The sequence below is a fragment of the Seriola dumerili genome, unplaced genomic scaffold (genome assembly GCF_002260705.1).
Source record: "Seriola dumerili isolate Sdu_G_001 unplaced genomic scaffold, Sdu_1.0 BDQW01000025.1, whole genome shotgun sequence".
Lineage (NCBI taxonomy): Eukaryota > Metazoa > Chordata > Actinopteri > Carangiformes > Carangidae > Seriola > Seriola dumerili.
The window spans coordinates 9,092,207-9,164,295 of record NW_019174280.1 but is presented as its reverse complement, the minus strand read 5'-3'; the positions used below and the strand labels follow the sequence as shown (position 1 = coordinate 9,164,295).

General features: G+C 40.0%; 4 protein-coding genes across 4 annotated transcripts; 1 reads left to right on the top strand and 3 right to left on the bottom strand.

Moving 5' to 3' along the window:
* Positions 1–18,533: 18,533 nt before the first annotated feature.
* Positions 18,534–20,730, bottom strand: vrtn (vertebrae development associated). The gene is made up of 2 exons (XM_022738003.1): positions 20,419–20,730; positions 18,534–20,294 (listed from the first exon to the last, which is right to left on the bottom strand). Exons 1-2 carry the CDS (start codon positions 20,728–20,730, stop codon positions 18,534–18,536), a joined length of 2,073 nt encoding a protein of 690 aa, XP_022593724.1.
* Positions 20,731–24,244: 3,514 nt separating this feature from the next.
* LOC111216370 lies at positions 24,245–26,828 on the bottom strand. Its single transcript, XM_022737876.1, has 7 exons — positions 26,736–26,828; positions 26,369–26,632; positions 25,966–26,253; positions 25,824–25,877; positions 25,382–25,483; positions 24,829–24,878; positions 24,245–24,729 (listed from the first exon to the last, which is right to left on the bottom strand). Exons 1-7 carry the CDS (start codon positions 26,791–26,793, stop codon positions 24,616–24,618), a joined length of 930 nt encoding a protein of 309 aa, XP_022593597.1. The 5' UTR covers positions 26,794–26,828; the 3' UTR covers positions 24,245–24,615.
* A 2,364-nt stretch (positions 26,829–29,192) lies between these two features.
* On the bottom strand, positions 29,193–36,935 carry LOC111216407 (mitochondrial basic amino acids transporter-like). Its single transcript, XM_022737927.1, has 4 exons — positions 36,487–36,935; positions 33,975–34,018; positions 33,635–33,718; positions 29,193–32,499 (listed from the first exon to the last, which is right to left on the bottom strand). Exons 1-4 carry the CDS (start codon positions 36,512–36,514, stop codon positions 31,729–31,731), a joined length of 927 nt encoding a protein of 308 aa, XP_022593648.1. The 5' UTR covers positions 36,515–36,935; the 3' UTR covers positions 29,193–31,728.
* Positions 36,936–37,465: 530 nt separating this feature from the next.
* Positions 37,466–41,647, top strand: LOC111240330 (solute carrier family 25 member 47-A-like). Its single transcript, XM_022770301.1, has 6 exons — positions 37,466–37,643; positions 38,575–38,618; positions 38,707–38,778; positions 39,180–39,359; positions 39,568–39,832; positions 40,323–41,647. Exons 1-6 carry the CDS (start codon positions 37,544–37,546, stop codon positions 40,634–40,636), a joined length of 975 nt encoding a protein of 324 aa, XP_022626022.1. The 5' UTR covers positions 37,466–37,543; the 3' UTR covers positions 40,637–41,647.
* The last annotated feature ends 30,442 nt before the right edge of the window (positions 41,648–72,089 follow it).

Below are 72,089 nucleotides of genomic sequence, written 5' to 3'. Positions count from 1 at the left end.
CTAAAAACAAAAGTAATATTTCAAGCCTGTAAACCAAAACAATGAATTAAAAGATGCTGTAAAGCTCCATAGAGCTGAGGTGAACTGCAGAGTCGAGGGACATTTCTCTGTGGGGTCATGACTCAGAAACACTTTTCACATACAAGTAGTCATAAGATCCATTGTTAATACTGCACATGGCAGCTTCCACTATATCTGTAATGTTTTACGAAAAACTGACCCTAGAACTGCCAAAAATGATTCAATCGTATACAACGGTCACTGTAACCACTATAACCTCTGTAAACCTTTTGTGGCACTGTTTAGTTTTGTTCATATACAGTGTGCCCTGGTTGGCACTGCAGCCTTCATTAAGAGAAACACTGGCTCATGGGAGCCCACTGTAGTGAACTTGCTGAACTCCTGAATTTACTGTGAACCAGCACAGATACATACATGATGCAAACTCTGTTCCGGCTGTGCTGCAATATGGATTTGAAAGACAATACAATACTATGGTTCAGCTCAAACTATTATACAAGTCTTCGCATGATTATGCGTTTTTTGGCACCTGTCAACTCTGACACACACACACACACACACACATACACAGAGTCATAGAAATACATGGTTTTCCTCCCTCACTCTTTCTCTCTCATTAAATACACAGACTAACAGTGAGAGTAGTTGAAATTTCACGACTCTACAAGTGGCTGCAGAGAGCATCATCACACGAGCATGATGGATGTGTGCAAGAATAACTCAGGCAAATGGAAAAGTAAACAGCCGCGGGTGGTGAGAGTATTAGAGGAGATTATACAGGTGGCGGGCTGCGGGGCTGCCCTAGCCCCATTAGCATCAATACCGTCCTGGCTTTAGAGCAGAGGCAGCGTGCTGCTCCTAAGCCCTGCTTCTGGGGCCCCTCACCCCACTCCAGATGTGTGGCTCCGCTAAGCTCGCCTACATCCAGCAAGGGGTGGTACAGGCTTAGCATCCCACTTTTAATGCTGGAAATAGGGGGTTGCGTGTGTGGCAGCGAGATCATAAAATTAAAGTTGTGTGTTTATCTGACATTTCATCATGTCCCTGATGGGAAAAGCGCTTTCACTGGTGAGGCTTATAAACTATCTGGGTGAAATATGGGGCAACTAAACTTTCAGCAGCTTTTCCTCAGCCCTGTGCTTGATGTCTTGTACAGCACCGTGCCACATGTCGTGTGAGCATTTTGACAATCAGTGTCATCCCTTTGATAAGAATGACAAAGTGCACTGCTATAGCTGAGAGCAGCATGTTATATTGACTTGTCTATGTCAAAACAATGTGACGCTAATTATTGAGCAAGATTCAGTTTTAATAACGCCCCCTCACTGCTTATGCAGTGCAGCCGTTTTCCACTGCAATCCAAATACATTCACACGGAGGAGCGAGGAAATAGGGAAAGGAAGGTCTTCGATTTTCAAGATTTCTGTGTGTAGATTGATTGCCAATTAGACGGGCAGGCAGCACTTTCTTGGTTCAGGTTTAGGGATAGGTATTGACGCCGCAGGCCCTCTCGCTGTGCCTTTGTTTCGGATTTTTGATAGGGTGAATTTGTGTTACTTTGGGGGCATAGAAATGAACCGTTCTCTTATTTGCACCCCTCTGTTCTCTCAGAGGGAGCCGCTTTCTGAATGCTAAACAGTGTTGCTATATCTTCAAAAGGCGACAGTGGATTGATCCCCTTGAGCAACAGAGGACTTTTCCATCAAATCTGGGATCAGTTTACCTCCATTCCTCACCCAGCATCCACCATCTCAGAGTGAAAACGTAGAGCTAATTTCAGATCAAGATCCAGGCTCTCGGGGCGTTTACTTTTGTCCAGTTCTTTAGAAGCCACAGACACATGAAGACATGCATATCTCTCTCTTTGATATTCCCCCATTGAACTATCATTAAACAGGAAACTGATACGTACCAGACGTCCAAATAAAATGGCTCACAAAACCTGCTCCTTGGTTATTTGAAATTCAGAGAGATCTCAAGCCACAAATACCTCTTACTATAAGCTGTGATACATTTGCAGTCTGTTAACAGGCAATAGAAAGAAAGAACCAAACCAACTGCAGATACAACATACAAATTGGAAATAAATTGAATTATGAAGCACGCACATGCTATAACTGACAAATTTGCACCAGTGACGATTCATTGCTTATTGTTTATGTGAACAATTGATTGGAAAAAACAACATTTACATTTTATTCCCCTTCTTTGCTCCTCCATGGAGGTAATGAAAGGCTAGTGTCTCTTGAATTTGGAGCCTAGGCTATTGTGTCAAACAGGTGCACATCAAACTTTGGGAGAGGGGTGCGAAGCTGCATTTAGCCAGTTATACTTGTTTACTGTTGCACAATCTAAAGGGTGTGCCGGTGTTGCCTGCAGTTGGTTTACAATGTCATGTGATTAATCATGTGATTAATCATGCATTTCACGTGTCAGTTTTGGGTGCTTTTTTACATATACCACATGTGACCACACTGGGTACATGCAATGATTGTATGAATAAACCGTAGCTAATTTGGAAGGAAAACCACTCTCTGAAGGACTTACAAGGATGTTGTCCTAATTATTTGCATTGTACAGCTTCCACTGTATTCACAATGCACAACAACATTACATCAATGAATAAGGTAATTTCACTTTTTGGTACATTCTGAACTTAACTGCAGATGCTTTTCATAAAGGACAATTATATTATGTATAGCCCATTTCATGGCTGCACCTAAATACACCCAGACTCTTTAGAGTGGTCAGTGGCCAGTAGTTAGCACCTTACCACCAGCCTGGATGAGTCATTCATTTAGGCATCACACAAAACTAAAATTATAATGTATTGTGTATCCTATTTCATAGTTTGATATGGAATCAGTGGACTTCCCTTCACACACAGTGAAACCCTTACAGATGGTTCAGAATACGGCTGCGCATTTGGCCTTTGATCTGCCTAAAAGGCCGCATGTCACTCCGCTGCTCATTGACCTCCACTGGCTGCCCATGGCCACCCGAAATCAAAATCAGTCTTGCCTTCTGGGTCTGCACTCATCTATGCTCTAGGCTTATGGTCATTCTCGACCACTGTATCACTCCAAGGAACGTCGTTGGGCACCGTCATGCCTGCACACACGGCAAAGTGCGAGTCTATTCAATAAGGCAAAGAGCCTTACTGAATAGATTGGTACTTAGTACTTACGTCAAGGTCTCTCACTGCACTGAAGCTTCAGTGTTGTCCCTCACTTGTAAGTTGTTTTGGGTAAAAGCGTCTGTCAAATGAGTAAATGTAAATATCATACTGTACTTTGTCATATTATATCTCATAGTAGTTGTGGCGTGTCGAGTCGTGTTGTGTCACATGACCCCACTATGAGTTCATGCCAAGTTATCATCTAGGACTATCACAACACATCATTGTAACTCAAAGAAAATGGAAATATTTTCAGAATCTTCCCCGCTCTTTTCCATTTTTTACCACCAGAGGGATAAAGTGAGGCTTATCTTTAACACATTCACCTACTCCTTTTGGTTTTTTTGGCATTGTGATGCCCTGTATTGTTGCTCAGATTGTAACAATAGACTCCTTAACCATTCAACTGCTCCTCTTCTGTTTTGATGCTCTCTGCAGCTTTGTATGCATCTATCCTCAGCCTCCTCAGTGACTTTTGGAGGATGCTATTCACGGCGACATTTCTCAGACAGTCATTGGAATCTGATAGTTCTTTGAAGTTCTGGCTGTGCAACAAAAAAAAATAAAAAATTAAGACTCATTTGACAGCTAAAGTAATTACTGTTTCCCTTTTTCTCCTGTATGTATCTCAAGCCATTTCTTTGTTTTTCTTAGCTGTTGTTTGGAAGATGATGATGCCTTAGTGGATATGCAACACAAATAAATTATACTTGCTCACTGTAAACAAAGGTACTAGATAGGCATAGTCATGAGACTGAAAACAAGCTGGATGAAAGCAAACTTTACCCTGTTTTTATGTTTGAAATTCCTGAGAGTGCTTCATGGCACACTTTCCAAGATTCGACTGTTTAATTAGTTCAACAGGTAAAAGACAAGACAAGGCAGGATGAGTGTTCAGAGGTTTCTGTGGGGAAATCAGGCTATAAATACAGGCGACCGGCGCATTACATCCCATTAAGAATCACATTCTACATTTGTTGTGTCTTTATTAAAAGCTGAACAAAGGGATTTGAAGAAAGACTTTTAAAAGGCAGAGAAAAGTTTAGAATACAGTGGTGAATTTTTAAAGTATCCTGAGTTAGGTCCCAGGGCGGAGAGAAAGATGGTTTTGCTAACACATGTACAAGACAACAGGGTAATAGTAATTGCTTGAAGTCATTGTTCAACATTTTAGGAAATAAATTATTAGCCGAGACGATTGATACCACTGGTACCATCTGCAGGCTAGCTATAAGGCTAAAGCAGCCAATGATAACTAATCTGCCTATAAATTAGACAAATGAGACAATTTGTTAATTATGAAGGTTTAGAGGTGCTGGAATGTGGCTTTTTATCTTTACCAAAACAGGCTAGCAAGACTTTATGCTAAGCAAAGCTGCTGGCTGTATTCTTATGATTAGTAGGCCAACATAACAGTGGTTTCAATCTTCTCATCCAATTCTTGGCAATGAGCTCAAAATGTCAAGCTATTCCTGTAAGGTGATCTTTGCTCAAACCGAGGAGTTGAACCTATACATCCTGGCCTATCAATACTAAATCATTTCTTGCTATGAAAGTATTTATTATTTTTCTTCCTCAGAGTCATCTTTATTGGTACAGAGTGATAACTTGCTCTCAGCCTCTAGAAGAGGAGTGAGCGTCAGTGCAAAGAGTTGATTAAAAAGCTATGAAGCTACTGAGCAAGTGACAGACAGAGAAAGACGGAGACAGATTATTTGAGACAAAGAGAGAGGGAGACAGAGAGAGATATATGATTGCGCTGGGATCATCTCCTTGTGGCCAGACATCCTCTTGAGTATTGCTTTTGATAGCTAACTCCATTGAGTGTGAGTTTACTAGCAGAGACACTCTTGGCTGATAATGAGTAATGCAGTCAATATCCTCCTGACAGATAAGACCCGTTCGAATTGGACACAGAGCAGAGCAGCGCTGCTGCAGCCGCTTGCTTCAAATGAAGGACCTGGCCCAGGGGATCGGTTGGTCATCTGTTGCACGGCTCCCAGAGTTTGTTTCCGAAGCTAATAAATCAGGACAGATTGAAGTTCCAGCCCACGGGGGAAATGCCATTTAATTTACAGTTAATGAAAACAAAGTGACTCTCTCTTCTTCAATGTTTTCTCTTCCTCAGTTGGAGCTCTGGTGACTGAATTTATACACAAAAGTAATTGATTTTCAATCCAAAGACAGGCCAAAATGAATGCTTTGGCTGTAGCTATGAGTGCAGGTATACAATATTTCACTTAAATACAATTACAGTATGGCGTGGTCCTTCGTACGAATCGCAAAACAAGACTAAATAAAAACTCTCAACTCAAAGAAATTTGCCCATACTATGATTTTGTTCGAACTGAAATGGTACAATAAATTCACTTTATTTACTTTTTTCCTCAAATCTCAGGCAACAAACAGCAATCAGGAACAAAACTATCTGTCTATCCCATCCTTTAAGCTGTCAGCTGTCATTCTGCACCCTGTCCTTAATACACATCACTTCGTATGTTTGTACATGAGCCAAGAATATGTGTGGCAGTTGGACGTCTATAGGAAAAAGGACTAATTACTTGTTTATTGTTTACCACAAGCCAAAAACCAGGTGCTACGTTATCACAGAAACATGCTGCTTCCTGAACAATTTCCATTCAGAACTGGAAGGTTTTATCTCTCCAAACCAAACTCTACCACAGTGTTAACCATCAAATGTCAAATGTTGCTGTTCGTAGCCCTTCAAACTCTGGAACATAGCATGTTGTTTCCAGAGGTAACGGGGCAGATTTACAGTCCGCAGTTAATAGTAGTTTTGAAACAATGAGTATGATGATGATTTCGGACAGAGGTTAGCTATCATTAGCTTTATCAGTTGATTGAAAGGGCGTTGGTTTTCTTTTCTTTTCTCACCTCCACATCGCTGGCCAATCCGGGTGTTGGTCAGAAACGGTCGGATACCGACTTCCTGACCCAACATCGGAAAGGTGTGGAGGGAGAGGGGCTATTCCACCATCAACAAGCAGTTCCGGTGGAGGACACTGGAAGCTTCATCCACTCCTGACACTTTTTCTTTTGGCTAAAAAGAAAAGTCTTTAAAGTCTAAGAAATCCACCAAACTCCAAACTCTTTATATACAGTTTTTAGTTGAGCGACCATGAGTATTGCCCTGTTTTGATCTCAGTGCCTGGTGTGCTGAACAAGAAGTCAATGAAACTCTGCACCAGTGCTGATGCAGCAAACCCAGGGCAGCTCCAGCAACTCTATCAGCTACACACAGTCTTTTCTTTTCTCCTCACCTCCCTCTTTGCACCCATTAAAATACCATGACGAATTTGCATTAAATTGATCGTCCATACAGACAAGTCCTTAATGTACTCAGCAGGTGTCCTAACCAACAGGAATCCTGACTTTTATCTATTAATATTTTGAGTCGTTAGCCCACACCCCTCCAGCACCTACATCTTGTTCCAAAAACCTGCTCGGAGCGAGTTCTCCATCCCAAAGCACATTGTTAATACATCAGAAGCATCTCCTCGGGGTGAAATTATATCCATATCTACATGTACTACATAAAAAAGTTGAAGTCTTTTTTCCTCCTTAGTGAGTTTAAGAAACAATACGGTCCAATTCTCCAGATTCAATCAAAGGGTTCTGCTTTCAGAGCAGGCAGATGAGCAAATGCACTCAGACAGAGGGATCTGGGACTCTGTCTTTGTGTGAAATATTACAGACCTGATTGGAAGTGACACAGCTATAATTCAGCGTGGTGAAAGGGACCAGCCTTTGCTCCAGCACACTCATACTCTCACACACACACACACACACACACAGGCCATATGGGCACTTGTAAGGTACAGCTAATTTTCCCACGTTTTCATCAATAAATCTCTGTGCCTTATAGAACTGCGAGAATCACATTATCTACAATTTTACAGTCTTTCGGCATGGTGACAGTGCATGGAAATAAGCACTGATATGAACTTAATATTCAAGACAAACAAAAGCATTAGATGACGTTTTGATAGATGCTAGGTTATCTAGCCATTACGATTACGGCAGAGGAGTGTGCGGTTTACTATTTTAGATCCATGTCAACGTCTGCACTTTTACCTTTCATTGTTGGTCCCATGAAATTTAAAGTCTATTTATAGATACTCTAATATGTGTGCTGTCGTGCAAATCCTTCAAATTATTAGAATAAGTTTCTTAACCTCAAAGGTGACTTTTACCTGATTTAGCAGATGCACACATGAATAATTAAAGAGTATAGATTAAATGAGAATGCCCTTATTAAAAAGGACTAAATCACATGGCCAAAAATGAGGCAGTGATTCACTTTTTTTTTCCTCTTTAAGAGCAATGTGTACTGACCTTTCTAATGGGATCGATGCAATAAATGTATTTTGCAAGTCTTCTTGCATATATCAGTTTGTTTTCATTTTTAGCATTGCAGAAAAAGACTTGGGCTCAGTGTTAATGTTCTTCTAATCTCCCTGGATCATTTAGTTTGTAAAACGGACAAGCTGCTGGCTGGTTAAGGATTATGTTGCAAGAAATAATAATAATAATAATAATAATAATAATAATAAGAATAAGAAGAAGAAGAAGAAGAAGAAGAAGAGAAGTTATTGTGCATAAATAATGCATAACCTTGTATGTGTTCAAAATATTCAAGAAATTCTCCCTGCACACATGTACACACATGCACAGCCTCACACACAGCACTGTAGGAATACAGCTCTCACAAGGGCAATTGTGTAGAATGCTAAGCTTGTAGGTGAAATGTATTTCCCCAAGCACACATCTAAGATCTTCTTAGTTCAGTAAATTTCTTTAATTATTACAACCCTGAAGCAGACTGACTGAAGCTTGAGACGCTGTATGACTAAAATAACTGCAATAATTCAACCTAATACACTCAGCAAAGGACTTAAATCCACACAAGGGACAATCTGATTCATCCAACTCAAGTCGGACTTACAGTATGTAATTTAATAAGTGTTGCTGCAGAGTTTCAGTACAGTAAATGTTAAAGCTTTTAATTCTTTTGGAAAAGGTTGATCTCAGAACAGCACATATCACTACAGACCAGCTGCAAACACCTATTCACTGCAATTCAAATTTATTCTAGCACCCAATCATAACATTTGTTATCTCAAGGAGCTTTACATTATAAAAGGGAAACAGTTCCCACCATAGCCAGCACTTGGCAACAGTGGAGAAGAAAAACTCCAGATTAACAGGAAGAAATCTCCAACAGAAGCAGATTCAGGGTGGGCAGCCTCCTGCCTTGGCTGGTTGTGTTGAGAGAACAGAAATGGGGGAGAGAGGAGAAAGAGACCAGGAACAGCTGTACATACTAGGGCTGTGCAATTAATCTAATTTTACTTTCGATTATGATTTTGGCCTCCAATGATTATTAAAACAAGATAATCAAGGGACAACGATTATTGTGCGGCATTCTGTTTCACAATAAATTTCAGCCTCCCTACAAAAACCATCCGACGTTATCGGTCCCGCTCTCCGAACTGAAGGAATTAGGAAATTGATTTGTTTTTGCAACATAAAAGTTCTCTTTCACATTCACCAACTCTGTTTCTGATAAAGACATTCGTCTATGATGCATTTTCCCTTTTCCCTATGCAGAGGTTCATCTGCATCAACGGAGACAACTAAACATTTTGAGGTGCGGTTCAGGCTTTTTCATGCAAGGAAACACGAGCGACCTCTGTGAAAGTCCATCACATACAGATAGAGAAATTTACAGTTTTCTACCAGCTAGCTCGTAGCTCATCCGTCACTGATTCAGGTGTGTTTAGTATGCTACAGCCTGGAGACCACACACAGAGTTAGCTACATTATACCAACATGGGTTAATGATGAAACTGACCTTTATCCAGCTGATTGTTCTGGATGTTTACTTAAATTCAGTCTGAAATGGACAGAGCATCATCTGAACTGAAATTCAGTTTCAGGTCGGTGGTGGTAGTGGTAGTGGTGGGGATTATTCGTGCTGAATAATCGTGATCTCAATATTGATCAAAATAATCGTTTTTATGTTTTTTGCCCCAATCGAGCAGCCCTAGTATAAACTATTGTATTCAAGCACTGTCAGACTGGTTGTTATAATTGTAGCCCACCTGTGACTATTTTAATCAAGTAAGGGCCCTGAGTTCTTTAATCCAGTTAAACAAATTTACAATATTGAATACTTGAGGTAAGATTATTTTGTTTTCTTCTGCATATACACTTTAAAGTGCCCTGAGTCCCTTTAATCACCTCTAATGAGCTTTAACACACCAAATATTAAGTATATTTACTGAACCCTTGTACCAAATCTACACAATGAAATAAACTGTTAAGCAATGAGCATACTGTAATATTGATATTCTCTTATGCTTAGATACCTCTAACCAAAGGAAAATCAGACATCACACTGGAATCATTTTACCAGTAAGAAATGGATGACATCTACTTTCGAACATCTAAGAATAAACAACAGGAAATAAAATATATACCTCTTTAAGTTTAAATTTTCCCAGTTTCCAGTTTTATACCAAACTCAGAGGAGCCACATTCACCAAACAAACAAACACACACACACACACACACACGAGTCGACATCTTTTCAAGTAAAAATAAAAATAAAATAAAGTCCCTGTTGCAGGCCTGATGCGACGCTTGGGAGCGGAGAGGCCCCAAACTATTTGGCCGTTTGACTCAAAACATCAATAAAATACAAATGTGGTACCTTAATTAGGAGTTCTGTGTCCAGTCAGCAGCTTTTACCAGTCTCTCTGCCTCCGGTGAAGGTCCAGCTAATCGACAGGTGTTCAAAGATGGCGTGGTCTCTGCAGCTTTCTCCAGCGTTTTTTCCCCTCCAGTGACGATCCAGGTAATAGACAGGTGTTCAACGATGGCGTGGTCTCTCCCTCGGAGGTTCGCTTTACTTTAAAAGTTGACTTGGTATCTCGTAGCATACTGACAAATCATCCAGGTTTCCACTTCAGAACCACTGAGCTAGAGCCTATAGTATGATCTGGGTTAGCGGTACAGTGGCTAAGAGTCCATTCACTTTGTAAATTAATGCTAACAGAATACACTCAGTAGGCTAACGAGCTAACATGAGCACTTGAAGCTGTTACACATGTAAACAATTGTCTGCCGAACTTTGATTAGACATATCTCAAGTTGCTCACGGAAGTAAAAATGTGTGCTGGTGAAGACTGTCGAGTAGATAATCTACGACATAGACTACAAATTAAGGCACAAAAAAACATACTCTCACTTCTTTTTCTCTCTCTACCTGCGCATCCCTGTGGTCCACCTGCCTCGACCAATGACTGACGAGTAAAGCTCTAACTCTCCAATATCCCTTCCCTTTACAACAATGAACTCTTCACAATGAAATAGAATATTTATAGCCTAACTGCAACTGAATCCCCACTTTTTTCTTAAATAATATTTTATGAGATATTGAGATATCTTTGACTTTACTTATAACTTATTGCTTTTGTCTTAACATTATTTCATCACACTATGGGAGAGAGAAGATACAAAATTAACGGGGGGAGCTCCCCCAGCTGCCTCGGCCTATGGCCGCATAACTAAGGGATGGTTCAGGGCTCACCTAAGGATTTTCTTGAATTCCTGAATCTCTTTTTCTAGTTCCTGCACCAGTACTTGCACTGCATCATTTTGGATCAACTGGAAGCTTTTCACAGACTTATTGGGACATCCTAATAACACAGAATTACAGTTGTCCAGTAGGTAATAAATGCATACAGTAGTTTTTTTTTTGGCATCTTTTTTAGACAGGGTGATTGTAATTTTCTGAATATTGTCCAGGTGGAAAAGACTTGTTTTATGTGTGAGGCAAAGAACACGTCTTGGTAAAAAATGAGTCCATGGTTTCATTATATTGTACTTCCTGATTATAATGAATATAAAGGAAGTATATAGACTGTTTCTATGCAAATAATCAGATCACATTGGTTTGCAACAGCTTTTTTTTCTAGGGTTTTAGTAATAAAGGGGGAGGTTAGGTCTGTAGTTGGCTAAAACATCTGGATCAAGAGCAGGCTTTGTAAGTAGAGGTTTAACTACTGCAGCCTTAAAAGCCTTAGATAACAATAAAAGATAAGATGATCAGATGTAATATAATAGTGAGAAGACTCAGCCTGTGCCTCGAGGTATCTGAGAATTAATTTGAGTAAGGCATTTTGATTCATTTAGACTGACATATTCTTCTTGCTCTAACATCGTTTTAGCAAAATTGCACACTGATTCCACAGTATATTCCCTTTTTGTTACAGGACTTGATCTTTGCTCAAAACACTCTTGAAGAACAATTGAATCTTCTTTGAAGGTGGAAGAGTTGAGTGATAAAAATATATCAGCAATAACCTTCATCGAACTATGGCAATGCATCTTCTTAACCCTCTATCTAGATCACGTTACTGGCAGTACATAATGTTGAATGGGAAGTAAAGCAAGGACAGTTCAGGACAATTAGACTCATCTATAACATGTCATCCCCTGTTAAAAAAAATTTGAATTATTCTGGATTATATTGCATTGTTTTCTTTCCATTAAAATAACACAAGAGAGGTAAAATTAACAAGTATAAAATGGTGTATACAGTGGCAATCAGAATTCTGCTGTCACAAATGCAAAACCTCCCATTTAAAGTATTTGCTAGGAGTTGGTAATGCAGACAGCCAGTTATTACCCGAACTCTAATTTCCTGCCCCTACTTTGTCGCCATTCCCCTGTACATCGCGCTTCTTTTCTTGTACTGAAACAAAATCTAGCAATTAGCTCTTATCTTCTCATTCTGCCGACAATAGCTCATGCTGAAATGAGTTCATGGTTCATGGTTGCGGTGCTTTTAATCACAACCCCGGACATTAGCCATTAGGGGAACCAACAGCTGTGCTTACACCCACCCAGCTCACAATAGAACCCACATGGTCATTATGGGAGGTTCATTTGGTGAGGTTGAGGTTACTAATAAGGCTCTGTTATTAGACGGGGACTCGAAAGAGGGCATTAGCATGGGATATGGAGGATAGTTCTGCCGTCATTTTGACAAGCAGGGTTATCCAGCCTTCAGTCTTCAGCCGGGATGACACAGAAACACTGAGCCTGTTAGGAAGCTGACGGTAAGTGCATGTTATGTGATGGGCATGTCTGTATTTAATCTGCCCGTTTCACAATATTCAAAAACGAAGGCCAGACCTCGGGGAACTATGACGGCATCATATGTAGGCTATGTATAAGTACAATATGGATCAATACGTACACATAATATATTTCTCCTGTCTTTCCTAAAGCAGAAATGTAAATGATACTGGGCTACACTGTATTATGAATCTTTGTATGTAATCTTTGCATGTTTAGCACTGACATCCTTGAGATTCAGCATGTTGCCTGGTAACCTCATGGTGAAGTCACTTCCTTTTCTGTATGAATTAAACAAATGGGATTTCATGTGAGGATTAGTATGTTTATGAGGGGCTAGTAGCCAGGTATTGTTACCAGGCGAGGTGTTTGCATCTTTTTCCAGTCTCTAGGCTAAGCTAAGCTAACAGGCTGCTAACTGTCACTTTAAATTAAGCTAATAGATAAGAAGGTATAGGAGGACGAAGAAGTATCAATCCTTTTATTTGACTCTAAACAAAACTATTTGTGTACATTTGAGTATACTGTACTAAGGTACAGTTGATGTGTTACCAGGTGAGGTTTCAACAAAAACACGAAGAAATGAGCACATTAGCAACAAGCTAAATAAAAGTTTAATGTTGGTATCTCCCCCTTGCCTTTCTTCACATGAACTGGGTTTTCCCAAGAGCTCCTGAGGTAAGATTTGAGATGGATGGATGGATGGCCTTCTTATCTTTATTGAACTTTGATGTCTGGCCGTTCTGCTTTCTGACTTACAGTTTTAATGTTGCATTGAGGGATCAAGTCTCTGGCTTTCACCGACTCATGATGAATCAAAACTGAACAGGTGGTAGAAGTGTACAAGACCACGAAACAAACATACACAAAGGACAACATGACCTCAAACACGGATTACCCATCAAGGCCCGTATTTACATGACCTTTAGCCCTGATTATCATCTGTTGACATGTGATCCAGTGAACTAGTAGCTACTGGGATCAGACTGGAAATAACTGCTCTTGTTAATACACTGACAATCCCTCAAGTTTCTCTCTCTCTCACACACGCACACTCACTTGCTCAGTTTCTCTCTCCATTCATCAGCAAAAAGCATCACAGAATTATTGATTCAGTGCAAACAAAGAGTGAAACAATTGATGCAGGAAAAACAAGTCAGGGGTTGTCACTCATTGATTTACTTGTCAGTGCAGGGCTATGATCAGTAGTTGTGGTGTGTGTGAGTGTGAGTGCGTTTGTTTACTTGCTGAGAGATGAAATGAGAGTTGTTGGACGAAACAACAGCAAACCCACAATAAATCACTTAAGAATAAATGTGAGAGGAAATTGATCCATGGAATATAAGGCAGCAGTAAGTAAATAATACTTTCTTATTGAATTAACAAATGCTTTCCTACTCTGGTTTGCATTAACAAAATCCTCCTTGCCATGTCTTCAAGGTCTGAGCTCTCAGGCACAGCATTATGCATAATTAAGCAGAGAAATTGCACATTACTCGTGGAAAATTCACAAAAAGCATCTTGTCTCCCTGACTGACATGATCAATTCAGAAACCCATTTCACAACCAGGCATACACCTTGAGAGAAATGAATTCGCATCAGCCTCATTTTGAAGTCAAACGCAGAGTCATGTTGTCCCTCGGTGAGTGCCCTGCTTCAAACTCAAGCAAAACAATTTTTTGTTTTTTCCACCATAGAACCTTGAAAAAATATACATCTGCCGACTAATGTGACATGATGCTGAATCACATAAGGCTGCACCAGCCGGAAACGACATAAAATGTGGATATTATTTGTGATGACTGGAACTTGAGTCTTTCCTTAGAAATTTTGAGTCTAAAAGTGTGGTTCAACAGCAAATATTGTGTTTCGTGTCTACATGGATTTATGTGGCTATGAATCAATTCACTTTTTTGTTAGTTGCCCTTGAAACAACACTGTGTCTAGGCATATCTGCTATATTAAGAAAAGGGATATTGATAGAGAGGATGGCATTGAAATCAATATAGTCTTACTGCCAAGCAGTAGTCCCCCTGGTGGCTTGATGGGCTTGTGCTCATCATGGGCACAAAGGTCTGAGTTTGTATGTAATGACCATAAAAATAAAATTTAGCCAAGTCATTAATAGCTCCTGACTGGGGCTCAGAGGTGCTCTCGTCTCTGTTCTTTTTCTTCTTTCTTCCTGTACTGTTTATTCTGTCATTAATCAATTTGTTTCCCAGATGTTATCTGGTTTATGCATTACTGGATGCAATGTTGGATTATGTTCATTAATGGAGTTATCACAAGAGAAATGTGCACTACACACCCTGAGTGTAGTGCAGGAAGACAATGAATTTGTGTCCAAACCAAAGTGTGTGCCTTTTCATTCTTTATGAAGGCTGGACTAAAACCTTGGAAACCTTTCTTCTGAAGCAAACCACTGCCACCTAGTGGACATACTGTCAACATGCCTGGATACGTTTAGAGGTTTCAGGATCTTTGTGAGTGAATGCATCGCTTTGAAAATGTCACCTCATTTCAAACTTTGCAGTCTGAAATAGTTTTTTTCACGTCTTCTTCGTCACTGTACCCATAAGGTCAAATTCCAGAGTTCATCTGACTTCATATCACTGCTCCTATCAGAGGGTAATTGGCAGCAGACGGCAAGCCCAGGGTCCCACTGGTCTGTTTTGTTTACTGAGAAAATTTGGCATCCTTGAAATGCCTCTCCGCTTTATCGCTCTGTCTTTCTGAACCAACTGCAGTATGCTAATCCTTGAAGACTCCAGCTCCCACCTGCCAACCCTCATTATTTTCATGCTATTTTTGAGATAAACAATGTAGAGTAGCTCGGTGCCAGTGAGATTTCCTCCCATCATACAGTAATGAAGATGGAAACAGAACCACAGGCAAAGGAAGACATTAAGACTTCAAATCAAATATTTGCTTATGGCAAGGTCAGCTGCCTTAGTGATTCCTAAGATTCTGATCACGTGACTCGTTAAAAATGAAAACTTTTCAAAGTTTAAAATGTTGTTAATTACCTTTGCAATGTTCAGGTCTATTTGAGTGGAACAACAGGCATATTACCTTCAGCAAACATATGGCTATAACTGTAGCTGTCCCAGTTTTATGACAAGTAATGTGACCTTCATATCAGATCTTACTCCATATGTTAGATCCAAATTGAGCCGAGTGTTTAAATTAGCCCATGGTAAAACATACATATTAGGCTATGTAGAATAAGACTGCAGTTCAATGTCAACTGAACAAATTTCTTCTGCTGATGTGATATGGTCAAAAGCTCCATAACAAGTGAGAAAGCAGCACTGAGTCAGCTCTTGTTTTCAAATGCGAGGAATTCACTGTCAAACTAAAACTGAAATTTGATTCTACCAAAATGTGAGAAAATATGATTGGACTGAGTAGACATAGGAAATGACTATCTATCCATTCTATTTTTTCCAGATGCGTGTCTTTCATTTCATGCCTTTACTACAAACACTACAGGATGTCAGGAAATGAGGGAGAGATGCAACAAACGTCCAGACTGGACTCAAACTGAGGATGTTGTGGTCCATGATAAACATCAGAGGTGTGTCCCATCTACGCATTTGAATCAATAATTCAATCATCCTTTTTTAATAATTTACTGCATTGCAATTTGTGAATTCACCTAAAATGATTAAAAATCAAGACATGAAATTTGATTGGACCAAGAGCTGATGGAGGACTGATACTGAAACTCACTCTGATTAAAGTGCACTCCCTGCAGGCCAACTTTAACTGCATGATATAAGAAAAAAAATACTCAAATAACAGTTCAACAATTGTACCATTCGGCAGTGAAAACATGTATAAAAATTCTATAAAAATCAATAGGATTCTTGTAGGAATATCAGAGATGCCAAAAAAGACTCATATTACTGGAGACATGAATAGAAATACTATTAACATATCACAGAGGTATTAGGAGTATTTAAAGGTAAAATACCAACAAAGTACCTAAACTCAAAGGCAGGAGAACAACAGCTAAGGTACAGATTTAATTTCAGAGACTGGCTAAGCAATGGTTGGGATGATCTGGGATAAGATTTAAATCTTTTACCTAAAAAAGTTAATTGACTAACTTCCTAACTTTGTCAGATTGAACTGTGGAGTTGTGTGATCAGAATGATGGCTTCAATACTCCAAGACAAAAGTCTAAATCACAGGTTCCCCCCTTCCTTCTCTCTGCACCTCCAGCCCTCCCCCAAAACTCTTGGATGGTCTTGGCCTTATCTCAAACACCTCTATCCCCCTGCATACAATTAACCCCTTCCCCCACTCTCTGTACTCCATCCCTCCCACTCTTGACCATTACCTTCATTAGCATAAGCACAATAGCCAAACAGAGCAAAGACAGTGAGCAAAAACCACAAAAACTAGTCTCAAAGCTCATTGCTGTTCTTTAGCCACTAGCTTGGTTTGACCTGTTTGTCTGTGGTTATACAAAGTGATTGTGTTCTCCTTTCCCCCTCTTTTGCTTTATCTTTTGTACAGCACACTGGTTGTTAACATGAATTCACTCGGCACAGCCTGACACGTCTTTAGGATCATTATGCACCGCAAAAATTCAGCCACTAAAGTGAGCAATTTGATGTGTTAAGCTTTCCAATTTATCCTACCAAAGAATCAAATCAACATGCAGCTGATGGGGCATAAGATTAAAAGTGCTTAGAAGGGGGTTATTGGTATCACTTGAGCAGAACAATAGCTCACTGACATGGAAGATACGGCCATTGACTGGAGAAATTACACACACTTTAAAATGGCTTAATGCTAGCAGTGGTGAGAGGTATTGTGGAGCATGAAACAAGTGGTGGTTAAAACAATTTATAAGGGGTGGTGTGTTAATGAAAAGACATAATGAAGCACTTCCTAATAGATAGATATATAGATAGATAGATGACTGGTCAAAAAAAAACAAAGCCAAGGGTTGATGCTGATCGATTGATTTATTGATATACAGCCAGTACAGACTGCCTCACCTGCTGACTGAACATAATGCAGGCTGTCAGTATCAACAGTACCAATTACAGACATGTGATGAATAAGAAAATAAATACATAAAGTAAATGTAAACTGAAATCTATTATGGCAGTTTTTATTGGCAGTTCTGCAAAACACGTTTGTCTATGTGGAGACAAATTGGAATGGAACTTCATATACAACTAAATAGTAAACAAAAGTAGCTTATAAATGCAAATTTCCCCCAGTATTTCAGGGAAATAGGTAGTTTTGAAATGAAGGAGTGTACAAAAAATAAAATATCTTCATTTATATTCAATTTTCAAGTTATTTCTCAAAAATAGAGTTGTAGGAACTTAACCAGAGTGTGCCTAATGGTTAAGAAAATACATTCAACGGCGTAATGGGAACCATTTTAGTGCAAATATAGTGTGACAAAACTCACAGTTTATAGTGATGATTACCAGAAAAAGGAGGCATTTTCAAATGCCAGAACCTTGATGCAGCCACCGAAACCTTCAGTGCACCAAGTGAAACCCTGAGCTTTAAATTCAATAAAAAGGAGAAAGATGAATTAAGGACAGAGGATGTCTGAACAAGAAGTCATCTCTGATGTCTGAAATACTGGCTGCTCTTTACATGCAAAGAATCAAAAAACATTAAACCGCCAAGAATCCAGATCGATGTTACATGCATCAACAAAAAAGCATACATTCAAGCATAAACAATCATATTACAATGAGAATTGAAAAAATAAAGGCACCCAAGTACAATGCCTAGCAGGGATTAAAAGACATTGGAGAAGAAACAGCCTCAAACAAAATGCCACTAAACAACAGCTTTGAACTGCTTTTTGCCTGGAGGGCAACATGCAGGGTTTAAACAGACCCACAACTCAGTTTCTTTTCAAACACGTGCAAATGTCCAGGAGGAAGGAATGAGCTGTGGTGGTGGGGCAGAGAAAAGACACAATGCATTTAGATGCTAAGCCAGTGTACTCAACAGTCCTGTAGAACATGAAAAAATAAAGGGAAGAGTGTGTAGCTAGTGTGTTTACAACAAAATGCTGAGGTAAAGAGGTGAATGTGAAGGTTTTAGGGCCAAGAAGTTCCTCATCAGAGCTAAGATTTTGCTTTCAAAAGCCCATTTTTACAGGATAAAAGCTTTGGGCATTTATCCATGAACCAGTGACACCCCATGATGCAAAGCTCGCTTCCACATGTAGTAGGTCGAGCGTGGAGTGAAGGGGAAGTAAGACCGGAATTCTTTAAACGTAGGGAAGGATTTTTCCTCAAAGCGTTGCTGAAGGAAAAGCTTGGCCTTGGCCTTGAAGTTGGCCAGAGCCACAACATCCATTGCAAACATCTGCTCATCTATTGGTGCCTTGCCGAGAAGGGTGTGCTTTGAATGTGGGGCATCAAAAGAGGGCACGGGGGAGCTTTCTCGATATCTAGGGCTCTCAACAAATGGGAGCATAGACTGACTCTCCACCCTCCTCTCCGTAATTTTGTTTTCTGTCGTGGTGCTCTGCGGAATCTCAGGGAGGACGTCGGCACACTGGACGACCATTTTCTTCTTGCGGTTCTGCCTGCTGCGCCACAGCCAGTAGAAACAAGGGGACATGGACGGGAACTTGAGCTTGAACTTCGTCAGGGACCACTTTGATTTCTGGACATGCAGCTTCGCAGCATCTCTGAGCTGTTTTTTACTCATGTACGCCAGCCTAAAACTTCTGTGTTTTCGCCGGCAGATCCTCATTCTGGGCATGGCAGCCTGGTGGATGTTAGGCAGGACTGGTGACAGACTTTTCGGACTTTGACTCTTGTCAGCATCTGAGCTGTCCTCGCTGCTGCCAACACTGCCTTTGTAACCTCTGCTGAACAGCATGGCTTCTCTCCTCCAGTTGTAGTAGGTTGATCTGGAGATCCCAGGGAAATTTCTTTTGAAGACCCTGAAGGGGAGGGAGGCATTCACCGCGATGCAATTCTGCAGACAACGTTTAGCTTCCTGCATATGTGTTACATTCTGGGCCCGCTCTAGGTCCAACTTGCCAAGGCTGAGGCCAAACATACTGGCCACGCTGTCATGGTGGTCCGGCTCATCCTGCTTTGCTTCAGGTGAAGACCAGGCCTCCTGCTCCGTACTCTCTCCAGGACTGATCTCTCCAGTTGAAGATGAGGTGGAGAAGTTTCCTCCAGACTTCAGAAGCTCATGCTTCCAGTTATAGTAAGACGACCTTGAGATCTCAGGGAAAAACTCCTTGAACTGGTGCAGAGGGATGAGCTTTCCCTCCAAGTAACAAGCTTGAAGGAAATACTTGGCCTCATACCTAGCTGCGGACTTTTTGCAGTGCTCCTGTGTCTGCCTCTTCCAGCGGTAGAAGGTCCTCTTGGTGATGTTGTACTTGTCCTTCAGACTCGGGTAAGAAAGCTGCGAGTCCTGGTTCAGCAGCTCCTCACTCTTGATGGGGGATGCCCTCTGCTCACTGTCAGGACTTCCAAACGTGAGATCTGTGGCCTGGGCTAGTGCGACAAAATTATTTGGCCTGAACAAGCCGTCAGACTGCAATTCGCCGGACCACATGATGTGGAGGGTTTGTGGCTCTGAGTCTTTGGGCCAGGTCCTTGGACGTATGACCCGGTTGAAGTAGGGTCGGATCTTTAGGTTGAACATGGGGTAGATGGAGTAGATGTCAAACTGAAGGACCGATGATAGGGCGTAGACATGCCACATGTTGGCATAGGAGCCAGGGAAGCAGGAAGCTTTGACATCTGCATCAAAGATGGCCTCCAAGACTGTGACGGGCAGATTGAGCATGTCCTCGGACTCTTCAGCACAGAGACTGAAGCGAACTGCCTGGAGCATCATTTTAGAATCAATCATCCCAGACAGGTAGTATCGCTTCCACAGCACCATTTCCACTACGGTCCGCACCTGTGGCGGACAATAATAATGGAATTAATATTACAGCCATTATGTGTTCATATCATCAGCTAGAATAGATGCATCACTGTACATTCAGACCAGAGACAAAAGATTATAAACCATCATTACTCACCTGTATCTCCAAGCTAAGACCTGTGCTCCCCACTAACAACATGCTGACTGCATCAAACAGCAAGTTGCCTTCTCCCTTGCAGTTTACCGGCAGGAGGCCCCTGGGTGCATCAGCCGGGTACAGGCCGTGAGCTGTGTCGTCCACGCCTGCCCACTCAGGGAACTCTTGACAGGGGGTACTGGGAAGCTGGAAGGGAGCGAGGACCTGGTCCACCTCCAGGGCCACTCTGGTCAGAGCATCCAGGCCAGAGCTCTCCGTGGCCTCCTGGAGCTCTCCCAAAACAGACAGCACGACCTCGTTCCTCGGAATCATAACTGGAGATCTGATGAGCGCTGGGAGGAGAAAGAGGAGGAAGTGAAGGAGAGGTAAAGGTTAGAGAGAGTGGAGGAGGAGAGGATCCAGATGTCTACATTCAGTGAAAATGGATGACTCAGGGAAATTTTATGAACTCTTAACAGCAGGGGATAAGCTTAGGAAATTTGCTCATGCCTTTGTTACCACTGGACTAGATTATGTAGATCAGCATGGTTTATCCATACACAAACAACAGCTGCAACTTAATCTAAACACTGCTGCTTCAGTTTTGACTGAGAAAAAAACACATGTATAATTTGTGGTAGTGGCAGACAATAAATTCCTGTATTATTAAGAATTAAGCTGATTTATAATGTACTTAAAAGAATGTTCTGTTACTCACCTTGTTGTCCCAAGTCGCATGCTTTAGTTTTTTGGGTTTTTTTATAAATGCAAAAGCAAGGCGGGGTTTATACCTCATACAAATAACACAAAACAGTCAAGTGAAATTCGATGATTTCACAGGCTAGTGATTTCATATAGATTTTTCTATTTGCAAAGCAGCTGCAAAAAGAGACAAAACAGACCAATATAATACAAATTAAACTTATTCAGATCAAATTCAAAGTCATTACCTACTTTAGTAAGGCCTACTTTGTGTGGCGTAATGTTTTTTGTGTTTTTGTTCTAAGGATCTCTCTCAATTATTTGCCTGTTTCCATGATTTCAAAGACTTAATTGGATTTGCGAAGTTTCGGCCCCTACATTGAGTCAAACGCGTGTCTTAATAAAATACAATCCCCCACTTGTGGCAACGCAAAAACAAAATTGGAAACGATCGTTTTTCTTACCTAAGCGTCCAGAGACTAAAATGTGTCTCAAAGGAAGTCACTTAATTGTAATGCGGGGTTTCACAGCTGATGATATTGATCTCTCTCTCCGTGAGTTTTAGTCCATTGTGTGCGTGTAGCTCCGGAGTGTCCTCTCCTCTGAGCACGGGAGATTTTGGGGAGTGATAAGCAGCACCTCCCATCAGGAAATTGTCAGTCGTCGATTCGCTTTTTTGTTTCTGCGTCGAGGGGACCCCCCCACCCCCCACAGCTCCCTCCTCCTTCTCCCCCTCCCCTAGACTACAGCCAGGGTCAATTTCAATGTGAAGTGTTAACAAAAGCCAATGTGTCAGGGGCCACAAGAACACAGAGGCAGCCCTGTAGGTTAACTGGTATCGGTGCCTTTAGGTTTTATCAACACGTTTTTGCTTTTCAAAGCCAACTCCACATGTCAACAGTTCACTTTCAAGGTTATTCGTCAAGTGCTCTTGGCGTCAAAGGACGATCTGTGGTTATTTTTCCCTCATGAATAAATTCCTACGTGCTTGCACAGATACATTTTGTGGGAGGTTAATTGTGTTGCTTGATAAGCTTAATGTGAAATCCCCCCTTAATGTAAAAAAAACAAAACAAAACAGGAAACAAACAGTTTTACAGCCATGAACTTGCTCGTCCTTTTACAGTTACTACTAGTAGTAGACAGTATGAAGCCTAGTATGTGGATTAGAGTGGATATGTGCAGACAGGGTGTGGACATGAGCTTTATGAGAGGAGAGGAAGGCTCCTGAGCTCCAGCTCTGTTTGTTTCTCCACTGTATCACTTTTAACACCTCCTCTCCTGCCTTTTGCAGGATTTCAGTAATCAAAGCCTTTTGTTCCACACACGCACAACAATCCCACCGATTGTCCCCCAACCCCCCACGGCCCACACTGTAGATCCCAACCCTACGGCTTGTTCCCCCTACACACACACACACACACACTTAAATTCACACACCAGGGGACAATGGCATTTGGCCCCCGCTGCTCTGTCCACTACAAGTACTGGGCAGACAAGCTGGTGCCTGAGTTCACTGGGGTTCAAGGGTTTGACCTGAAGCTTTATCAGCTATTTGGACAATGACTGTGTGGTTGGCCTTGTTGGGAGGGGGTGGGGGGGGGGTTCTGACATTACAAGTTGAGATAATGCAGAGACACCCACGTGTTTGACCTAAGATGTTTCAGAGGTCAGAGTGTGTTGGAATTTTTTTAATACAAGCAGCAAGTTCCAGTTAAACAGTTACTTTAAACTGACAGTACATTTTGAAATAATGACATAATGTTTGTATGGAAAGGTCAAGGAAAGTGTCTGTAAATTGCATCAGTGTAGTGGAGTGTAAGAGAGAGGTCACAGTCATGTCTCTTGTTCATCTACTCACTTTAAAAGTGACATTATTGGTCATTGGATTTCATTGTTGCTAAAGTGAAAAAACCTCAAGAGAAATCCAGCAGCACTGCAGCCTTGTGTACTGTTCATTAGGAATCCAGAGATGATAGAATATAACACCATTACACTGACCTTGTAGAAGAGCCTCATTGCTGAAATGTACTCTCAATACTGTATGAATATAGTACATATGCTACATTAGCCCCCGATCTTCAGCTCTGAGTGCGAGTTCAGGGACATTTTCTGTACTTTGATATCCGTCTTAGCATTTTAAATCTATTCATGGCTTTACCTCTTCTACATTCCCTCCTCACCTTCATCTTCCATTCACTTTAAGGCTATAAACAAATTGGAGAAAATATGCTCCGTCTACTTTCATCCTTTGCATCCTGTTTTTGAAAGATTACATCAAGAAAATGAATATATTCAGGATCTGATTAGCATATCTGCTTCCATTTTACATGCTATGTAACGAGGGCCTCTAACTTATCCAGGTACGGCTTCTCTTCTTTATTCATCCCCCCTTTTCTTGTCAGTGTGTCTTCACTATCTCTTCAACCCCCTCAGACTCTTGGCTGTAGTCAATCACACACCTTAGGTGTGTAGATTAGCTGTGCTGCACTGCACTGTGAACACAGTAGTGGGCTGGCTGCAAGTATTTAAAATGCAAATAGGGCAACACTGGGACCGGCTCCGGCAGTCTCTCACCTGCTGTGGCTGTGTGTGTACTGTATGTGTGTATGTGTGTGTACTGTCGGGGGAAAGTGGAAGACTGAAGCCAGCAGTACACTCCAAACACTATCTAATTTGGGTTTGCACAAGGAAAATGGCAAAAATGTGCCTGGATAAAGTGCTGCATTTGGCTGCACCTCAAGTTTCTGCACTGAATGAAAATACTCCATCACCTGCAAAGATATTATCTCACTAAACAATACCATTGAAATATTGCTCTTTGGCAACAGGTTTCTGGTTTTTCAACCATGTCGCCTGCTACCACATCCTGCAAGTCCCTTCACCTGGTTTGATATCGAATCATAAAAAAATCCTGTAAAAAATATTGTGCGTTGCCATATTCAGCCGCACTCTAAACAGCTTTTGAAATACACCAAATTTTATTATATGCCAAGTTACTTGAAAGGGAAATGTTCAGATAGAGTCAGAAGAGTCAAGATAAACAAACGTTAGTCCACTGGTCTCTCTTCATATCTACAAGAGTCTCCTGAATTAATGGCAAAGTTATTCTTAATTTTTTTTTATTACATACTTAAAACACAGGTACAAGTTTTGTAAAGAAAACAGTCATAAAGGTATAAATGACAATTATAGTCAATCTAAAAACATCATTTGCATTTTCATGTGTGTACAATATGTAATTTTCCAACCATTCACCATGTTGTCCAATAGCCTAAACATGTAAAATGTATTGAGGTAGAATATTCAAGAACCTGTAAAAGTTTTTCATAGCTAAAATACTGAATGTTTCAGGTAAAGGGCAAAATACCTGTCAGGTCCCTGATGACTCTAGGTGCCAACTACAGTAACAGTACACTGCTTCGATGTGGTGTGTTTCACAGTATCAGGGTGCATGGCTGAAGCTCACAAACAAAGAAAAAAAAAATACACAGCAATTGATATTTGAGCAGTAGACTACATGTATCGGACACAGGCGTATTCAGTGGACTCGCACTCCAGGACCAACACTCGATCGGAGACAGCGGGGAGAATAATGTCAGCATAGATTACGTCATCTGTATTCATAACCTAAAGACACACATACGGACATACATACATGACATGACATACAAAAGCACATGATGACAAGATGTTGTTCCACATGTTGTTCAAAGAGAATTCACTCACATTGTTGGAACCAGACTGGACTGAATGAGGATCGTCAAGCAGCTGGCTGTCTAAAAAGAAAAAATAAATGCACAAATTCATATTTGTATACAAATCGTGTTTGTGTGTTTACATCATCATCGCTTTGCCTCTAAGTTATGCGATCAGATCACTACAGTATGTACTTCAACTATTTGATAAGTACACAGGTTATATAAGTACAATACAGTTAACGTCGCGACATACATTTGCAAAATGATTATGTAATAATTATGCCGGGAACAGTGGAAACATAATTTATAGGATATTAGCACATCGCCCGTAAGTGATTGCCTCAAAGACCACAAAACACAGTTGTGCAAGATGACGTGCAGACACCTGTTTAGAAGCGACTGCGTACATGTGCACATGCATCGACCAGCCGCGACATTACAACCAGTTTTCGGTTTTAATATAAAACCCAGTTTCAGGTTTTAATGTTGTGGCTGATCGGTGTATATGTGACAGTTTCCCGTTTAAGGCAATTTCAGCTGGACAGATTCTATACGGCTTCAGGAAGTATAGGAGGACTTACTTCTCCTTCTTCTTGTGTTTACAACAAACACTGCAATCACTGCTGTCAAAACCACACAGCCCACAACCCCAACAGCTGCCCCAGTCACATCCTGGTTGCCACCTGTAAAAGCAAATGATAGTCATATGTTTTTTTTTTTTTGTTTATGGCTGAAACAAGTCATCTAAATCCATATCTAACCTTAAAAGATTAGCCACAAACTATTATTTTATATTACTAAATAAGGCACTTTAGTATTTTGGTCTTAATTAATACCCAAATTGTCAAGTGCTCTCTTCAGTAATCCAAATAAGATCAACCCTGAATTTAATGTAATTTTATATTATGATATGATTAAATTTTCTGCCTTTTGCTGTTTTGGTAGGATTATTGATTTACATCAACTGTTTTGCTAGTTATCAAGCTTATCTTGTATATGTGCAAAAATACTAGCTTCTCATACCTTGAGGTTCAAGTTCCGGTTCTGGGATGAATCCTTTCCCTTTTCCTCTAAGAGCTACGAAGAAAAGAAAATAGCATTTGTTATTAATTCTTCCGCATTTAACAAACAGGAGTCTATTGGTTTGGATCAGCGATCAACAGACCTGGGGCTCTGACCCACAACTCAGCTGAAGTCTGGACTTGTTCATCAATAGTCGCCTGGCACCTAAACTTCCTGATTCCAGGTTCTTGAAAGGCGACAGTCAGAGTTATATCACAAGGGGACGGCTGATTTATCTGATGATAGGAGTCTTCTTGTATCTCAACACCGGCTTCATCCACCCACGTCAGACGGATCCTTCTTCTGGAGCAACGTCCCCTATCCACGTAGGTAAGGGCAACACACTGCAGTGACACTGTTTTGGCAGGCAGGAGGTTTAACACTGGGGCAGCTGAAAGAAAGAAAAGAATGTGTTTATTGCACAGATTTCCTTTTCTTATTATCAGGTGAAATGTATTCTGTATGACCCCACACAACCATAAGATTTTAAGCTTGATAGCACTCACTATTGTGAGAAGATAAGTTATTTGGCATTTGTTGGCAGTGATCACGTCCAACATCCTCTGCGGTGAGATCTTTGATTTGCAGAGTGCATTTCTTCTCCTCTGATTCAGCGGTCTGGATCTCTCCATTACTGACTATGGCAAAGTATCGACTTGTTTTCCATGTGCTAAACTGCCATAAATGAAAGCAGACCAAGTCTTCTTCACATGGAAATTTAATATCATAACTGCGTTCTGCTAACGTCAGACCACTTTGTCCTTTTACACCTGAAAAGAGAAGATGAAGAGGGTCAGAATATTCTACCATGTCTTTAAGATAAGATTATAAAAGTGTAATCACAAGTTAAGATTGTGTTAATGTTTCTCTTACCTGTTGTGATGAAAGAGAGCAGCAGCAGACTCATCGCCATGTGGACTGTTCCAGCCATCCTTCAAAACTGTTCACTGTGTACACTCAGGGTTCACTGTCGTCACTCCTCATATTAGTCAACTGTAATGTCACTTCCTGCGTTTGTCAATGTCCTCAACCTGCTGATTTGGAAAACCTCACCAGCTGTTGGTCTGACTGTGTGTCTGAGTGCGAGGCGTCATACAGATACCTGGCAGAAAAGGTTCGCAAAAGCAACACAGCAGTTCAATTAAGGGAAGCTATCTTTTCGGTTTGACACCAGAAACAATATTTCTCCACATAAGATAGCCTACTACTAATGTGAATAAAAAAGAAGAAGAAAGGCCAAGGCCATACATTTTCTTCCACCGGATCCAGATTATGATTTGGATTTTGCAGCAAATTGTACAAATTCATGAATCTCAGAACCATATCTATATCTGACTTTTTATGTCAAGATCCACACATTTTTTCCAGAGAAATTGAAGAAAATGTTGAAAATGTTCACAAAAACTTCCTGGATCTGCCCCTTTAACCGGATCTGCCCCAAACATTTTAATGAGCTCTTCCCTGGCCCATGTCCCATCCCTCCACCCAGTTTGGTGCAAATCGGTTTGGTATTTGTTGGGTAATCCTGCTGAAAGACAGACAGACAGACAGACAGACAGACAGACAGACAGACAGACAGACAGACAGACAGACAGACAGACAAACAAGCAAGCAAGCAAACAAACAAACAAACAAACAAACAAACAAACAGACAGATAATGGGGAAAACATACCCTCCTTAGAGGAAGTAATAAATGTATTTGGGTTCACATGGGCTCCTTTCACAGGAAATTGTGACAATGTGTTTCCTCTGATAAATTGCTAATAAAAGCATGGATTCTGCAGTTAAGGGTGAAAATGTAGGAACAGCCTCAAAGTTAATTTTAATTTCTTGTCATGTCTTTGTAAATCAGTATGTAATCACAACACTGGGACACTCCCATCAATACAAAAGCCATTCAGATGTTTTCAATATTGAGTTCAGTAAGCTATTTGAGGTTTGTATTGCTGTCTGTTATATAGAGTATTGTGTTGTTAGCACTGTGGATTCATTAAATGGTGTCTCACTTAAAAAGTACATAAATAAAAACTTTTTTGACCTTCAGTAGTGCTGATTTGTATTCTGGCTTTTGTTCAGGGTTGACAGTCGACTGTTTTCACAAGATGTGTGAGGAAGTTTAAAGATGAGGACAGGCTGTTTTTTCTCCTGTGGGTCCTGTCAGAAGAGATGTCCTTGTGATATACAAGAAAAGATTATCCAGAGGAATTCAGTGAAAAGCACAACAGATACCAGTAGCAGATGTGAAAGACAGAGTGACCTTTACATTTCAGTTTTGTTGATGCTTCTTGTATTTCTAAAAACTGCTGTTTACATTTCCCTCATAGCTTTTGTCTGATGGATGTTAGTCATTTTAAAATGAAAAAAACAATATAAGGAATATTTTTGTGAGTTAAGTGATTGAGGGTTGGATTGTATTTTCTGTGGGACTGAGATTCCCATTGCTGGACCCAACACAATGGAGGCAAATGGAATTTAGTTTGTGCTCAAATAAAACTTGTTAAAACTTACATTTGAAATGTTGCTGCAGTTACCCCTGCTCATCAGCAGATGGTGTTTAGGTTGAGTCCTTCAAAATTCATGATTCATGATTATGTATTTGTGTAATTGAAGTTTTATGTCACTCTTTCCACTCTGCTTTTTTGAAAATCAATTCCAGGAAATTCAAAGGTATTCAGGCCAATGTAATGACCAGATTTCTGTCAAGCTGAGGTCTTTACTAATAATCCCATGATTCATCTTCCTCCTCCTTGTAACTAAACCTACTCTAAGTGTAGTTACAAAATCTAAAAGTAATCTAAAGTTATTAAATTTTCATTATTTTTGTATCTATTGTCTTCCAGAATCTAGACAGTGAACTTGAGCCAAAGAAGGATGGCACTAAAGGTGGTTACAGTCGACGATTGTAAAGAACACACAGAGACTAAGAAGGGACAAATTTTAGACATTTAGTTTGGCATCTTAAAACTTGTATCCTCAGGTGCCATCTTACTGAATCATCTTATCAACAAATATGACACCATGATTTACTTAATTTCTGTGGATGTTTATGATGTTTATGTATAAGTTCATTGTATTGATATAAAAGTTCACATATGAAGTTTTTTTTCCATTTAATGTTGTTCAGCTCGCATGTGTAGAAGTAAACAATAAAACCAAAACTAAGCCTCATGTGTTGATGCAGTTAACCATCGAAAAGAGATTGTGACAATCAAGTCAATGAATAACATCATTTGTTAATTATGGAGACTGTCATAACCCACATGAACAACGCTGAATGTGACATGTTTTGTATTTTTACAGTTCGAGTGTGCATTAAAAAGACAAACATGGCTGCTGAATTGTCTTTATTTACCTATTTGTACAGATCTTCAGTGACAAATCTACACAAATAGGTTATGTATGCCTATGTTACAAAAATATCATGTCTCAGTTTTTCAGTTAAAATCTCTTCAGTGTAGCAGCTAACTCTAACTGATCAAATAGAGAATTCAAAAACTGCTTAAACTCAGACATTCAGGGAACCACACAACTATACTTTAGACTGAAAAATATGTTATATATGAATATGTATATATATATATATATATATATATACATATATTTATATCACCAGTCACTTCAAAACAACCTCACATTAATACAGTTACATCCTGTACATATTGCACCTATCACATCAGCTGGGTTTAATATTTACTGTTAAATAGCAATGACAGAGACTTAGATGTAGCATACCTTTGAGCCAGAGAGTGTCACCGTTTAGGAGCTGGCGTTAAAGATTAAACACAAGAAACTTTTACATACATAACCGTCCCTTTGCATTCCTCTCCACTCTCATTTTTTCTCATCATCACTCACCATCATACCACAATACAGTCTTGGAGATTTTCAAGTCTCAGCAGCACTGAACAATTCAAACTAGTAACAATTAGATTTTAAACAATATGCTTCCCAGAAAACATTTTGCCCTCCAACTCTGAGTTTCAGAACACCTGAGAGTGAATACAGGTGTGTTACATTCAACATACTGAAGGTTTTAGTGCATCTGTCACCTCCTGCTCTCCAACAACCTTTCACAAGTAAGTCTTCATACACAAATGCAGCATTCATAGACTCATTGCTAGTTTTACAAGTTTAGACGGAGCAAATTATCAGCTGGACTGATGAGTTACTGCCTTGATGGGAACTGACGTTAATGTGTTTGCTGGGGTAAAAACTTTTGATTGCTTCACAGCGAGAAATTCAACATTCAGGCAGAAAATACAGAGAAAATCAGGTACTGACCACAAACACATGCAGAAAGCAGACAATTCCCACTCATTAATAATAACTTGCACAATATTTAGCTAATATAGTAACATAAACAAATAAATACATCTCATCAAAGCCCCAATCCAGATGGTTAAATACAGTATATCAACTATTGCTACACAAAATAAACATCTCAAGTTTAGGGAGACACATAATTTAGTTTAGACATTTTGTCTCAATGAACGGTAACTCAAGGTAAGATTTAACTTTATTCATGAAGCATTTTCTGCTTCAATTTTGGAGGATTTGTCAAAGAATCATCTGTGTTTAACAACTCAAACATTCACCCCTCAAGTGCTGAGTTTCTTTTTAAATATAATGTGTTTTTGTTTTTTGGTGTTGTTTTTCCTCATACTGCAGGTTGTATAATAACAAAAAGTTCTAATACTCAGAAATCACCTACGATGACCCCTGGTGGACACTAGTATTTGATGAGTGAAATGAATGGGGGGTCATTAGAAATACTGGGACATACAGGGTCTCTCCAAATAAGAAAATAAAAACTTTACAGAACTTTTAAGGGAACTCTTAGCATGAAGATCTGACCCCACAATAACCGTATCATGGACTGCTTTAAAATATATTCAATGCTCATAGTTAGTGTCTACCTCTGGATTAGGTCTTTAATACAGCAGTGAAGTTACAATGATAAAACTTCACATTACTTGGTAAAACACAACATGCAAGAAACGAGACAACCAAACAAGACAAACATAATGCTACCAACATCCTGATTGACACACAGACACTTTGCACAGTCCCTGAAGAGCCCTTCACACCAAATGAATTTAGTCCATAATGGGTATTAACATGTGCTGTATGGACTAATAGTACGTTACAGATGATTGGATTACAGCTGCAATATGTTTTTTGGTTTAAAAGCAGACATCAGTGGTAAGGTCTGCATCTTAACACATGCTTCATTCCTTCTCTCTCGCTTACTTGGCTCTTCAGAGGATTCAGTTCAGATACAAACAAGTGCTTCAGCTTCCTTTTGCAAAATGAAGTTTACATAATATAAGGCAGGAAACTTGTTTCCAACATACATAAAAAAAAAGACATGACTTAAAATCAGTATTATATACAGGGGCAGTGAAACACTGCACATTTCAAAATATATTTAATGGAGATATCAACTTTCAGTGGCTACGCTATACACACAACCCAGCCACTCAGTCAGTTTTCTGGCTCAGTAACAAGTCTAAAACCAGTGGAAAGAATATTCATAAAAGCTGCTGTTCAAAGTTTTCACTAATCTCAGATTTCGTATCTCAGTTTTCTTCATCTTATTAGAGGTAATACCATCCCCTTAACAAGTTTGCATCCTCAGAGGCAAACCTCAACTTAAATTATTGCTAAAAAATAAATAAATGTTTTTCCTTTGTTAACTTTTTGACATGAAAGTAAAAACAAGCGTTTGTATAAACCAGGTATTTTCTGACTCAAAACTGGGAATGACTGGTCTGATGTAAAATGAGTCTAAACAGTTTGTATGTATATTTTGTCTTTCCATGCTCTTGTAAAGTGCCCAGGTTTGAGGGTGTGACCTATGTGCCATCACAGGCTGGAGGGTTGGGCCTGCTGCTGTATCTGTGCGTGGTGACTGGGCTGCGCCGGCTCACAGTCTTGTGGTCCTACTTCCGTCCCCCGTGCGTACATGAGGACAAGGGTGACAGTAGCAAAGGTAGCTGCATTCACTGGGAAGGCTCGTAGCAGCGTGGAGGTGAGACCTCGTGTGAACACCATATAGCCCTCTCTGTGTACACTCTGTCTCACACAGTCAGCGATGCTGCTGTACTGGTTGACTCCACCCACCCCATCAGCCTGGAGCCGTGATTTGATCACATCTACAGGATAGGTGGAGAGCCAGGAGGCGATGCCAGCCATGCCGCCAGCAAACAGCAGTTTGGGAATCATGTAACGATCATCAGGCTCACAGCCTAAGCTGCGTGTCAGCACATCGTAGGCTAGGAAATAGACTCCGAAGCCAGGTGTCTCGCGGATAAGCGTGGTTACCATGCCTCTGTTTACTCCCCACACACCCTCCCGGTTGTAGATCCGTGCCAAGCAGTCCAGGGAGTTCTTGTACAACTTCCTAGAGGATTTCTTCTCTCCAGTACCTTGCATTTGCATGCGAGTCTTAGCCAACTCCATGGGGCAGCAGATGACACACTGGATGGCACCTGCTGCTGCACCAGCAAGGAACTGGTTCATGGGGGTGTCATGTGCCAGGAGACGCATGGTGTTTCCTTGAACACCAAACACTATAGCATTGATGAATGTAAGGCCCATCATGGGGGATCCAATGCCTTTATACAAACCAAATACCTGTAGAGAGGTTCAGAGATGTCACACAAGGTGTTTTAACATATCAATATAAAATGAAGTCACCATTACCCAGGAACTGGTTTTCCTGTTAAATGAATGAATGAAAAACAAATTTAAGGACTTAAACTTTGTCGGCAGTTTGAGATATAATCAATTGTTGACTTTAACTTTTCCTTTTAGTTACATAACCGCACATACTTGACTAATGATGTCCTATCTAGCAAGCTAGCTCCTCCTAAAAGCATAATTTGTTATGGCAAAAAGTGCCTCGTATCTCTTCATTTTTTCAGGACAGCTATTTTTGTCTACCAGGCACACCCTATAATACTTCTTGTAATAGAAGTGCCTGCAGTATAGATGAAACGGTGTGAAACACTCTGAGGCTATTTAAATAATATGATTGTGAAAACAGGTACTCCTTCATTTTCCATCTACACAAAACTGTTACAGCATTTTGAATGATCTGCAAGGAAAGTTATTCAGAAGTCTTGAATAACAAATTATGTGATGCAAGTTGGAGTTTTAAAGACATTTCTCAGGCTGAGAATAGTCATCCTTATTGCTGGGAAAAAAAAGGGGGCAGAAAAAAAAATCAAACTGATTACACCAAAAATAAATGAAAAAACAAAAAACAAACAAAACATAACATTATTCAGATCATCAGGGGAAAACAAGAACTATGAAGCTTGAAAATAAACAAGCCAATCGAGTCTGACCTGACTCAAGAGAGCTACACTTATCCCCATTTGGAGTGTCCCCAAGTTTGGCCTTTCAGCTTCAGGTGCCCCATTTGGTCATAAGACCAAGAGCGTGTGACATAACTCGTTAACTACCAGATCACTCTGACCCCACTGACTTCAAACAGCTGTTTAGCCATGTCAGCTTTTTTTTTAGTTTCAAACCACACTCAGGCAAACAGCTTTGCAGGCCAGAAAGGAGGACCACATACAACAACAAACCACTTACAGAAAGAATCCTTATTTATTTCATTTTACTCCAAACACTGAAGAACTGTCAAACACATCAGAGCCTGGTTCACCATTCAAGCATTCAGGACATAACATAATATCATATCAGTATTATTACTGCATTAAAATGTCAGCATTAGAATTGTATAGAAAATAAATCCACCTACCGATTCCTGCCGTATTATAGACTGGAAACAGTGGAAGGTCCCGCGGTACAGTGGCTTATCAATGCTCTGGACCTGTAGTCTCACCTGCAAAAGAAGACACTCTTCAGCAATCTGTTAAACCCTGGAAAAATAATGTAAAATAATGCAAAATAACTGCAGACAGTGTATTATGATGAAATAGTACTTCATTAAAGTTCTTTTAAAAAAAGTATTGAGATAAATGTATAAAGGCTCATGCAAAGTTAACTGGTTGTATTTTGTAATGGTGCATGTAAACACAGAGAATTACCTATCATATCTTTTTAATTTCACTGAGCATTAAAAAATAAAAAAATCCTACCTTAACTGTGTCAAATGGGTGTCCAACCAAGACTCCAGCAGCACCTGAAAACAAAGGCAAAAGATGCAATGAACATTTAGTCTACAAATCATTCGTAGCATTCCGGTTTCAAATATAATGACATACTGTACCACTTCATCTTAACTTAGACCCTCCAATCTTCATATTCTTAAAAGTGATGGGAGTCATACTCATAAAAAGTTGACAGTTAAATTATCCAGGGTTATTTCAGTTGCAGTATGTCACAAGAAGACAATCTACTCTGATTGTTTCCACATTTTTATCTAATTTTTACAAAACCGGGATTATGACTTTTATGTGACATGTCATGTACTGAGATCTTTAAGCCTTTTATGAAAATATTGATATTTGTTGTCTTTCTCTTTTGTTACTAACTGGACTGGTTACTGACTTGAATGCTAAAGATCAGGGCATACTTGAAAAGTAATTTGCGTGACTTGTTGTCCAGCCACATGTAATAATAATTTAAACATGGAGATAGTAGCAAAAGCTTTCAGTCTTTCTAATCGTGCTTACTTCCTCACACACACACACACACACACACACCAGGCCGATCGCTGTGTCCAGAGCAACACTGTGTCGTGCAGCAAAAACCAGTGCATGAAACAACACACCCCCACTAGTGTGGCCCCTAATACTGCTTTAACACAGGGCATGTCTGTCTGAATGTGGCCTAACTCACTGCCTTCTCACACAGACACACACTCTGGTTGTATGATCGATAAAATCAGAAGTCTGGGGCTCCAAAACTCTGCTGACTCCTCATTACCCTGACTGTTAGTGCGCACATGCTTCCAATTTCTCAAAACTGGTGTTCAGATTCTAAGAAATAATGTCCTGCTGATATATCAGGCTGAATAAATCACTCCCCGTCTTATCTGACCATTCTTTGAAAGCCAAGACTCGATGCTGGCACTGTTTTGTAATTTAAGAGTACGCTGCCATCTCCTCCAGGGTAACACTGCCTTACTGAGCCAGAGCCAGCTGACTGGGCATCATCACCTTCTAAAACTTTCTTTAGCTAGAGCCAGCTGACTGGGCATCATCACCTTCTAAAACTTTCTTTAGCACGCCTTTGAAAGTTATATAATTTGGGCTTATGCAGCACATGCCCATGTTGTGATGCCAATTTGGGCTTCTCACCTGAGTCTATGTTGAAACCTAAACACAGTTCCCAGACTGATCACAAACAACATCAATACTTTAACAAAGGTTACCCCAGGAAACTAATACTTGACAGACACTGTTTAATGATTAAAACATAGCAAAAGGCCTAATATTAATAAAGGAAATATAGAAAAAAAAACAGAGCTACTGGCCCACCTGGGTGACCACAGTAAACAAACCACAGCAAACTAATCCTACATAAGCATCTGCTTTGTCACATGACACATTTGTAAAAAGAGCCTATCAGAGGTGAGTCCCAGGAACTAAGCCAGGAAAAGAACACTAGCAGGCATGTGTTTGACACAATGAGCGGTCATTGACCTCAGAGCACTGGTATGAGATGAGAGCAGGAAAACAAGCAGAAGAGGGTGTTGCATCATAGTTGTAGTAACAAATCTCATATGTGTCATCACCTATCTTTTTGTTTTATAACTGAGCTTAAACTTGCTGCAAACTTAACTGGTTTCAAAAGCATGGCACTTAGTTAACCTTATTTTGAGTTTTGAGCTAAGCACAAACTAGGCCATCCTGAAACAGCAGCAACAAGCTTCCAATTTGACTGTAGATGGTTTCCTGAGTTCACCCACTGTGAGAAGGTGGGAAACCACATCGTCTGTCAGTCAGTCACAGTTGAAAAGAGAAAAGCATGGGATTGGTCTGTCGAGGGGTGTGTACTGATTCCTGCTCTCTTCCTTTGGTGTGTGTGTGTGTGTGTGTGTGTGTGTGTGTGTGTGTGTGTGTGTGTGTGTGTGTGGAAACTTTGAATAGCCAAGCCATCCTTGCATGAGAGCTCAGGTTGCACTTAGTGTTTGTATGCTTTCAATTCCCAACAGGGTGTACAAGTGACACCAGGGAGAAATGAAGGAGGATGTGTCACCCATTGTGAACAAGCACTTTTCTGAAACAGGCCTTGTACAATCAGTTAAATTCAAACGTTCCAAGATGTTTAACAATCACAAAACTATTATAGAGGGAATAACAACAAAAATGAACTTCCCTACATCATTAGTAAGTTGACCCTGCAGCTAACGCAAAATAAGCCACTTACAACTTTATACCCATTCGGTGTCAAGGTCTGCCACCAGGTCAAACGCCTTAATTGACTGGATTCGCTTTAGTGTTTCGACCTGCCGTGGAATTTCGAAAATGCACTTGTAATCTTGTGATAGAGTTGCATCACATTAGTATGGGTAGTGCTTGGTGTGTTTGTTGTTTAGTTTACTAACGATAAAAAGGAAACATCTAGGTGGCTCTTTGGCAGCTGTACTCATCTAGCTAACGATAACTAAAGTGGGTGGTACAAGTGCAGCTGCATCTAACTTACCTCCGATGCATCCAGCAACGAAGTCCATCACCGCTCTTCAACGTCACCTAGCCGAGGAATGACTAAATATTATCTAACAGTAAATGAAGAGGATCTCAACGACTCTTTCAAACTCTGTCGGTTTGTTTGTTTTTCCAAAAACTGTTGATTTTGTTGTACACCTGACAGTAACTGTCCTTAGCTGTTTAATCTAGCTACTGGACTGACACTTTCAGCTACCCTCTATGTTAGCTAGCACTGGCTAGCTAGTTTAGACCTGACAATCTGCAAATGCTGACGATTTTGTTTTCTCTGAGCAGTTATTTAGCTTGCTCTTTGTTTATTCGAATAAAACTCTCCTGTTCACCTACACGTCTTCCATGAACCGCTGAACTGCTGTGGCGTTTACAGTCAGTGCGGATACCCTCTCCCTCTGTCTGAATCAAGGAGGTTTATTTCTGTAGCAGCGAGCTAGCGACACAGGAAGCAACTGGCGGAGGGCGGGTATTACCGGCGTCGGGTCGAGTTTCAATCCAATCAGAGCTAAGAAATGACGCCAACACCCCGCGTCCTGCACATAATCCTCGTTATTCATTGGCTGCCTACCTCAAGGGCTCCCAATGTTGAAATGCGTCACAAGTGCTGTGTGATGTTTTGCTTTTAGATGGACTGTCCACAGAGCCTCGTGCCAGCGGGTGTAGGCAGTTTTATCCATAACAAATTATATTTTTCTAAAGCTTATTGACAAGTATTACAGTTTTTATTTATAAACGTGCAATTTCGAGAAATATTGTCAGATGATATGTGGCATTTAGCTCAAAGAGTCCCGTTTTTAAGGTTTTAAGAGGCGACAATTTATTGTGCAGAATATAATATTAAAATCAAAGTTTTTGTTTTCCATGTGATTTTTGTTGCATGTACTCAATTTTCTAAGCTATCCACCTCGAGTAGCTGTCGGCTACCTTCGGGTAAAATCGTAACCAATGTTGTCGGTCGACGTTGTTTGACTAGTATAGGGACACGCCTGTTCTTCACGTCACGTAACAGCAACACACTCAAGGTTATGGTTATGTAGCACATGCTAGAGGGAGAATGGGCTCACCCCTGTCAACTGTCCGTGGGTCAGTTGCCATCTGACAGGATGCACATCGTCGATTTTGTGTCCGGATCGTTTGCAGGTAACAGCTATAACGCTAGTCTAACAAGTTTTTAATTTAATGTTAGTGTTAGGAGGCTAGACTGTTTGCTAAATTGCTAAGTTAGCTACTGTAAGTGCCAGGCGATAACTATATTACAGCATTATATGAGAAGATTAAATGAACCTTTATGTTAACTTGTATGTCTTTTATAGCCTCATTTGCTTGTCCTTTTACATTTGGTATATCTGTGAACTCTAATTTAACCATATGTATTAAGTTGTTTGTAGTAGCAATAGTGAACTAAAGTGACATACTAGTCCTGTCGTCTGTACACTGAACAAACTGAACAAACAGTAATAATTAAAAGTAATAATTTCACTCAGTGAACAGGGTTGAAAGGCTTCCTTGTTAGTTTGGAGGAAAAATGTATTCCCTTTAGCATAACTCATGAATTAATCTATATAATAATTACTGTGAGATATTAAAAATACATCCAGTGAGTACAGGGACACATCCAATAGTACATTGGAAAGAATGAAATGGGAGTATGGTACCATTAAATTCACTGGTAATAACCCAATTGTGTTAAATTTACTGCCAAGTCAAGGGATGTGAAAAACTACAATAAACGGATCAGCTTGCTAGAACCCATACCATGGGTGCTACTAACTGTTGCTTTTATAATTGATTATATCCTAATTAACTTTTATTTAAATTTCAGATAATAAAATGTCAAAAGGTATTATAGATTTAATTCTCACAATAATCAGGACTAAATCATGTCTAGTAGTCAAGGGTATTCTTTTTTTTGATGTAAAAAGATGTAAAACAGATATGCAATAAATCCTCACATTTGACCTTCCTGCCAGCTGCACAAGATTAAAAGGGTTGCAGTTAAAGCTCACAAGCTTTCGCCATCGCAGAGTTTCTGCTGTGCCCTTGATGCTCTCTTTTTTCTGGAAACACACAGGGGCTTGTGGAGTCGCAGTGGGCTACCCTCTAGACACCGTGAAGGTACAGTAAGTGGAGAGTATGTGAAACAGTCAAGATGTCTGTAAAACAAACGGCCGTCATTTTCACATCATTTTCTTAACCTTTCCAGGTCCGGATCCAGACCCAGAGGCAGTTTACTGGAATATGGCAGTGTGCCGCAGCAACATTTTCAAAAGAAGGGGTAAGTTGTACTGGCGTAGTCTCAATGATATTCTGTGAACAATGTGTTTTGTAGATCCGCTAAAAAAAAGGTTCACAGTTGTTTCTAAATGTGTTACTCATGTTTAGGTAACAATGTCAACAGTGTTAATAACTCATGAGCTATACATTTTTGGCAACTTTCCTAGTCAAAAATTATTCAGTATCTCCATACCATGACTTTGCATTTGAACTTGAATACCAGTTAGCCTCAGATAGAAAGTTAAAGCAATTAATTGCTAAAAGAAAAAAAAAGTACCCCCCCCCCTCCCACCCCCAAAAAAAAAAAAACAGTGAAGTGATTAGGATACAGTGGTTGTTTGTTTTGTTTTTTCACTACTTCTCACATGTGTTTCACTTGTTTTTTCTCATTTGTGTCATTAGGTGCATGGCTTCTTCAAAGGGATGTCATTACCCATTACGACAATCTCTATGACTTCCTCAGTGGTGTTTGGTACATACAGGAACTGCCTGCAGTGTCTGAGCCAGCTGCGAGGAGCTGGTTGTGGTCCAAACACCAAACTAGAGGTCTTCCTGTCTGGTATGGCAGGCGGTATAGCTCAGGTAATGGAGACAGTTATATAAACCACATGAAAAGTTTCATGTACATCAATAATGTGCTTCATTCACCTGCAAATTAGTAACACAATACATGGTTTTCATGTTTATCAGGCATGTGAAATGAAGGTGCTATTATAGCGGTGCAGATTGTTGTTGTGTTAATTGTGCAGGTTTTGAGATATCTGACAGTCTTCCTATCTGCCTCTAACAGATATCAGTGATGTCTCCAGGTGACATAGTTAAAGTACGACTGCAGTGTCAGACAGAGTCCAAGCGAGGAGGAGCCAACTTGCCCAAACCTAAGTACCGTGGTCCAGTTCACTGTCTGCTGAGTATTATCAAAGAGGAGGGTTTCCGCGGACTCTACAGAGGAGCTCTGCCGCTTATGCTAAGAGATGGGCCATCATACGCCACATACTTTTTGACTTATACCACTATCTGTGAATGGCTAAAAGACAGTGGCAAGAAAAGACCAGGTGAGTGAAGTCTATGTCAGTTTGCCACCAGGTTCTTTCTTGTTTTCTTTCTTTTGTGTAAGTTGCTTGAGTGGTTGACATTTGCAAGCAAGACTCCTGTTGCATGTCGCATCCATGGCAGCACCAAGTCATATGCATGTTTTCACGTTTTAATTACAGCCCTGAGTTATCTGATTAATTCTTTAAAAATAAACATTGGGCACAATTTTATATCTGATAAACATTTGACAGTGTTTATGGCAATGAAATTATTTAATCACTTATTATCCCCTTTGTATTACAGTGAAAGTATACAGTAAAAGTGTTGCATAAGCTGTAAACTACCCCCTTGATTTTAACATTACCATAGCTTCCAATGATAAACACCACCAAGGGCAGAGGCCAAAAACGTCCCCGTCATGTTACAAATTACTTGAGGATTAAAAAGACAAGTTAACATTTTAAGGTTTAGTGTGTCCCTTTAACATCATTGTCTTCTCTTTTCCTCCAGATTGGAGTGGTGTGATGCTGGCTGGTGGAATAGCAGGAATGGCAGGTTGGACCGTAGGAACACCCATGGACGTGATCAAAGCCCGCCTGCAGATGGACGGAGCTCGGGAGACGAAGCGATACAAAGGTTTTGTCCACTGCATTACTGAGACAGTGCGGGTGGAAGGAGCCGGGTTTTTCTTTAGGAGCTTAGGCATCAACTGTCTGCGCGCATTCCCTGTTAACATGGTTGTGTTTGTAACATACGAGGTTCTCACCAGTTTACTCCTAGCCGGACCAGACAGCGTGGACCCGCCTCGGTTACCGCTTGAATAGTATTGACTACCTCCATTTTCATCTCATATTCTGTTATGTAGTTTGTCTGTCTGTGTTAATGCGTGTTTTTACAAGGACTTAAATAGTAACAGACAGACAGACATTTGGCACGAAAATGTACGCATTGCAACATTTTAAAAGGAATGATTGTTTACGCAGCTATCATTGGTGCTTTTCTGTTACATGTTTAATATTCAGCTAGCGAAGGTAATGTATCCTAATATGCTCAGGGTTAACTTGTCAGTAATCAGCACTGTTGGTACCAGAGATCTGACCTGCACCTTTCTGGCCACTAGATGGCCTCCCTGGCCAGTTTGTTTCCTTTTCTCAGTTTATGCCGGGAGAGCAGTGCACCAAGAAACTGCAATACTGCTAGAATTTAAAATATGTTTGACTCTACTCAAGGCCATTTAAGTCCTTGAATGTAGAATTTATCAATAAGCTGCGGTACGCACAATTTAGCAAGCATGATACCCGTCCAGGCCCATGCTGTATGTTTGCATATTTGCATATTATTACGTCCATTTCTCATCTCCAGCTCAGTAGCAAAATGGTAGATCTGGACAGTCTGACTTAAGCATAATATCATGCTATTTTAAACCTCAATGAAATGGAATTTTTAGGAATAGAATTACCTTGAAAAAAAAGAATCACAGTTCTCAATAATAAAGCTATGGAGCACATCTATAATATTTGTTCCTTACCTCCATCTTCTCGTACATTTACAGAATTTTATGCAATTTTGCTCACAATGTAACACTCATTGAATTTAACCACTACAACGGATGTGTGTAGACAATGCAAGGCTGTAGCTTTGGTTTCAGAAATTGGGGGATACAATGAAATCAGAGTTTTTCAAACAGGGAAAAATACGTGAATGATATTTCTGGTGATTTGTTTGTATAATTATCATGGAAATGTTCATTGTGCCTTCCACAATAAAGGTCATGCAAGAGAAGAATTTAAAAGGTGTATTCATTTCTGTTTTAGTGCAGCTCAAATGCTGCTGAGCCAACACATGAGTCCTTCATTGACCTCAAACTGAAAGCTATGCAACATCATGTATTTTCAACTCTAACCATGTCATACTGTCAGCAAGAAAAGACTGGAAAATGTAGTGACCGAAAAATCAGTCCCTACTTCAAGCATGGCCTTGGCGTTAATCAATAGTTAATTATAGCACGTTGTTTATCATCTATAAATCAAAATGAGTGCACAAGTGTCTACAAGTGGCAATTTATCTGACCACAGTGCCCTCTCCTGAGGGAACACATAATCTAATAAGTGCACTGTGGATGTGAATATGAGCTATGATGTAGTTAAAAATATACATGGCCATCTAAGCTTGGAAAATATTCACATATCTGAGTTTTAGCTGGAAATTGGATTTTAATTTTTCATAATTCGTGGAGAACTGGAACTTTCACTGTGAAATAATCACAATAAATACTTAAATACTCTCAAAATGATTGAGTTCTTCACAACAAGACACAGTGACACCCGGTTTCCAGGTAGAGGAGGCACTGTTGAAATTTCTCTTGCATGATTTATACAGATCCAACGTTTTTGTGTGCCGTGCTGTTCTGTGGAGTTGCACTGCCATCTAGTGTGTGAGAAGGACACCATCTCAGTAATGCCATCCACACCGCTGTCCGCAAATACATAACCGAGATAATTACATGGTCTGCACAGGCTTTGCTCCAATCAAGACCATGTTAATGTGTGGTTCAACTAAAAATTCTCTAAAAAGATGCTCGAGATAGATGCTTTGGCACTTTCTGTCAAATTCAAACATTTAATTATACTCTAAATTGGATTTCTATGTATGATATCTACAAGGTTACAGCTGATTGCATGTTTAATTGAAAATATGTAACTCACAACTAGAAAGACTATTCGATCATAATGAAGTCTAACGGAATGTATGCAATTTAATGTGCATATAATGTAATGTAATTACCTTACTTTGACTTGTTTTGAGGATCCTTAATTAAACATCTATGTAGAATGTTGTACAGACTTTAAACAAAAAAGTTTTTACATTTATATCTGGTGTTAACCACTATTATAAAGATATGAAAAAATAGTATAACAATGAACACCTTTAAATCCTTACAAGTGTTGTCCAGGTGAGACAGAAAAAACAGAATAACAGAAATAAACTGGATACTGTTTCAGCAATGTGAGTTTGAACGGATGCCTGCACAACAACATGGATTACAATATGGATTATACAGTTACAATTATAATACAGATTACTGCAGTGCAAGATTTAGTCGATCCTGTTGCTTCATGAAATCTGGCATATCTCCAGTGTATTAAATAAAAGCACAAATTGTTCCTTACATCCGTCCAGTATATGCAAAAACATTGTTTTATTTTCAAATGGGGTTATGGGGAAATTTACACAACTGAAAACAAAAAATATCCATATTGTTTTATCTGACCTGAGGTGGACCATGCAGGAACAATTTGAGGTTACTATTTTCCCTCTTGTTCTCCTCAGACAGATTTCCAACAGGAAGTGACTGGTGAAGCTTTGATCATTATAACTGATTTTCTGCTTTAAATATAGCCTCTGAACCCATGATATGAATGAAAGATCGGTACAGTTACTGCTCAATAAATGAAATGTAGATGTAAAGGGGTGCTTCAGTTTTAATTGGATGAAATTAAAAAATAAAAGGGGACGCAAGAGTCACCATCTGCCCATAACTCCCCAAAATGTCGCTGGATCCCTTCCAAAAGCGTCTTGAACGTAGCAGCCACCTCTTCTTTTCTCTTCCAAAGTTGGATGGACAAACAGGCCTATTGTTTAATGAAATAATTAACTCAATCAGATTACCCCACGAGTAATATCAAGTAGAAACCAGGAAATATTTTAAGAGCCGATTGAGTGCACCGCCACTGCTCCAACTGGCCCACAGACATTACATTACTGCAACAACTCTGTGTCTCTTTCTCTCTCTCTCTATCTCTCTTTCTCTCTCTTTGGAGTCTTGACAATTATGAACTCCACCAAATACTGTACGTGTTAAATTGATGTTTTCATCTGTTTTACATGTGTAATTGGCTCATGCTTATCCCACCATGGGTGCAATAAAGACCTATTATAAAGAACTCAACTGTAATGATTTAATTGCCTTATGAGTAACAGATTTACTCAGTGGATAAAGTGGGGTTGTGTCGAGAGAGACCCCAGGAGATCTGTTTTCAGTCAGTTCTGTGGCAGGCTTGTGGATTACAAGCTGTAAACTAGAACAAACTAAACACAAAAGAGTGTCTTTTTGCATATTTATAGCTTCAACAACGAACACTGTTGTGCATGTGCAAATCCACTTTTAACGATGCACAGCCAACTTACAGGGAACTTATTCAACTAACTGCAAAAACACGATTCATAACTTGAAAAAATTTGTCAGTTGGTGTTAATTAGTTAGTAGTTACCCAACAAAACAATTTAGAGAAGTTCTGCGTCGTTCAGTTGCAAGCCAGTGCCAGGCATCATAAACTAGGCTTTTCCACAATGGGATACTTGCTAAAATTCTAGGAATTGCAGTCTGTACTGCGAAACAAGAAAACCCGTGAATGTTGCCTTTGTTAGCTGCTTTTAATTAAACCCTGCATTTCTTTTCCCCTTATGCAACAGTCCACAATTATGCAATTATGCAAGCATCTAAAGATCTGGTTGAATAAAGTTACAGGCAGTTTGCTCGTGAAATGACTGTTGAGTTGAGCGACACCTCTTCACAGTTGTGTTTGATTTATTTCCAGCGTGTTTGTTGTATTTGATCACATGACATGGTTCCCAGATTAAAAGCAAAAGCTCCACCAGAGACATGAACTGTTATGTTATAGTATTTATCAGTGATCAAAAAAGGTCTTTTTCTTGGATTATTACATTTTTGGGCCATTACGTTTGGAAGCAAGATATGTATCACTTCTGTTACACAAAGCAGATCATGCAACAGATTATTACCCCAGTTGTGAATATTGTGTTGGTGGTATTTTAATAAGCAAATCAGTGGGATGAGTGCTAGCACATGACTCACATCAGAAGAGCCTGTCATGTCGTTCAGCTGTATCACAGTATATTTCTATGCTGTTTATTCAGGGATCACACAGAAGCCTGGGCTGCCCTCATTAAAACTTCCTAATTATTAAGAGGCACGTGCTGCGGACAGTCGTGTAAAATAGACTGATTCAATCAGAATAATTCTTTCACAAACAACATCTAAGTAAGTCCACGGCGGTGTTGAAACACATGATAAATCAACCAGCAGGGCTCGCATGGGTGACTCATTAAATGATGGGTGTTCACATAATGTCTGGAAAGCTTCATTTTGTTGTCAGAATCGGTCCTCAGTAACTACCACTTGGGCCCCCTTTCACCAATTGCTGTTTGGGCTATTTTGGGAGCTCTGCGCTCCCCTGTTAGTGACGTGTGCTGCTGGGTAAATTTGCAGCTCCGGCGGCCTGGGCCTGCAACCTCAGATGGCATCAATCGGGAGAAAATGGAGGGGTGGGAGGGATGAAGAGGAAGGGTAGCAGCAGCGATGCTCGAAGGAGAGGAACAGAGAGGGAGGAACTGGACATGAAACATTAAAAACACAACTATGATGACACAAGGAGATAAGTGGGGTTTGAATAAGAAGTGGTGCTGTTGAAAATAGCAACAAAAAAAAATTAGCAACTATACAAAGGAAGAACTTAATCAAATAGAAATAGTCAGAAAAACAAACGTCTTTTTTAAGAGAATCTGAATCCTTGTAAATTGGATAGAAATGAAAGGAAATGTGCCCGCATGAAATGAGAGAGATCAAGGATGTATTCATGAGGAAAAACGAACTCTTGTTCTTATTGACTAACAAGTGGAAGGAGTGATAGGTGATGATGGATGTGGTGGAGTGGGGGCGCTATTGTACTTCGTACTCAAATGAGGAGAGTGGAGAAGGGAAGGAGAAAAGGACACACTGAATACATCTTTCTGATTCTCAGTGCAAATTCTGTCTTAAATGCTGTGCTTGGTAATGTGTCTGTGTTAGACTTGTTTTGTTTCTGTGAAGACTGCCACATGACAAGCAAAAGTGATTTTAAATGGAAATGTTTTCAGCATTCAATTGTTAAAAAAAAAAAAAGAACAAAGAAATCATTACTGTCCATCACTCGTTCCCACAGTAAAATCGTCAGCTCTTCTTTTGTATTCAGCCGATACAGCTTTATTTGTTTTGGTAGTCTAACTCAGATCATGATCAGTCAACACACACACACACAGGCAGACATGCACACACTTATAGGATCATCAGAAATATCAGCTAAAGAAAAAAAAAAAAAAAAAAAAAACCTTCCTGAAAAGAATGACTTTCTTTGACATTATGATCAGTTGTTACGGTAGTGAGGTGCATGTTACTGCAAACTAGTCTTTCCCAGTTGAGTGTTAGTGTGCTGACATGGTTTTAAGCTGAGATCTGTCTTATTTAGTTGTCAAAAATAACCGAGAAAACTAATGCAGGCTAAGTAACGACAACAAAGCATCATTCATCCCGTGGAGTAAGTCAAACCAATTTCACACTGGTGTTTTAAGAGTGCATAATTGCAGACCATGATAAATCTGGCCATCCATGCTTTCACTGTCAGTGAAAAGTGGATTTAATTGTACTTTGCCAAAGCAATAATGGCAGCGGCACTAAAGAGTGCAACAAGCTGGCAGATATGTTTAGAGATTCAGTGGCGGCAGGAGATCCCGTATGGATGTTTGTGGAAATACCTTTATCAGCATTTCAGAGATTGAAACTATAGGAAAAACCTGATTGAATTATACAAGAAAAAAAGAAAAGTTAAATTAGCTACAAGCTACAATAAAAGTGTTATAGTAAATATTGCAAAATAATGCGACCATAAACCTTGAGTGGTGTGACCTGAGGACACAATTACCCCTCACTCCAGAAAAGGGTGAATTGGTCGCACTGAGCAGTAATTCCAGGATTTTAGACAAGCAGCACTGTACATATACCTTTATTGCACACCCAAAGGTGCAGTGTCTGTGGGTACTGGGAAACAACTGTGGGATCCTATGATGAAATCATATAAAAAAAACTAGCAATGTTGTAAAAAAGGAATAATAGAAGACTGTGCACAGTGTCAAAACAGAGTTTGAACTGTGAGCTAAATCTGTGTGCATTCCCATGTTTAACTCTTTTGGTTTTGTCTGGCAGTCCTGGACAGGGTTTTACCACATTGTGCTTGTACAGAGTTGATATGAAACGTGCCATTTTAACACATCATGTCCATCAACAACCAGACTTTGTTACACTTTTAAATAAAACATGAAAAAAAAACACAGGCAAACTGTAGCAGCCGGTGAAGCCAGTCAGCTGACACCAGTAGTGAGTGAGCCCATAATGGTCAGTGCATTAGTGTTTGGATCAGATGAGCTTTACGGTCCATTGCGGTGTTTTGTTGCATGTTTCAGTGCAGTTCAACCAGGACAGACACAAATTAAAATGACTGCAGAAACTTCATTTGATAAAGACTTTGGCTTTGACCCCGTCGGGATAAGGATGGTTGCCCTATGAATAGCAGCCAATCTGAGACAGACAGGGCCTTGACACTGGTGGTGGAGGGGTGAAGTTGCGAGCAGCATAGACTACAACGACAGCAGAGAGAGTCAACGCACGGTCGGTAAGGTGGTTTAAATGTTCCTCAGCAGAATATAATGGGTGACAGTGGTGGGGAGGTGGAGCCTCAGTGTGATGAGGAGATGAGGTCGGCTGATAGTTCTCTTCCTGCTTGAACTTGCACTAAAGACTTCATTAGCTTCACATGTAGCAATTTAATCATGCATGTATGTGTGGGCCTATGATCCCACCTAAGGTCATTTACCGATTCCTCCAAGAGACTTTCTAATGTGACAGCTCAATGGGAGTGTATCTTTTTTTTTTTTTCCAGTGTTTCAGACACAAACTGCCGGGCGGTGAAAACCCGCACAGAAAACACCAGAAGCAGAGGGCTGTTTATTTCTTAGAATAAGATCTATTAAAACTGATTCAGCAAGATTGTTAATTTCATTGCTCTGCCTGCTTTGGATATCAGCTGAGACAGATTTAATTCAAAACAGTAGTTTTTCAGCTTGTTTGAGTAGCTGGATAACCAGCTGAAGTTAAGCTCACCCATAATAAGCAGCTCAGAGGATCCATAAGTTGACCATAAATTCCTAATCTTCTCCAGAGCTTCACTAATTGCAGAGGTCGAGCAGTAAACACCCATAACAGTGATGTGAGCATTCCCTCCAGCACAAATGTCCCCAGTAACCTATTCAAATTTCTCAGGCACCAAAGAAAGGTTAAGTAGGCATACAATTAAGTTTGCATAAATCAATGCGCCACCTCCTTTCTCTTCCCCGCCACATCTACACACAGAAAATCATGTCTGACTTCGGGACACCGACACCGACACAGGTGTCTGTGCAGTTTCACTTAATATCACATGTATTCGTTCCATTTCCACAAGTTTTCTTATGTTTGGGTGTAACAGCCCAAGCCTGTGATATATCTTATAGTCAAGTGAGGGTTTAATTTCATCATTAGACAGAGGAGGGGTGGTGTATATATGAGATTGCAGCCCTGTTTCTTAGGAATGTAATGCCATGAGGAAACGTTTTTAGCGTTCACATCTTCAGATGTTCACTGACAACATGTTGTCCACTTGTACAGCAGCCGAAGCATGATGAATGTTGTTTATGAAATATGGTTATGTTCAGTGCATACGGTTAACGTTGGAGAAAGATCACCAACAACGGTCATCGAAAAGCGTCCGATACCCTCTTCCCCCGCACCTCTCTGACGGTGGAATAAGAGGGTCTGAGTTTTTCTAACGCTCTGAAACCAACGATCCGACACGAAAAAACCCCAATTCAGGCAGCAATTTGCCAGGTGTGCGGAGATGTGAAAGTAGTTTTCATACGCATAAAGTCTCACCCCTCTCTATGATTGCAGGCTCTTTGATTTTGGCTGTGAGTAACAGCTATGCACATTACTGCTGTCAGCTACGGTCACACAGCACACTGTGCAAACCACTGCGTTTCAAGCATACCCCAACTGCCTCCCTACAAATTCATGCAGTACACAGCACATAATCTGGCAAACAATTATGTTTACCTCAAAAAGTATGTGGCAAAATAAATGAGTTGTACATAAATATGCAGAGGCAGTGGAACAAAGCAGTGAACAGTAGGTATGGCATACACAGATGAAGTTTGGAGCCATCTGAGTGGAGCTTATTCTCCCTGCTGTCACTTGGAAGCAGCCTGAGTGAATAAGGTTGCATGTTAGTATAGTCTGGCTCCAGTTCGGTACCTGCCATATCGGTCTACACAGCCCAAATGCTGCGAGGCTGCCCAGAAAAATGCAGAGCCACCAACAAGGTATGTTAGTTTAGGTTTTACCATGTCTTCAGGGACCGGTGAGGTGCCAGCATTGATGCAACGCATAACAATGAAAGACTGTGTTATGCACAGAGATATAATTCTTTTTCAGTTTTTGTGATTGTGATTGTTGCAGCCCAATGTCATTTAATCTGGTACACAGGACAACAGATGGTGCACAGGCTGGACAGCGTCCTGCAGCCTAAAAGTCTGATGGGGCACAAGGGGAAGACCTCACAGCTGAGGCCGGAGGCAGGGACGGAAGCAGGGCGGCTGGTTAAGAGGCAGCTATTAAGAATGAAAATGCTCCCAAACAGGGCCCAGGTAAATAAGGCTTTAATCAGCAGGAGAAATATAAATAAAGTTCAATATTGATTAGGACAAAAATGTGCAAAGTAGAATCTTTATTAGGAGCAGAGGGACGTATAACAAACTGACCAACGGTATGTGGCAAAGAGCATACGACACGTGGATTAAGGTTCAAAACCACGACTTTATCACTGCACTGTACTTTACTATATGTTAAGCTAAAATAATACAGTATGTTAATAAGGGTCAACGAGGGCAATGGAGGCCTAGCATTAAAGCTCCTTAATTTGGCCTGAGGCCCAAACTACTCAGGCGGAGAACATTTTCTGTCACTTTCCGCAGCTCTGGCCATTGGATTGGCTTCTGAACCAAAAACGCCAGAACACCCACAACAGCATGCCAAGGGGGAGGGAACCCACACTACCCCTAACCTCTAATATTGATCAGTAATACTGACAAGAAGTTTCAATAGTAGCAGGAGAAGCAGCTGCAACAGCTTCATTATCTTCCAGTCTGTGTTTAAAGGAGGGCACAAGATGTGCTTGAGAAAGTGACCTGATTTGAACCAAGCAAGGGTCTGCGGAGTGCATGAAGAAACAGGGAGAAAATGAGTGAGAAAGAAGAACTGTTTGCGAGGAAAGATAATGAGCACGCATACAGAGAACAGAGAAAGGGAAACACAGCAGCGAGCAAGGACAAGCATGATTAGGAGAGAGGGGAGAAAAAAGGAGGAGAGGAGAGGCAGAAAGAAGAGATATAAGAGTGTAAGAGAGGTGAATGGAGGGAGCCGTCACACAGCACTGGGAGCAAGCCTTACAGCAGCCTTGATGTTGGCATCTCTGATCGCCTACTCACTCTGACAGCCTGGTGCTATGTTGGGGGGTTCACACCAGGTCAGTCACGTACAAACACGCAGGAGATTCTTGACTCTGAAGACGCTTGGCAGAAGAAAGCACGGGGAAGGAAATCCAAAATATTCAAACCATGTGTTGAGCCAGATATTGGCGGTAGATAAATTCCATATTTAGTTTAGTTAGTTGGGACATTCGATGCAACATAACAGTTTAAAAAATGCTCTCCAACTTTATAAGATGATGAAATAATTACATCTTCTCTGCAGTGAAAACTCAGTGGCATCAGACTGTAGATTTGCATCATAAACCAAGTTGCAGAATAAGAGAAGTTTGAAACAGTATGCATAATTGGTAACATGAAAATAAGAAAAAAGAGGTTATGTTTTCTTTTTTTTTCTTTTTTCATTTCCAGCTAATTAATAGAACACAAAGTTCATTAGCTGCAAGCTGTATTGTATTTTACCACGAGTGTGCAGCTCAGACAGGAAGCGGGATAGATGTGTGAAGGGGTATCAGAGGTAACGTCACCAGATGGATGTAGATGATACTCATTGTTCTTTATTATATATTTGCTATTATATATTTAATACTGTAATCCTGTCTCAAAAAAATGACATTTACCATCTTCCTTTATGTAATAGCAAATACATATTGAGAGAGACATAATGCCACCGCAATTATGTTCTCTTATCATCATAATATGGGAACATTTTCAATGAACATCTGCAAAGTCACAACATGTTGATACTGAATGTACCTCGTGTTATTCTCATGTATCTTTTTCATGGATGGATTAGTGAACAGGCCTCATGGGCAAGATATCAGGGAGCCCCTGATCCAGAGCCTGTGTCTGAAGTGACTGTCAACATTTCTTATTGGAAAGTCAATCGAATGATTGCAAACAGATGCAAAACAACCAGAAAAGAGACACCCTTGATTATTGCAGTTTGTAGTCACAAAATGACTACAAAGAGTAACAAAACAACAACTAAGGGAAGCCAGATGACTACAAAGAGACACACAACGACCATGAAGAGATACATAATGACTACAAATGATGCAGGAGTCATGGTGGGGGGCTTTTATATGTCTGTGCCCAGTGGCCCATTGTCTCACAATCTATCTATGCATTTTTCTTTTTCATCAATATCCTCCTGTAGCAACTAAAGCATGATTTTGTGTAGGTGTTCATTTCACTTAAAGGTTTGATATAGGGAAAGGTTGTTGCCTACATTAGCCCAAATATTGAAAAAGTCGCATTAAGGACAGGTATGGCATGTTTAACTTATTGACATTTAACCGAAACAACAGTCTTTTCCTAACCTTAAGCAAAGCCCTTTGTTGCCTAAGCCTTACCACATATAGGAATCAGGATGCAAACCCCCAAAGCAATTATGTTTCGTAGACATATTCGGCAGAACAAATGAATTGTATATAATAAAAATTTGTGGGAGACAAGATTGAATACTCAACAGCATAATACTGACAACATATTTCATATTATTAGTAGTAGAATTAGGACTATTGTGGCTCAGTCTTTCAGGAAAAAACACTGAAGTATATTATCAAAATTACAATAAAACTGCTTAGGGAGGAAGTGGGGGTGGATGGATGGGTCATCAAAGTGTTTAACTTGGGCGTGTAGAGGACCGCTGTTTGTTTCCTGTTTCCTACCAAAAGCCAGTTTTTATTTTGAGCATAACCAATCTCTTTCTTACTCACCTTAACCAAGACTTTTTTTAACCCAAACCACAACCAAACCCCGACCACAATGAGGAGCTTATGTGCCAAAATCTAACCAAACCTTAACCAAACCGGAGGTAGATCAGAAAACATTTAGGAACAAACAACATGTTGTTTTTTAGTTAATTGGGAATTTTGCTGCAATAGTCTGCTGCTATAGCTGGAAATAGTACGTTTGTCAAGTGATTCTTCCTGACCTGCAGTTGCAAAATCATCAAAGGTGAAAAGAATGAGAACAATTTCAAATCTAATTCTTGTTTTTTTTTGTTGTTTTTTTTCTTTCTTTCTTGTCACATTTGTATTGTGACTTTTACCAGAGACTGGGTTTTAAGGAAATGGTCTTTTATCTTTTGTCTTTTTACAATACAATGTGTGTTGTATGAAGGGTGCTTAATGAAATCATGACTTCCCAATGCAAAAACCCAAAGACTAAAAAAATTAAATGAATAGTCCCACCCAACACAAGAATGCAAACACTGCCTGCACCAGACATGTGCAATACAGATTTCTTGACTTTATTAGAAATTAGAGATTTTCCCATAGCTCTATTTTACCAAAAATATATGATTATCTCAAATTTAATTGGTGACACTTATCTTAACCTTATTAATCCAGTGTGCATATTTTCAGGTTTTGTCTGACCTATAAAACTGCTTTAGGATGGCAGAGCCATCACATGATTATAATTATATATAATAATATATATCTATAATAATATAGAATAGCTTAATTGAATACCATTTTATTGCGAAAATCCTCTCAAAAAGACTACATTTATGTTCCTCTTGGGCTGGACCCTCAGGTCTGTACTGGTTCTTGTCCTGCAATGTCTGACTCATGTGGTCAGGCTGTACAAAGTGCACAGAAAATGTAAGCAGCACATTTAATTGACACAGTGACAGAAGCTCAAACAAAAAAGTGCCACGGGTGATGATTACAAGTTTGAAAGCTGGGTATGACACGGTGAGAACTTAACACGAACCAACAGATTAAACACACAGTCCTTTATTAGGATCGCTCCTTCGGATGAGATGAATGTTCAAACTGACAAAATCGTATCAAGTAATGTATGCTGTCAATAAAGCTCAGAAGTATTAACCAACAGAGTGAGGGTTGAGAGTTATCTCCTAAAGAAAAGTCCTCTGAGGACAGGGTAAGAGAATATGAATGTCTGGCACGTTTAAATGACCCGGTGCCTGCTCTGACCAGTGTATAAACCCTTTCCCTTTTTTCACATATTGTTATGTTGCAGCCTTATGATAAATAAAAAAATATGTTTTTTTCTCTCATCAATCTACACTCAATACCATTCAAAAGGAAGTTTTCAATATTTGCAATGACCTTTGTAAATTAGCTCAGGTGCCTCCTTTTTTCTCTTGATCATGATCAGTTTAAATGATTTTAGCATAAGGCTGCAACATAACAAAATGTGAAAACATTTTAAAGGGTCTGAATACTTTCTGGATGAACTGTAAAGTAAATCAAAGTAGCTCAATGGAATCAATAATACCGCAGGTTTATCTGTATAGATAAATTACACATGTAATATTGTAGCAGTCGTATAAAATAAAGGACCCACCACAGCAACCCATTTCAAACTCTGTACTGCAAAAAGTGTATAATACTGATGTTCTGACAATCAATCGATTTCAATGTCATCTCTGGGTTTTCCTGCAAAGTATTACAATAGAGGTGGAACCACCTTGCCTGAAATTGAATTCAGGATAAGGTTTTATATTTCTATTAAATATTGCAAGCTCAAGATAAAATGAGCAGAGGCACAAATTCACAGAAAAAGCCAGAAATTTAAGGAGATTTAATCCAACTGTTTAGACCATAATCTAGTCACTAAACTGATAACGAGACAGGATGCATCAAAGATCTGTGTGACTCAGCTGAGCAGGTAATTGGTTGCAGCATGTCGTAAGGTCAGGGAAAAAGGGAAAATCCAGTATTTACAAGTTGGGAAAAGTAGAGACAAAAAGCTCAGTGAGTCACAGTCAGTTGGATTAATCACCAGCTGGGCAACACATTTAACTTAATAGCTTAAGTTTGGATATTGAACAGCTGAACTTTTATTAGTAGCTCTGTGTTGTTTGCATCAATGACTGAGAGAGAGAGAGAGAGAGAGAGCGAGAGAGTTCACTTAAAGAATAGAAATCCACAGTCAAGTCAGGTTTGTGGTTACGTTAAAAGGTGCACCTGCTGATTTACAAACCATTCAGCGTTCTGAAACGCAGTAATGAGTTCCCATGCAGTAGATAGAGCTTGTGTATTGTCTAAGCCGTGTCCGTCTTCTGCACATCGTCGTTAATACAGAGGGCCACATGGTTGCTCGGCGGTTAGTACTGTTGCCTCACAACAACAAGAAGGTCCTGGATGTTTCTGCTGGGGCATTTCTGTGTTCTCCCAGTGTCTGTGTGACTCTCCTACAGGTGCACCAGTTTCCTGTTATGGTCCTAAGACATAATAATGTGTCATAAAAATCTTTATTTAGAGAGAGCAAGTGAGGTGAACTGGACACTAAAATATAGATGTTAAAGGATACTCCAACTCAGCCGGTATAGATCATATACCCTTACTGTACAACTTGCCAAATCACCGATAAACGTATATAAATCAAGAGTTAATGAGTAAGATGTGAATTTTTTTGCTCAAATAGTATCACTTGTTTGTGTATAGATATGAACAGAATCGCAAAACAAATTCCAACTGCGGCTCATGATGTACTGTTGTAATGCCTAAGTGTTTTTTTTTTATCAGGTTAAAGCTGAACCCATATTCATTCATTGCTGTTTACATCTACAGTATACTGTGTGTTACAATTGGGACAATAAATATCCAACAGATCAACCGGGGTGACATAGAGAAAAAAAAAGGAGCAGATCTGGTGGGAGCCCTGGAGGTGTGTGCGGATAGCGGCGGTTTGCTGTACTCGCATGAACCCCGTAGTTGCAGCAGAGCTCAGGAGGACATTGGGCTTCTTGACAAAGAAGCCTTGTATCCTTTGGGAGGACTGCATGAGGCCACAACCTTTTGTTTCCCTCGGCGCAGCTTCAAACTCCTGTTTGAAGCTGACCTCCACTCAACATCAAAATAAAAGTCTGGACCCAATTAATTACAGACTATATCAGATCTTCTGCAAATGCCTCCATTTAGTTGTGATGCTCAATTATAGGTTGTTGGCACTGGTAGCAGCACTTTAGGTCATTATGTGGTTATATCGCTATGCCTTATTTCTTACTGAGTCACCTTGAAGTGGCCAATACTATTCTTTTCAGACTGAACCCTGTAATGATTCTTCTTCTTTACCTCTTTCCTGAACTAACTTTATTATTTAGCTGGTAGGTTTTTGATTTAAAATTTTGATTTCAAGTTTTGATTTCCTTTCGCCAGTTACTAATTTTTAAGAATTAAAATTAGGTTCTGCTCTGAACATTACAAAATTATTGTTACATGCATAATACAAAGGAATCCCCAAAATTAAAATGACTGCTTTTATTTTTTTTTATGAATTTTAAACACAAAACTAAAACTATATCATGTCCATCCTTAAAGCCTAGATATTCTTTCACAAAGGATTTAGGAAATTATTTAGCTCAATTTTGATTCAGACAAAAATACACAATGGAGCTCTCATGGTTCATCGAGCATCAAAGTCGACATATGTAGGATGTAAGTTGGCAAGGTTAATGGGTGACATTCCTCTGGAGATGGCTTTCATTATCAGATAATAGCGTCCTGATTAAAAACGAGACCTTTGCTCTCTTTTATGTCTTTGTTGTGGTCCAGCTGACCTTCTCACAAAGTAAAGCAGGGAAATGACAAAGGCAAACGGAGAAGAGCTAAACTCTGTGATGATTCAGAATGTTGTCACATCAAATGATGAAAAACAACTTCAGAACAAAAGAGATACGGCTCACTATACTGGCTTTAAAAGTTGTTTGAGTGGAGAAAATCTTCAAATTGCTCTATTAAAATTATATTTACACTAAGTATTTCATGCAGACATTTTGATCTATCCATGCAGCATTTTATTAAAGTATAGTTGCCCCATTCTGTCTCCTTCTTTTAAAATGTTAAATTGAAAATTGTAAGACGTACAATAATGTTGACTATTGACATTTCTGAAGATTGCTTTAATAATTCCGGGAAAATCAGATGTTGTAATTGCTTTGTTTGTCTGCAAACCTGGGTCTCTGTGATCCTCTCCGTTCTGTTTATTTGAGTGACAAACGGCTGAGGCCGATTTGCAGGGAGCATGGGAGCAGCTGGAGGAGTGTCTGCTCTACACTGGTTCATCGTCTCAGGACTCCCAGCGCCAAATCAGCGCCCAAAACCTCAAACCTTGTGAGTTGTGTCTGCTCTCTCACCTCCACACTGGTCGTGTTCTAGGTTAGTTAGTTGGTGGTCGTTCTCTGAGATTTTCACTCAGATTTATACATATTGTAAACAGCTGGTAGTTTTACTTTGTATCTACTAGTTTGGAAGCCACAGGGGGTGTACCTTTTTCTCCTGTTTATTTTCAGGTCTTTTTTGACAGTCAATTCAGAAAGGTCATACACAGGTAGGCAGTCCAAAAAAAGTCAAACAAAGCAGGCAGGCAGATGGCAAAAATCCATAAACCAGGGAAACTAGCATAGTCTACAGAAGCAAACGCTAGGAAAAACCGTCAGAAAGCAGCGAACACACAAGGGAACAAAGACAACATGGCAAGGAGGCATGGGAAACCGAGAAGTATGTGGGGATTAGGATAGTCGAGGATACGAGGATCATCAGGGTCAGGAGAGTGATTGGCAACAGCTACATATAACCTGTGCTGGGGAAATTGCAAAGCAAGCAAACAGGGGAAGGTGAACCAGCTGAAAGAGCATGCAGGCAAGGACCAGCACAGCGAGGAGGGAAATAGAGGCTCGAACAAGAGAAGATTCGGTGCAACCTGTCGGTGCTCGGCCACAAACAGGCTGAGGGTTACGGCGTTCCCTGAGAGCTCGACGCACTGCAACTCAAGAAAACACATGCAAAGACACAAACGCGCTGCGTATTCACACAACGGAAGTGATGAACCTGGCTGGGACTTGTTGTTCAATGCTTTGTTCAATGTCTGAAGTTAAAAGCACTGAATAACAGGTGCGTCACAGCCAGGTTCATCACTTTCTTTCTTTTCAGTTATTTTTTTTTGCCTTAATTATGAGAGAGGGAGAGAGAGGGTGAGAGAGACAGGAAAAGTCATGGAGAGAGAGAGAGAGACTCGAACCCGGGCTGCTGCGGTTAGGATTACGCCTTCAGGGTATCTTTTGCAAGAATGGAGCGGATTGGGAAGAAAGGTAGCTGAGAAAAGGTTAGAGAAGTTGTGGCTGAAAAAAGAAGATGAGAGGATGAAGGACGAGGGCACAGGAGATGAGGAGCTCAAACTGGCAATTGTTAAAGCCATATAGCTTCAGTTACAGTGTTTCAGATAATCATTTTACTTATAAGTCAAATAATGCCTTGTTTTAATTTGGTTTAGAGCTAGTTTTTGTAAGTAAAGTTAAATAACTGTTCTTCCCAGGAGCTTACGTTTAAAAAAGGAGAAGGAGAAGGAGAAGGAGAAGGAGAAAAGTCCTCTGGTCCTTCCTGCCCTCCTGACTCCAAGGTCAGTTCTGTGGCACTGCCAGTGTATCTCAACAAAAGCATCCAAGCTGAGAAAAGAAGCGCAGAACCAGTGTAAATTTTGTTGGCTCTTTTTAGTTTTACTCTTGGACTGGACAAAGTTTTAATCATTCGATTTTTGCTACTTTAGTCATCAGTTTTATTTTTGACATGCATTTTTAATTATCAGTGTCTCTTTTAGGCTACAGCCATCTTTGTTGTGTAGAGTTTCAGTGGTTACAGGTGTCATTCTTATCGCGAGGTCAGTGGAGAAGGCTCTGGGTATTTGTACGTACACAGTGTCCATGTCACTCCGATCTGCAGTTATACAACAAAATGACTCCCCTCAGTAAATCCAGTTATCAGTTCCAAGCTCTGACTGGTTGAACAGAACCCTTCTGTCTCCACAGCACAGAATCATTCACAAGCTGATTACCTCACTTGTTCAATTAAATACTGTTCACTGAATCCAGCCCGCAATTTATAGCATAGTTTCCAGACATTTAGCTTGTATTTCCTATGAAATTTACAGTGTAATTTCATGGTACGCATCAATACATATGAAATATTTACCAGTATTATCGGTATTTCGATGTATGTACAGTGGAAAAGGGGAGTAACAAGCGGTTCTCTTAGCAGTTGTGACAATAATTTTAAATTAATTGCACATGGAATGGACAATCTTGTGCAATTCAAGATTTCCATGTGACAACAAGTCAAGAAATGGGCCCTTTATTCGTATCCATGCACAAGCAACAAACTTACCTTTCTCAAGCACACAGCTATGGAGTACTTGTATTGTCATCCGAGACCATAATACAGTAATCTAATAACGTCACACATTATTAGACAGAGGTCATTTTCATTCACCAAAAACCTTGGCATCGATTCTACAAATCTCTAGAACTCTACTGGATGGATGAACACCATTCTTCCAAAAGATACTCCCTCATTTGGTGTTAAATAAATGGAAACCATCGGCCTAAATTTTTACTGCAGAAACTAAAAGTCCAACATCACCTCTCATGCCTTGGCTGCTTGGCAGGCAATTACCTTCGAGGCGTCACAGGAGGTCAATGTCAACTGATCGTCTCTTTTTACCAGTATACTCAGTACAAAAGAATTAACAGTACACTTTATTTCGTTTTGCCTTTAAAATTCACAATTGTTACTCCCTTGTTCCACTGTACCTGCATTAAAGTATCTGTAGGAACCGATAAGTATTTTAAATGGCGTGCTGACCTGCATGTTTTTGTGTGTGTTCCAGCTGATTTGGCGGTGCTTCTTCGATCGTAGATGAATTTAGTCTAGCCGCCGGGCCGCTAACTCTGCTTGCTGGGCGCAATGCCTGTGCCGGGGGGGGGGGGGGGGGGGGGGGGGAGGGGGGGGGGGGGGGGGGGGGGGCGCCGGCGGCCGCCGCATGGGGTCCATCTCTCATATGCTGAGGTGCCACACCATTAAGACTAGTGTGAATGTTTGTCAAAGTCCACAAGTTTGGTGTCTATGGACTCTGGCTCGTCACGCTGATAACATATGTCAGCCCAGCCTTCTGAGTCGCTCCCTTCCGAAGGGCCGCCATTGGCGGTCTCTCATATGCTGCTGGGGGCCACTCAACTTTCCTTTCTGAGATGGGGGGCCGAGGTTAGCCTATAACAGGAAATGATATGGCCAGGGTGACAACCAGTATTATTGTGGAGATTACATGATAATTTGTTGTAGCTGCCCTTCGTTTGGCTTTGGCACCACCTGTTGATTTGCAAAAAAAAGTAAATAAAAAGTCTTCACATTGTTTTTATTTGAAGTACCAGATACTCCATTTATTTTATAGAAAAATAACACACAAAACTGATGGTAATGTTCAAGTAAGAATGAGGTGATGTGATTTTGTAACAGGTACAGTTGAGTTAACAAACGGTAAGTGTTCTGTCTTTACAGGTAGTGAAATAATAAATACAGAATAGTGGTCAGAATCACGTAGAACATGTTGCCTATAAAAAGAGCATTACTATAATGACATTTTTTAATATCTATTGCTATTGAAATCAGTAGGCTTACCATACCAGTGTGAGCTGTGGGCTTGCTTCTGACTGGTGAGGAGATCGATGTCAGGTTCCATTCCAGTTACAGCCAGTCTCAGAGACTGACGCAGGTGTTGATCTGTGAGACTTGATCTCGTCGGATTTTTATCAGCTTCATGTGTGAAAAAGTTTGCTCACAGATATATTGGCTCCCAAAAACTATGGACATCTTTGTTGCGTGCTTTCTTATGTTGGGGTAGGTCTCATTTGGGAGGGCAGCATAGTACTTGATCAGACTGTTGGGGCTGAATACGTCTTTCAGCACATCACAGGTCTGCAACTCAGCCAGCTCAAATTGAAGAGAAGGGCAGGGTGTCGTTAATGTCGGCAGCAAAAGGGTTTGGATGTGCGGATTTCTTTAACGTGGACATGAAGCTCACGGAACCGCACACCGAACTCCGCCTCAGTGTTTCCAGTGCGTCCTTGCACTTCTCGGTTGGGAACGGGACCGCCGGTTTCTCAGCTGAGAGGCTTCGAGTAGCAGGGAGATGGGTGAAGTCTTGTTTTTGCACCTGTCCAATAAGCAGCGCTAGTTTAAGCTCAAATACTTTGATGTGGGAATACATGTCGGATTAGTTTTCCCTTGCCTTGGAGCTGCAAGTTGAGGCCGTTTAAAATTTCTGACACATCTGTTAATAAAGGCGAGGTCCCATTTCCATTCTGTGTCGACCAGCTCTGGGACAGTTTTTCCCTTTGTCAGGAGAAAGGCATTGATTTCGGGTAGCAGGTCGTAAAAACGCTTCAAAACTCTGCCCCGGCTTAACCAGCGGACTTCAGTGTGGTAAAGCACGTCTCCGTGGGCTGATTCTAGCTCGGAGAGAAAGGCTTGGAACTGCCTGTGTTTAAGTCCGTTTGCTCTGATGAAGTTTATGCAGGACACAACCACCTTCATGACAGATTCCCACCTCAGAACTTTGCAGCTTGACGCTGGCTCGGTCACGATCAAAGTCACGTCAGAATATACCATTGTGTGAGGAGGTGAAGATGAGCCACTATTAACTATAAATAGCTCATAACTATGGTCAATTTTAATTAGAATGCCAACCTTTAAGTACGGATATGTTATGATGTTATGATGGGAAAATGCAATTTAATAAAAATTGGTTGATGTTTAGAGGGATTGTCTGGGATCGTTAAGTGGGCCACTCCAATTGCTTTGGCGGGCCGGATGTGGCCCGCGGGCCGTAGTTTGGGGACCCCTGATGTAGCCTAACAGGGTTGAATGAGCTCTCACTGATTCTGATCAGCAGACCACATGTAGTACATACAAATTCAGTGGCCAATCAAATGGCAAAGGAGACTGAACAGTTATTTTTATTTCTTTTGGTCATGTTAATTCTTAGGTAAGTGTCACTACTCTTAAGAACTTTAGGTTTTTAACCAAAGGTACAAATGTACATTTTAACTGATAATGACCACCACTAATAACATATGCCTTGTTTGCTCTGCTTTGGTTTGATAAAGTTGAAGTCCGGTCACAGATGCCCGGGGCCAGGCTAACCTTCAGTGAGGCCCATGGAGTTAACATACTTAAAAAGAGGTCACACAACCAGAGAATCCTCTCATACAAAGGCTTGACACAGCAGGCTTGCATCATAAAACTGAGCTAGCACTCTTTGTACGTCAGCAAACGGGCAGAAAATGCTCCAAAACTTTCTCTGCTCCACTTAACACGTTCAACTCTGCCTCTGTGAATCCAGGCCCAACTGTCATTTTAGTTTGAGAAATTCAGCCAGCAGTATCTTTCTGTCTTACTCTTCACAGGGATGTGAGAACAAACGGAGGGGCCTTATTATTCCTAATTGTCACCGACATTCTGTTTTGGCACAGCCAGACACAAATAGCAATGCTGATTGACTTTGACTAAATTAATTTGTTTTGGGGGTTAGTCCCACTTGCATTAGGCTCACTCAATGAACCTTCGTCTCGCTGACCTGATTCAACCTCTGTTGCATTGCTCAATTTGCCTGTTTATCTAACTGCTATATTTGAACATACAGGGCTGCCAGCAAAAGGCCCTCTAAATTTTTTTCATCGGGAGACCACCAACCCAAGCCTCATTAGGGAAGAAATACACAGAACCCATAAATTGTCCACTAAATTACCACGCACACCCGCGGAGAAACAACACACAAAACAGGATACACATGAGGAGGGATGATGGAGCATCATTAGCAAGCTCTATCAGTGATCAGTTTTCAGTTGTTTTCATTTAAAGAAACAGACTTTTTTTTTATTTATTTTTTTTATTTTGGAAAACTTTAGCATTGCTGCTTCTCACATATTGTAATACTTGTTTTGTTCAGCTTCAGCCACTCATTTATGTGGAAAGCTGTACATTTCAGGGCATGTATGTAGATTCACTCTGAACAATACAGATGAAACATAGCCTTCAATCTTATGGGAACTGTCCCTGTAATAAAAGCAGTTATTATTTCAGTCCTTACTGTTATTATACTTGGCACTAACCTGGTGAGTCAGAGGATCTAACAGTGGACAACGCTACGCTCCACAAAAGACTGAATAATGGATCAACTAGAATAACAAAATAAAACTGCTTCCTAAAATGCTCTGTAGTTAAATATGTTTATAGTCAAGGATATTTCAATAGTGTTCAACATTCATAATCAGAAGAATGTAGCTCAGTGTCTGAGGTTAAACCAGGACAGGACGAGACTCCAGTTTGCAGAACGAAAACCTCTGATAATTCTGATTTGTCAAACAGAATATTTTACATCAAAGGAACAGTAAAGGTAAAGACAGAAAATCAGAGAAGAAAAGGGCTCACACAAATATAAATATCAGAGGGAGAACGCAGACTGGAAGTCTTTTGAAGTACTGTACAAAGTCGTGGCAGAAGCAGGACACGCTGCAACATCTAGGGAGGACCCGGAAATTTTTTGTGGACAACTCCTGATAAAGGGGGACGGGATCAGTACAACAACGAAGGGGTGAAATATGGGTTAATATGGAGTAATATGTTTACAGCTCATCTAATATCTGAATAAAAATCTCCAATCATAAATAAATCCTTTGAAAATCTCCATTAGGATTACCCACATTGTATCACATAAATACACATCCAGTGACCAGGTTCAGATGGTTCGGGTGAAATTAACATTGCATAATCTATATATTAATAAAGCAACTCGAGGCCTGTTGGACAGATGTGACAAATTAAAATCTGGCCAAACATTGTCAGTTTGTTCTGACAACTTAATGCAGCTGTAATCAATTATAATACAATAGTATTTCTTCTGCTCTCCAAAATGCTTTCAAACACATGCCTGTCACCCAGAGGCATAAAGTGGAGCGGCAAGTCTGAATGTCCTTCCCAAGCTACTTATCTTTTGTAGTTTGTTTTTGTTTTGTTTTTGGACTCTTAGTTGGCACATATCACTTAAACATGCACATGTATCAAGCTAGTGTGAAAAAGAAGACAAAAGCTTTAAAAAAAAAAAAAAAAAATGAAACCAAGCGTTTTGATCATTCAAAGTGAACACAGACATTTTCATGGGGTGATGACATAATTATTTGTTATGAATCATAAATAAAGATCTGTGTTTTATTTGGCATCCTTGGTTCATACAAAATATAAACCATGCACCTAAAAAGATCAGCATGGAGCAGAAAGGTTTGCCAAGTAACCATAAAACCTAAAAAAAAAAAGAAAAAAAAAATATGCACAGGCTGTGTGAACAGACAGTGAGAAAACTATATTTAATCACAGCCAATGATCATGTGGAGCAATGTAAACAGTATGACACTGAATCTGAGAGGAGCCCATAACAATCTGGAGCTCAGGATGGTGGAAGAGAACATTTACAGTATTTCCGTTAAACAGGGTTTCTTTTTCTTTTGGACGATTTTGGAGAAAATTTGTTTCTCATTTGAAAGTTATAGAAACTTCATCATAACCAGCCGCAGTTTTTGCATTCTAGCTTCAACCACAAAATACTCCTTTCATGTGGGGAACACATGACATGCTGTGTCAGTTTAAATTCTTTGAATATTACAATAATCGGGTCAGACAAAGCTGATAATTCCCAGTTGCTACCACTTGTCAGCACACACAGCCAGACATACACACACCAGACCAAAGGCCACTAGCATGAACGGGTGGCCGCAGCTCATGCAAATTTATTGCTTTTCCTTTTTTTTTTTTTTATATTGACCATCTGTAAATGATTTGATATCCGTTTCATATGCAGTTATTCACTTATTGTGTCACTCATCTGTAAAAAATATTTTATTTTAGATGTACTGTATTAGCCACAGGTCTACAGGTCTGCAGAGGGAGCGTGAGGGCATGAAGGACAGCAACAGCAAAACTGGGATTTTTGCCAACCACACATCCACTACTAATTGCATCAACAATTAATTGGAAATTGGAAACTGTGACAGTGGCCAAGCTGATCTTCTTGGACGCATCATTTTGACACAAATAATGGAAACAATGTCAGATTTCTTTTTATTCTTACTTGAGTAGCTCCAGGTTATTCTACTGGTGTGACTGCTCATAAAAGGAACCCTTATATTTAGCTCCATTTTTGTTTAAAATAATCCCCACAATTAAATATTAAAAGGATAGCATCCAAAAAGCCATGCCCCCAATTTTTTTTTCCATTGTTACCAAAAAATGTATGCGAAAATACTAAGTAGGTCTGCACCTAAAGGACAAAAAAAGACAACAAAATAAAAGCATTAATCCGTATGACGTTTTTGATGGGCTGTCAGTAAATGTCACAGCCGGTCTAGATGAAACACTGCTAATCCACACGAATCGACAGATAGATTAACAGAAGCTAATTAAAGGGAAGGTCATTAGCTAACAAATGGTCTGTAAAATAAGATTTATGAGGGCCTATGTACAGTACAAGTACAGTATGCGTCAGAATCCAGCATTCCTTTCAAATCTAACATCTAAATCTGTAACAAACTTTTGAATATAAGCAGGGAAACTATTCAAATTCCCCATTTATAAAGCTGTTACATTCAGATTACTTAGTATTAAAGTTAATAGGGCACATTACAAAGTTTGCTAACTCTGTTTGAACAATGAGAAAATACCAAAAATTAGGTCAGTGCTTAAGACTGTGAATTCATTTGAATAAGTAGCACCAGCGATTTATTAGATTTTATACTGACGGCAAACTTTCCTGTGTTCTAGACTTGTCATTTCCAGAAATGTGTTGATTTGGAAATTAGGTTAGTAGTAATTTATACTGTTGTTTATTTACATCTGGATGTACTTGATGTACAGTACAACATGACCTCGCCATACAAATAAAACCAAACATCTGTTGTAGACAGGAAATATGCAACAGCATAAACAAAGTTTGCAAATTCCACCCTGCACTTAAGAGGTCCCAGTACACTTCTCTACATATGTGATGAGTTAAAGTGTTATTATCTGTCAAAGCCATTCATTAACTCCAATGGGAATGTTCCTGTTTGTGATCATTCGTATCCATCAAAACGTGTTCTATATTTATCTGTAAGGAGAGTGCATGGGTTATTGTAAAATATATACCTTTTCCTCTTCAAAACTAAAAGTTACCAAAAGCAGAATTATAATTTGTCTGAGTGAAAGTCATCATCTCAGCATCTGGAAAGCTGAAGCGGCACCTGAAGTACTGAAAAAATATGAAAGTTTATTTTGTGAAACATTAGCAAAGATCAAAGCTCAACCGAACATAAACTCTGCACATTCCCGGAAAATGCAGCTTTCCACTTTTAAATGCTGAGATTTTATAGAAACTTATATGTGCAAGAATTTGTATCTTGGCCACATATAAATTCTTTACAGCACTCATAACACACGATGGACTCCCATGAACGCTTACCTCATGTAGAGAGAGGTATTTCAGGGGGTTCAGGAAGTATTCAGACCCCTTCACTTTTTTTCACATTTTGGTATGTTGTAGGTGAATTTTTCAAACCAGATCCAATCAGATGAATTTACCACAGGTGGACTCCAATCAAGGTGTAGAAACATCTCAAAGAAGACAAATGGGAGGGCACCTAAGCAAAATTTCAAATGTCAAGTTTCAATAGCAAGGAGTCAAATTCACCACCATGGAACGAAAAAAGTATTGTCCATGGCACTGGTACACTACTTTCAGCTCACAATCCCACAATGCAATGCATTTCACAGAGGTTAAAATTACAACTGTGCACTCAAGTTTCCAAAACCTTACTTACTTTACTGCTCACTATAGAGTAAACCACTGACTGTTATATTGAGAGTAAGTATTGAATGACGGAGCGACATGGCCGGATTAACCTGTGAGAAGTCCCGGAGCAAAAATGTGCACATTAGGCCCCAATAACCCCCCTTCCTCCTAAGTTCTGTATAATTTCAAATATGACCTCTATGTCAGTTGACTATGTGGTTTGATGGTCCATATTCCCAAAAAAATGTATATTACATACAAACACACACGGTAAACCGAATTAAGGGAATGAGTTTCAGCATCGACACAATCAGTCGCACTCTTCATAAATTCCAGCAGAGGGCAGACACAACTCACAGGCCCATTCCACACCCTCCAATCTCACATTACGATGTCCTAAAAAATCAATGAAATCTTCCAAACACTGTGGGTAAAAGATTCCAAGCACAACTTGGTGCTGAAGTTTTACTCACCATATACTATACTACATTTATAAATGTGTTGTCTTCGTCCATAATTTCTTTGTGACGTAGTTTTATTGAGTCCCTAAATCATCATTACGTCAGAGATCCGAGTGTTTTCCCATTGCAGTTGTTTGTGTACTTTTCAGGGTCAGTTCAGGTGAATTGATTGCCCGCTGTGGTGACACTGCTTGAAAACCACATCAATAAAGGACATAACCATCAACAAAGAAATTAACACTGGGGTCATGTCCCCACTGTTGGCTCAGAGAGTCCCTTCTGGGTCCAGAAATCCTTGCCTGCGAGTGAGATTCAGGAGAGTGGGGAAAGACCAGCAGAGCGGACGCATGGGATACCACTACAAGAGCTAACATGTTTTTGAGAGCATGTCCTCATTTCATCTGAAACAGACCATCACATATCTTAATGACTCTGATGTTAACATAAGAATTGTTTGGCAGAAGCATTTGCAGTTAAATGTACCTCCAAGAACATACCTCCATATAAAGTTTTACTGCAGCACAGACATATAGTACATATAATACGGTATCGCAATAACATTTTATATGGAATCTATTAGTTATAATCCAAAGTTCATGTGAGAAAGATAGATAGATAGATAGATAGATAGATAGATAGATAGATAGATAGATAGATAGATAGATAGATAGATAGATAGATAGATAGATAGATAGATAGATAGATAGATAGATAGATAGATAGATAGATACTTTATTCATCCCCTAGGGGAAATTCATGTTGAAGCCAAGAGGACGGAGAGAAGGTGAGGTGAGGTGAGGACAGAATGAGAAACGAAAGGGTAAAAGAGGACAAGACAGAAAAAGAAAGTAAGAGACGATGTGACTGGACACAAACAAAAGCAGGAGGAGAGGAGAGGTGAGAAGAGGACAGAAGAGAACTCTCTCCCTTCCCAGGGACCATTATGTAACATGAGAGATGACACGAGCACCTAAACTATGCTTTTATGTGTTGAGATATCAGATCACTATGGTTAAACTCAATAGCAGCAATATTTTTTATTTTATTTATTCTTTTTTTTTTTTTTTTTGATTTAAGCCTGATATTCTTGCAGACTACACAGTAACCACCCTTTGGATCCTGTCGCATTCCAGCAGTATGGAGATTTATTGCACAGTGGGTGTTCACAGTTGTAGTCGGGTGGAGGAGGATGGGTTGTTCAGCGTGTGGGCCTGAGCTCAGGGGATCCATAAAGTTCAAACAAGGTGACAGATTTACTCTCAGCAGATGGAGTGATCTGAGGTCAAGTGGTGATATGGAATAAGCACACCTCTCACGTCCTGAAAACCAGAACAGTCTGCTCTCATAAACATCACAACAAAACGGGGGCAGAGGGTGTTGTAATGTGTGTCTGATGCATGCATGACTCATCTGCAGCCTTATTTTCAAAACACCTTTTTGCGCACTGCTGGAAAAGTTTGATATCTGACTGTTTTGCAATTGCAAAGAAGTTACACTTGCAGAGTTTTCAGTCTAATCCGAAGGGTCATTACGCAACATGCAGTTCAGTGAGCACATAAGATCATTTTTTGGAGCTTGAGTTCATCATGGCACGAATCCAAGACAGGACAAAGATTGTGACAGGTTAGAATTTAACTTCTCTGGCATTCACCTGATAATCTCAGGCATAAACTGAATAAGGGCATCCTATGGAAAATATAGGAAGTGTATTCTATCTTCTGTGCTGCTTGTTATTCACCGTATATACTTATGATCCAGCACTTTCTTTTTTGAAGAAGTCCGGTCATTCTCCTTGTACCTCCTCCATCATCAAGGACAGCTGCTTAAAAGATGTTTATTCACAGCATTATTCATAGCACTGACACTGAGGTACATAAAAAGCCAGGAGGAGCACACATAGCACACGCATTACAGTACAAAACATATTTCAATCATCTATTGACGAGACTGAGAGACATGGAGGCATAGATTAGCGTATAAACATATCCTGCATGGACATTTTCTGCATTTTTCTTTCGAAATGTGCTTAATTGCTTTCTTGCAGAGAGTTAAATGAGATTACTCTTGTTTCTGTGCATTTAATATAAAGCTGGCATAAAATCGGTCTAACGGCACCTCTAAAGCCACATATGAATGGAATTAACATTACACTGGCAGGCGGTTAATAAAACATTCACTCCTCTATACTTTCATTATCTTGTCGGCTGGAAGACGAGCCTTTACGCAAGGCCATTACACCTGGACGCACAGCCAGGTACTGCAGCTACGCTACAGAGCAGACGGATAACCATCAATGACCCGTCTCCGTCTGCCATTCCATCCGGCAAGGTCTGTGCTTCAAATCCAGAGAATGAGCAGCTGGGAGCAGCATGAGACTGGGAGCTATTGGGGGGGACGTGGATCAGAGGCTCCGCTGAGATTGCCATGACCAACGGCAGACCGGACCTTGTGTTCTGTTCATCCTCACTTCACACTGTCTGCATCATGGAGCTTACTGTGCCCTGGGAAGGTGCTGTGGATGAGGCCTACGAACGCAAGAGCCTTACGTGCGCAGAGCTGGCAGCTGATGCTGAACAACACGACTGGAAAGCTAAAGGCCGCCCAGTTGAAGTTGGCTGAAGAGGCTTAATGGGCAAGTCAACTACCAAGCTACTTAACTTCACCGTCCCCACTCACAACAGTAAAATCTCAGGTAAGTACAATTAACAAGGAACTGCAACACCTAGTCCTAAATATAACTAACTCATGATTCTGTATGGCGCTTTAATCACTGGAAAATTACAGGATATGGTCTGTAATAGACATGGTCACACTGCAGGACTCGCCAAATCAGAATACCAGCAGCTACCTGTAGCTAACATTGTGACACTGACAGTAAATGTTTTCCCATCATTGTATCGGTTCCTAAATAGGCCTGCATATATTTATATTGGTGTTAATGTGACACTTGTCTATTGGACTGGCAAAAACAATGAGTCTCTCTGGCAACCATTTTCACACAAAAGACAAATTTCATACAAAGCTGATGAGAGAAAAAAGTAGGACGAGCAGCTCTTCCCATGGAAAAAACTTAAAAGATTCACATTGGAAAAAAAAGGACATTATTCTGGATGTTTCAATTACAAATAAATAATCAATTATGAAACTCGTTGAAATGAGGCTCGAAGCTATTTAACACCTCCCACCCCCACTTCATTATCTGCACATATTAAACAAACAAGATATCAAGTCTTTATCCTAAGATAACCAGCTGCTGGGTTTGGCTTCACACCGTGCAGACACAAATGAGTATAGTATCAATCCTCTCATCTAACTCTCAGCGAAAGAGTGATTTCTGAAACTGTCACACTGTAATCGTACTACCTGTAATGAATGAATTAATTTGAAGTCCTTCAAAAGAGATGGGAGCCAATCTCTACACTTGTCCTGACCATATGGGTATCAAATAAATGGCATGAATTTCACAAGGACCAGCAATTTCTCAACTAACAACAATATGTGATCATCATAAAGTATCACCATAAGCAGGGCTGCTGATGTGGCAGACTTTATTCGGAGTGTATACCAATAGATAGATAGATAGATAGATAGATAGATACTTTATTTATCTCCTAGGGAAAATTCATGATGTCTGTTTATGTACAGAAACAAGGGCTTGCACAAGCAAGAATAGAGATAAGGGCGTGTCAAACATTACAACTTATTGGGTCCAACTTGTTCACATGTGTTACACCCTTTCCTTTCATCTCAACTTTATGTTCACCTCTGACTCTGTAAATGTGCCCTCGTTACATTTTTTCTCCCTTTATGATTTGGTGCACGTCACAACGTTGATATGTATTTTGCCTGCTCTGCATGTTAAGACTATGCTGTATGTGCTGCACACTGATAAGAAACATTATTACCCACAAGCATTACTGAGAGAAGAGGGTAAAAGAGATAAAGTTGAGATAGGCCCAGGTTATGTGTTCCCATAGCCAAAACATGAACAAGATAGAATGCACTTATTAGTACATGGTATGCGTCTTCTAATGCTATTTAACTGTCCATGAAATTTTCCCCAGAAATTAATCTTTGTTACTATTTTGTTAGGTAATAAATTAAAAAATGAATTAAGCTTTTGTGTTTAGGTGACTGCCACTCCCTCCTTTGTTCAAACGGTGAAATACTTTACGCAACTAACAAACAGCACAAATGGAATGAAATGAATATAAACCTCTGCGCTGGCAAGTAGCACGCCCACAATGGAAACATGGTGCTTGTGCAATTTGCAATTTCTGTATGACTGTGACTTCCTCTCTCGGCCTCTGCTGAGAAAAGACATTACTCATTCTCATGGACTAAGTCTCAGTAGTAAATAGTTAAAAAGAACTTGTTTATCTGTGTTTTATGGCCTTTGCCCTGCCCCAACCGGCCCCCCCCCTCGAAGCTGACATTTTTCAACAAATATTTAGTTTGACACTTCACTCTACTATACACACATTCAAATCAGTAATGTTTAGAAGATCCAAAATGGAGCACAACACTGGGTTAAATGAGTGTGGAAAAATGCTATCTCAGGTGCTATTTGAGGCCAGGTAAGAATTAAACACACAGAAAAAAAAAAAAAAAAAAATCAGAGGAACTCGGAAGCTATAAAAAAAGGTAAAAACATCTGTGAAATCTGGCAAGAAACCAACACGTTTCATCCTGAAACATTTCAGATGCCTCAGATTTTTTTCCCTGTTCCTGCAGTGTTACGCCTATGACTCATGTCGATTGGGAAACTTGACAGAAGTTTTACTCTTACTGTCAGGCAGCATTTCCAGGCAACCTTTGGGACACCGAGTTTTCGAGATGGCACAGTAGACTCAGCTGACATGTTATGCAGACAGTGAGGGGAGCCACTTCAGATGACTTTGAATTACCGGCTGATAAAGGTTGCGTAACGCACACATCAACAAACACAAAATGTACTCACTGAGGTTGTTGAAACATGGGAGGGATGTTCAGAATGGACAAACACAGCACAGGCACAAACACGCACTGACACATATATATACACACACACACACACACACACACACACACACACACACCTGTGAAATAATAATAATAATAACGATAACTGTTCACACACAGGGATGAATCAAAACAATTTCAACAGCAGCTTATGTTAGAAAGAGTGTGTACACACACACACACACACACACACACACACAAGCAGTTACATATCAGATTGTGCAGCGTATCATGACACACTTTAAGGTCTGACAGGTTGGCAGCATTTCAAAAGGAAATCCAGGTTACCGCAGGACACACTGCTTTTATCATGCCCTTGATATAAAGACTCACCTCAGCTGAACCAGGCATTACCTCATTCACTAAAACGTATTCATCTGATTTTACACTGCATTTATGCCATTCTGTATCTCGCATACACATAAATGAAAGTATGAATGAACATAAATGAACAATGAACTATGCATCACACAGCTCTAATCAAAATGTCCTATGCTGTGTTTTTCACCCCATGTGTGCCGCTGCATAGAGGTGTGAATTTTTTGTCTAAGCTGGGTTTTGCAGTTCTAGGGGCTTGTAGTTTTTAGCAGCAGGATCTAGAGACTGAAATATCTATTCACAGTGTCCAGAGGATTAATCCTCCTTTTACTGAACTCAATTCAGTCAGAAGAATCCCTCTGTCTCTTTATCTCTTCATTGATCTGTATCCGTCTCTTTCTCTCTCTCTCAAAAACATGTTGTCATTTGCCATGCAATTGTATGTTGCTTTCAACAAAAG

Bases quoted from the DNA above. Each gene is read 5' to 3' on its own strand.
- vrtn (XM_022738003.1), bottom strand. From the start codon at position 20,730: ATGATTCCGAGGAACGAGGTCGTGCTGTCTGTTTTGGGAGAGCTCCAG. The intron at 20,295-20,418 runs GTGAGTAATGAT...TGTCCGCCACAG, and splicing joins GTCTTAGCTTGGAGATACAG to GTGCGGACCGTAGTGGAAAT.
- LOC111216370 (XM_022737876.1), bottom strand. From the start codon at position 26,793: ATGGCTGGAACAGTCCACATGGCGATGAGTCTGCTGCTGCTCTCTTTC. The intron at 26,254-26,368 runs GTGAGTGCTATC...TCTTTCTTTCAG, and splicing joins TAACTTATCTTCTCACAATA to CTGCCCCAGTGTTAAACCTC. The intron at 25,878-25,965 runs GTCTGTTGATCG...TTTTCTTCGTAG, and splicing joins GTTGTGGGTCAGAGCCCCAG to CTCTTAGAGGAAAAGGGAAA.
- LOC111216407 (XM_022737927.1), bottom strand. From the start codon at position 36,514: ATGGACTTCGTTGCTGGATGCATCGGAG. The intron at 34,019-36,486 runs GTAAGTTAGATG...CTTTGTTTTCAG, and splicing joins CGTTGCTGGATGCATCGGAG to GTGCTGCTGGAGTCTTGGTT. The intron at 32,500-33,634 runs GTAGGTGGATTT...ACCTCTCTACAG, and splicing joins CTATAATACGGCAGGAATCG to GTATTTGGTTTGTATAAAGG.
- LOC111240330 (XM_022770301.1), top strand. From the start codon at position 37,544: ATGCTAGAGGGAGAATGGGCTCACCCCTGTCAACTGTCCGTGGGTCAG. The intron at 37,644-38,574 runs GTAACAGCTATA...GGAAACACACAG, and splicing joins TGTGTCCGGATCGTTTGCAG to GGGCTTGTGGAGTCGCAGTG. The intron at 38,779-39,179 runs GTAAGTTGTACT...TTGTGTCATTAG, and splicing joins CAACATTTTCAAAAGAAGGG to GTGCATGGCTTCTTCAAAGG.